Source organism: Amblyomma maculatum, chromosome 10 (assembly GCF_055883805.1).
Source record: "Amblyomma maculatum isolate TAMU_Amacu chromosome 10, ASM5588380v1, whole genome shotgun sequence".
Taxonomy (NCBI): domain Eukaryota; kingdom Metazoa; phylum Arthropoda; class Arachnida; order Ixodida; family Ixodidae; genus Amblyomma; species Amblyomma maculatum.
In genome coordinates, this window is record NC_139353.1 from 20288298 (window position 1) to 20342167 (window position 53870).

General features: G+C 45.0%; 1 protein-coding gene and 1 non-coding gene across 2 annotated transcripts; both read left to right on the top strand.

Annotated features, from left to right (window-relative positions):
* The first annotated feature begins 1050 nt into the window (after window positions 1-1050).
* On the top strand, window positions 1051-29430 carry LOC146175771 (galectin-8-like). The gene is made up of 11 exons (XM_084580870.1): window positions 1051-1272; window positions 5119-5210; window positions 5714-5802; window positions 7425-7626; window positions 15085-15210; window positions 16730-16818; window positions 19910-20234; window positions 21960-22025; window positions 26318-26400; window positions 28089-28281; window positions 28906-29430. The coding sequence occupies exons 1-11, from the start codon at window positions 1080-1082 to the stop codon at window positions 29053-29055; spliced, it is 1608 nt and encodes a 535-aa protein (XP_084436996.1). The 5' UTR covers window positions 1051-1079; the 3' UTR covers window positions 29056-29430.
* A 20475-nt stretch (window positions 29431-49905) lies between these two features.
* Window positions 49906-50070, top strand: LOC146175772 (U1 spliceosomal RNA). Its single transcript, XR_014701643.1, has one exon. It is a non-coding gene; the product is annotated as a U1 spliceosomal RNA (small nuclear RNA).
* The last annotated feature ends 3800 nt before the right edge of the window (window positions 50071-53870 follow it).

The following is a 53870-nucleotide window of genomic DNA, read 5'->3' on the forward strand; positions in this document are numbered from 1 at the left end:
AGTTCTTTAGTGCATCAAGAATACCTGTTGGTGGCTAGTGCAGTACATACTAGTCACTACTGGTACGTCAAAAAGGTACGGGTGTGTGGATGGTATTGGCATCCATCTTGAATCGACATGGGGGTGAGATCTACGTTGAGTAATAAATTAACTTTGCTTTATTTCATTGCATTACATTCTCTGGAAAGCACGCCGTCCTACGCTGTCTACTGGGGCAAACGCAGAGAACACAGCATTTCGGCAAAAAATAACTGAAGGTTAACCCCATAAAATGCTTACATTCCGGAGGGAACATTCAGAGTAGCACTAACCATTGGCCAGTGTTTCAAAGTGTTTGCCGCTACGCGATTACGTTACGTGCTAAGCAAATAGCGATACAGAGGTTTCGTACACAACATAGCGTATCCAGCTGTGGAACAGAGCCCGAAACCAGCTTCAGTAAATGCTTTTATTCAGTAATAAAGGCTAAATCGATATTTCTGTCTCTTAGGTGCACCTACCTTGACAATTCTTAACCGGCCACAGCACTATCAACCTTGCTGTGAAAAGCTATCATCCATCACTGTCACGTTTTTATTAGAACAAGGAGTGAGCACATCCAAAGGTGTTGTCTTTGTCGCCATATGATATAGAGGCCCTTGGGCCATATCGACTAACGCTAGATCTCGTAAGGGACGAGGACATATACAGCTATTACTGTCGTTCGCCGTGAAATAGGCAGAACACTCTGGGAGAAGTTTCTTTTCGTCATCACTCGCGTTCTCACACAGTGGAGTGGGTCACGGCGGCACACACAAACCAAAATAGTCCACGCTGTTTGGTCGGGTATGAGAGAAGTCTGGTGCGCCGTAATGCAACCAGATGAATGCTTGAAGACTCGTCTGATGCGCCATACTTGCAACCCAAGGAGTACTTGAAGACTGTCTGGTGCGCCATAGTGCAACTCAAAGAATACTTCGGAGACTCGTGTGGCGCATCATTTAGTGCAACCCGGTGAATGCGTTGGTGCTACCATTTGGCTTATTGGTATTGACCTCTCTCGCAGGTGCTTTTAGCAGCTCGTGTAAAGCGGCACCACCATGGCCGAGGAAGGCGCGACGGCAGCAGAGATACCTCCATCGACGGGTAGTGGTACCCACACCCCTAAGGAAGATATGCCACCAAGTGGAGAACAGCAACCCCCTCCGGTGCAGACTCCCCCTTCGGAGCAGCCTCCCCCTTCGGAGCAGCCACCTCCAGACACGGGTACGCCAAGGAAAGCCAGCACTGAAAGTGAGTATCACGGAGGGGTACAGGTCGTGGAGGAAGTGAAAGCAGCGCTAACATGATCACTCAAGGTGGATAGCTTCGGACGAGGATATAAGAACTGGAAATGCGTAACAGCTTCCTCACCTTCCATGCGGTGTTATTAAAGACAAGGGTATCATACTTTATTGGAGTTCTTACATCAAGGGAAGGCTAAAAGCGCTAAATTTTGTCGTTTGTTGGACCGAAAATGACGCCGAATTTTAGCTGCGGCGCAATTCCGGTTATTGCGAATTTTAAATGCCCAGCACTAGAACGTACAATGTAGCATTTGAACGGTGCACAAGGTTTAGTGCACTGACCCCAGTTAAAGAACCTTCTACGTGCACTGCTGAAAAGTTTGCCAAAATCATCCGCATTTTTACACATCCACTGACATTTCAAGGCTGAGTGATAAAAACTGTTAATTGCTGGAACATCTCAATGAAGATGTCATTTTATCGCCATTCCACTTCAAGCGTGTCGTATCTTGCTTTCGAAACATTCGTTGCCGATACAGATTAGTTTTTTTTTTTTTTTTTCAGCTGCTTGACAGGACGAAAGAAGTCCGTTGTTTTCATACGTAATGCTCACTCAGCAAGGCTATATTATGGATTCTCTCCAATTGGCAATGGCCGCTTCATTTGTACATTCAGACTTTCGCGTAAGTTGTCCATAGGAGAGTCATATGTGGTCCCTGTTGACTAAGCAATGAATTGAGAGGGAGATCAAAAATTAACTTGCTTGAATTACCGTGACGTTTGCGTTAAGTTCTGACCATGCACTAAAAAAACTGCGAACACTTAAGCAATACATGAAATTTACAGAGGAACGTATACCCTTGAACAAGCGAAGCAAAAAGTAATTGGTTTATAGCTAATATACCACGAACATATATATGATGGATTTTATCCGAGGAGAATCCCGTCTGCTAAGTTCGTAACATTGTAAACGCGATACATAATATGATAGAATTATTGTCGTAGCACGGCCAATTTACGCCGTCATCACTGAAATTAGTAGATGGACCTATTTTTACATTACATTATCATTGAGAATGTCCTTATAAGGGAGTAAAAAGGGAGTACTGCCTCCTATAGCACACTCACTTGCAGGGACAGGAAATTCTCTCCATCCAATCTCGAGTAGATTTTCACCATAAATACGAAATACCAGCAGTCGAAAATGAGATTCTCAGTTCAAGCCGTGCTAAGTTGTGGCTTTTACTAAGACATTAACCGAGGTTTCTTTGTCCTCTAATTGCTAACCTTCAGTTGGGGCAGATAAAAGCCTCCTTGCAATGCCAATAGACCCCTTTCATAAATGTTAAGTCAGCTTCACCTCTATGCTGCATTCCCCTCTAATGGAGGAACAGCAATGTATTGAAACATTATATTATGGCCATAATTCATATCATTTATGCATCAGAACATATCCGCATAATTGCTCTATTACCACTACATGCATCTGTGTAGAAGCAACATGCGATTTCAGGTCTATATCGCCGTTTTTCTGGCGGCCAGTGACGCCATGTTTGGGGAAAGAAGCAGCGTGGGAAAGCCTACTTAACGATTTTTGCAAGGGGTCCATTGCGCCATTTTAATGCGATTTAAGACTGGAATATGCACACGTTAACGGCAGTAACATTAAGCATATTTAGTGATTGAAATATGCACCAGGGCTAGAGTCACATATCTTAACCATAATAGGGAGTGCACGAGGAGCCACGCAACTCCCTTTTCACTTCCTTGTGTTTTCCGTACGTTCAAGCGATTAGATCAATTGAAATATATACCACCGAATCCTTTTGCTCCTTTAAACTTGATCTAACATTAGGTGTCCCACAGTCAAAGATAATGTTATGTTATAAGACTAAGATGAAGCAGTGAATTTTCGCTTTACTATGACGTGATTTTTAAACTTCCTTTTTAATGTGACATTCGTGGCAAGTTTTTTCTTTTTTTTGTAGTTTTTTTATTTATTTTTATTTATTTGTTTAGGAATACTGTCAATCCCGGGCGGGATCGTTACAGGCAGGGCACAAAACGCATACATAAAGTCAGACAATATTTGGAACATGTTCAACGACAGGGACAATAATTTAAAATGAAAGAAAGATTGTAGTCAGAAATAAACGAAGCAAGACAATGTTCAGTGTACAGTAAAAACTACAGTGAACTGTTGATACATGTAAAAATAAATAAAAAGGTATATGAATGGTCACACAATGGAAATAATAACTATGGGATTAGTACAATTTGCAAGTTATCAATGTATGCTGACAAGGAAACTGTTCGGATGAACATTCATGAATTTGTGTGTAAATGATCCTCCACTAGCTTTACAAATTCATCCAGTGTTGAACTTTGTGTTGTTGATGGTTTCAAGGTGTTCCACTCTCTAATTGCAAGGGGAAAAAATGAGTTTTTGAAACTGTCCCAATGGCAAGAAAATTCATTTATAGTCAAAGAGTGTTTATAGCGTGTGAGTCTTGTATCTTGGATGACGATGTACTTTGATGTATCTATATTAAAGTGGTTATGCACGAATGATACAGAAATTTAAAGTGTGCTAGTACTGCGCGTATTTCCAAACTCAGCATGCCGGCTTTCTTAAGCAGGTGAGTTGGCGAGTCAGTCATTTTATATTTGTTAAAGATGTACCTTATCGCCTTCCGTTGTATTCCTTCTGGTTTTTTTTTATGTTTTGTTTAGTTGCCGGGAACCATACGACGTTAGCATATTCGACTATTAATCTTATGAAGGTATTGTAAGCTAGCATTTTAGTTTCGGGTTGTGCATCTCGGAGACATCTAAGAAAAAATAACTTTCGTGTAGCAGCTGCTGTTACGGTATTTACGTGCGAGTCCCATCTTAGGTTGTGCGTATCAAGCCAAGATATTTGTGTTCGCTGACTCTGGTTAGTAAAGTATTCATAAATTAGAATATGAATTTTTTCGATTAATCTGTGACCACGCGCTTGAGGTAACGCAACAATGCCTCGGGGTCTTACTCGAGCCAAATGGGCATAAAAACGACGTTTCTCGTTCCCCTAGTTTTAGGCCCTTCTAGTTATGTCACATGAAACAAGCTAATGTCATTTATTGAGTACCCCACAGAACAGACAATTCGCCCACGATTTAAGTCCTTATCCTAGCCAAAGCTTTCTTAAAATGACACACTATTTATGTAATCTGGACTAGATAAGTAATTAATAATTTATTTTCGTTGCATGAGATACCTCTATACTACTTCAGAAGCAGCAGGTTACGCTCCCACTGATGCTTTGGGAGGACGCTGGATTATGTGTTAACGCATTAGTGTGTAGTCACAGTTAAAGCTCAGATATAAATTGAAACAGAATATTTCAATTAATTTAAATCGCGGCAATAACGATTCGTACTGAACGAGTTAATATCGGTAAACGAAATTCATGATTCTCGTATATGTCCACGCTACTTCCTGTCGTCCTCACCATCACGATAATTGGCGAGTGCAGGAGAACCTATTAAAGTTTAGGCTCTACGTTTCCAAGAGTCATAGTGCCATTAAACCTAAGGCAGCGTGTGTGTAGGACGGGCATTGGCCGATACATATGCTGCTCTTACCCGGAAGACTAAACATTTACAACAAAAAAAGGTTTATAAATCTGAGAAGTACAAGGGAAAATCAGACGCAGGTAACTTCGGCGTGAAGCACCAAACAGTGAATAGCGTACACACCTTCCCTTCGCTGGCGTGATAGCAGAAAACATCTGGTGCGGCTAAAAATATTTTTTTTTTGCTATGCTAATGGTGGTTTATTTTTGTTTATTTTTTGTCCCATGGTCTGACAGGTCTACTGGCAAGTAATCAGACTCCTTCGATGGACGCGGTGCAGATGCTTAACAAGGTTCGACAAGCCGACGGCATCCACTACCGCGTTCCGGTTAGTACACGATAGGCTCTTTTCCTAGTTGCTTGTTCGCACAGCCTGGACGCTGCAGGGAATTTTATGCGAAGCATACTAGCCGCACAACCGAGCTCTTCCTTGCTGCGCCGCGCGCGGCCGCGTAGCTACCACTTGACCTACATCGGCGCACCACGTGATATGACGTCACAACAGCTGTGAAAGCTGGGGCTCAACTCGTGCGCTCGCTTGCGGACGCGCAGCCTCCGCCGGCGGCCTAACTCCCGCTCCTACCACTAGGAGATACTGACGTCACGCAATTGTATAACGCACTCCTTGAGTCAGTTGAGCAGCGAGATGTCGGCCAGGGAGAGGGGTAATGTCTTGTCTATGAATAGCTAACCAGGTATAGCCAGGTAATGTTTATTTTTTAGGCTGGTTTGCTTCGCATCCTAGGCTTAACCATAAGCTAAGCCAGACCAATTTTTTTCATTTCGCAAACGAGTGTTAAGTAGCTGATCATTTACTTACTCATCTCTTAGGTGACTCCTGAACACTTCCTCATCCCGGGCAACATGACTGAGGATACGGAGGTGTTTATCTTCGGTCTACTGGCGCCCCAGGCTCAGACGTGAGTGTCGTCATAAAGCATGGTTCATGCTTTGTGAGGATCAAACAGAAAGAAAAACAAGCCAGATTTTTCACTGTTATGCATTTAAAAGCAATCGCATAGCGTCACTATGTCGTCGAATGATGGGTGAAGGGTGGCTGTTCCTGGCCCTACGGGGCTGGGAATGGTAGGTCAACGCCGCTCGCGGCGGGGGCTAGCCAGCCACCGAATTTTTATCTGTTGTAGGCCGTCATTGCACACGCCACCAGTTAGGTGGTGGACGACGGCTGTTGCGGCGCATGTCTTTCTGTCCCTCTTCTCTTTCTTTCCTCTCTAGTTTCTCTCTTCTGTCCGCACGAGGCCGGGGTGGTGCAGTGGTAAGACGCCCGACTACTGTGGCGGAGTACCTGGGTTCGAACCCGACCTCGGCGGCTGCGTTTCGGTGGAGGCGAAACGAAGAGGCATCTGTGTGCTGTGCGTTGTCAGCGCACGTTAAAGATCTCCAGATGGTCGAAATTACTCTGTAGCCCTCCACTACGGCTCCTCTTTCTCTCTTTCCACTTTCATTCCCACCTTCCTCCCTTCCCTTACGGCGCGGTTGCGGCGTCCACAGAAAACAAGTGAGACTAGTTACCGCACCTTTCCCTTCCTATAAATGAATCAGAGGCAGCAGAGCCCCGCCGGGATGGTGCAGTGGTAAGACGCCCGACTACTGTGCCAGAGTACCCGGGATCGAACCTGACCTCAGCGGCTGCGTTTCAATGGAGGCGAAACGAAGAGGCATCCGTGTGCTGTGCCATCTCGTTAAAGATCCCCAGGTGGTCGAAATTACTCCGTAACCCTCCACTACGGCTCCTCTTTCTCTGTTTCCACTTTCACTCCAACCTTCCTCCCTTCCCTTACGGCGCCGTTGAGGTGTCCACCGAAAACAAGTGAGACAGTTACCGCGCCTTTCCCTTCTTATAAATCAATCAATCGAGGCAGCGGAGGTGGCTCAGCTACAGAGCCAGTAGCAGGCCCGCGCATTTTCTTTTCCTCCTTCCTACAGCAACAACAACAACAAGAACAGAAGAGCGAATGTAGAGAAGAAAGAAAAAGAAGAGGGAGAGAGAAACGCGCGCCGCAACAGCTGTCGTCCATCTAAGCGGTGGCGGGTGCAATGACGGCCTACAGCAGATAAAAACTTTTCGGCTGGCCAGCCCCCGCCGAAAGCGGCGCCGACCCTACCGCCCCAGACCCGCAGGGCCAGGAACAGCCACCCTTCACCACCTTTAATGAAATGCTGAATAACCGTCTGCCCCCCCCCCCCCCCCCACCTTATAAAGAAAAGAACTTTTTTGTGAACGGATTACTCAGGCTACACTGCAGCGCCATTTTTTCACAAACGGTGAATCTTAAATGCCTTTCTGCTCAGAATTCACATATTTAAACGACTGGCGGGAAAATGAGTGAGTAAATCCGACTTCGTGCGTAATGACCGTTTGCTGCCGGAAATAAATTAACTTAGTCGGAAGAAGCCATAGTATCGATGTGTAACAAGTATTTAAAATTATAAGGCGTTGTCTTCCGTGCCTCCCCCCCCCCCCCCCCTGCATTTTTTAATTCCCACGTGCAATATCTTCCCGCTTTCTTTGTCTCCGCAGCCTGGAGATAAAGTTCCGAGAGGGAAAAACGCTGGAGAGGGTGTCGTTGCTCATATATGCCTCTTTGCAACCAACGCCCAACGTGGTGCTGAAAACGTACGAGAACAAGGCTAGCGAGGATGTGGCCAACTCGGACGTCCCGATGGCGGCCGGCAGCGCCCTCTGCTGCCGCGTCAAGGCTTACGGCGACGGAAGCGCCAAGGTGATGGTCACTTACTTCCCAAAGGATCTGTGCATCACAATTTCCCAGTGTGGCTCGGAATTAGCTGGCTATCGAGTCACTCGTGGCTACCAGCCTAGCTGTCCAAGGCTGTTTATGATCACAAATGTGGTGCAGATAAAAAAATCAAAGGCGCCACCAGTAACTGGCTTCCCGCCTCCTAGGCGGCACCAGCCTCTATTATTAATCCCGAGAAAGTGGCCGCGGGAAATGACAATATTCTTTTACCAGGCATAACTATATACTAGTTTAATGCATTAAAGCGTGCAAACGGCTCTGACATATCGAAGTTTGAGTGCCGTGATCCACTGCGAAGTTCTGAACAAATGGTTGAAATGGAAGCATCACTTACTTCTTAATTAAGATCGGGCTGGGGCCCGCAACATCGGCACCGATGCTGTTCTGGCACCTAACGAATCGGCCAATGTTAACCGGCGCTTTTCTAATGAAGGTTTAGAGTGGGCATCTTGCCCTTGTCCAATTATGACCCGATGCGGCAGGGTATTGACTAAAACTCTAACGATTTAAGGTCTGTGATTGATCGTCAGCTCGCAGCACGTACGAAAAATCCCGTTGAAATCGGTTGGTCGGTCGGTCGGTCGGTCGGTCGGTCGGTCGGTCGGTCGGTCGGTCGATCAATATATCTATCTCGCACATTCTCGATTGATATTTAAAGACAGTAGAAATTTGGGGCCCTGAATCAATTATTAAATCAACAAAATTTGAATCAGTCAAATGCTCTATAATTTTGATTTTCAAGACAGTAAAAATGTGTGCACGTGCGCAATCAATGCCCGAGTACTCTGCCACATTCATTTACGCATCTGCTTCCCTACACCACATTTTCACAAACCGCGGCTTTGTTGCAGTAATAACACCGCAGTTCGAAGCTCCTTTCAACTTACCAGACTATTTCATAGATCGCAGAGATTTGTACTACGTCGCGTCTGTGTGAATAGTGACAGCTCCATTGTTTGCCACCACCTGCAACAAACCAGAACGGGTCTGGCATGGCGCCATAAAAACCGCATCCGCTGTGTCCAGTTAGTGGCAGGCTCGCGGTGAAACATCCGCTTGCTGTGCACTAGCCTTACAAAAACGGTGCAATGCAATGGGTGATATAGGCGAATTTCACTCTCGTAAGCAGTCAAGTTTCCAAGCTGCTTTATAGAACAAATCACGAACAACCATCGCATCTACTGCTGCGTAGTTTATGTTGTTGATTGGTCAGTCAGTCAGTACGTGCCAATCGTGAAGAGTTCCTTTTATCTATTACGGTTCGCTATACATGTGCGCGATTAGACGGGTGATCAAAAAACAAAGTTAATGTCTTCTCTGATGTCACGCTTAACCCGACCAAAATAACGACGCATATTTTGCATAATATGCAATTATGCCAGCACCAGCGTTCAGGGAAATAGCCTGCAACTCGTTCTCTGGAGCACTGAATACGACTTCCAGCGCCGCAAAGGAGTAATTATTGCCACGCTGAGCTGAATCTTTCTGCTGTATTGTGTGCTCGACTTCCTCACGGATGAGAGGATGTGAAAAGGCAACTCTTTTTTCTAAACCAAAACGTTGCAGAATGGCTTCGGAGCTTTCTCATACAATGACGTGTTCGATAAGGGTAAGGGGAACTAGTGCCGCCCAAAACCGCGCAGCGTTCCTGTTTACATATCTGTAAAACACCTCCACAACCCTCCGGTCTCCCCCAGCCCGAATTAGTGGACAATAGTATTAGCTTTGCTAGCACTGCACACATTTATATAACACTGCGGGCAGCAGGCACTGCTCTGTCGAACAATACTGGCGGCGTCTGCAGTGCAGCAACAAAGCTAATACGAAACTATAGGGACAAAGAGCGCCAAGATTCAGGCAACCCCAAGCGAACACTGCAAAGGGAGGTCATAAGCAGCAAGCAGGAAACAAGGCATTAAGCTCGGCGCAATCAGCAGAAAGGGAACTGGACGTAAACAGGAAGCATTCGGGTGATAAATCAAGCGCCCGGAGCACAGTTCACGCAGGAAAGTCAAGGCAGAAAAGGAAAGAGGGCGAGGAAGATGAACAGTGTTGCTGAGTGGGGGCACATCAGTCTGCGGGCAGAATGAAGCTACTATATAGCGGCCGTCCGTCCGCATGAATCGATGACGGCTAAAGCGAAGCCTTTTTTTCTTGTTCTGCTTCACCCTGTGGCATGAAAGGCGTTTGTTGCATCATCACTCGTTCTGTCGATTGCAAGGGCGCGTTATGAGGTTGTGCGTACTCGGTCTGATTTCGATCGTGTTTTGAAAGAACGCGAGCTGACGAGAACTCGGTATTCTTTTGTTGACTGGAGACGCAGATAATTCCAATTAAAAGAACTCAAAGACAAGGGCTGAATCGTAAACATGGTTTCTCAACTGTCAACTAGAAATCCATGTGAGCCAACCCAAGCTCTTACGTCATTTATGCGCATTATACACATTAGCTAACGCTTCATATTTATGAGGCAATACTCTTACTCGGTAGAGAGAGAGGGAACACCATTTAAAATAATGTAAAAACTCTCCCAGTAGGGCTTCTTAGTCTAAAACCCCTCTGGCATTCTCCTCCAGCCTTTCAAGATCCATCGGCATAGGCTGTTATCTGGAGGTAGAAAGCAAGGCGTCTGCGTAATGTGCAATTTCAGTTAAAGATCCACAGATGGTCAGAGTTTCTGTAGCCCTTCACTATGACGTCTCTCATTCCCTTAGTTGCTTTGGGACGTTAAACGGTGTAAATCAAATCAAACCTGATTCAGTAATATATTGTTAATAGCATAAATATTAGCTGAAATTTCTGTACCTTGCTACAGATTGTGACTGAAATGAACCTTTAGCTGTAAATAACGATGGCATAATCCTGCTATAAGGGTGAAATTCTTAATAAATTTCATGAAATATTTGCTAGATATAATTCTTTTTCTCTTCAGATTCGCCGCAGTTCGAATATTGTTTGTTTTGAAACATTCTGTAACAAATTACTTGCTTTTGCTCGGGAAATTGGTATTTCTAAAAAAAGCCTTGATTATGTCAAGCTCACTGACGCTTTGCATCATTGCTTTTTCTTTGTTAAAAACAAGCACGAGAATGTTTCTCTTTACGCTCATAGTTGTATGTTTTGTTAAGAAACTTCCTCCCTCCACATGCAGTTCATGAGGGCTTTTGCGGTATACCGATTATTGGAATTTTATAGTACGGTAACGACAAAGCTTCCAACGCTGCAGCACTCAGAGTATAGCACAGCTAAGTCGCCAAAAGAACGTATTGGCCTCATTAAATCTGAATCAAAATTTTCGAAGGCTGTTTAAAACTTTCCCTGGACATTACGTGCTTCGAGCGTTTTGAACCACGAAACAAGACCAGCTGTAGTTGCACCTGGCAGGTAGCTTCGCAAGCTGACCGCAAGACTATGAAAGGTAAGGGCAACTTGTGCCAGTAAGGATGACGCGCACATGATTACCCTCCTAGCACATTCTTGCACCGCGGTGGACAGCAGCGTATGAACGCAATCATGTAGTAGGTGCCATCCTGATTGGCCCAGGCCAACATTACCTAGCATACGATTGCAAATAGCTGCTTGTGAAACAAACTATAAAAATGTATTCAAGTTACGCTATGGGCGCCACTTTGTGATGCAGAGAACAGCTTCATTAGTGCAAGTCGCAAGAGATAACAATTAGCCGATTAGGTATGTGGGAGCCTTTCGCCGCGCTTCATGCATCACAAAATGGCCGCTACTGTGACGTAGGTGCATACTCCCTATAACCCTTAGGTATAGAAAAACGATGGTAGTGTAATAGTGTGTTTCTTCCTGAATGCACCGTACATAAAGGGATTCTTCACTGAACGTACGCCCCCCCCCCCCCCCCCCCCCCCCCCCCACACACACACTTTTTTTTTTCTCTACAGAAAGTATATTTAATTGGCCCTTATATAATGCTAAACCTTTCTGGGCTTTATTGCTCGCACTGCGGTAGTGCTTTAATATAACTGCGCAACTGGTTCCGATCTCTTTTCAGTGATTATAATGATGTCACGTGACAAATGGAAGCAAGAAATAGGCAAGGGCCGATTATCGCGATGCTAACGGTGATCTCAGACATAACCCAGTTGCAGTGACGTCACTGGCAGGACCAGGCGAAGCGGACAATGCAATAAGAGGCTATGAACGATTGAACGACATTTTCACGGAATGCAAGTGCCCTTGCGAAGCCAAGGACTGCATACCATTCCAGAAATAACCTGCGCCAAACCCGGCTGAACTACAACCCCTCCCCCCTCCCCCCCCCCCCTGCTCTCCTCAGCATCCTTTGCAATCAGTGCACACCAGAGAGTTCGGTTAATGACTCGGAAGGGATTTCATTTTGTCAGGCACGATTTGTTAAGCAATATGGCGACCGTCGTCTGTGCTGTGCCTTTCGGCCCCTCTTTCCTCTGGAATTCGCCTTCTCAATACCTCTTTTCCTTCAAACGTCCTCTCTCAGGCGACATTTTGCTTCCAACATTCTGCCCAGTGACAAAAAGAAAGCTTGATAACGGTTATACATTGATGTAGTCTCTTCTTGTCCGCTTTTATGGTTTTTGTTTTTAATTTTGTCGCTATAGAAAGCACTCATTTCGAGCGGGTCGATAAAAGCCGAAAAAGGGATAACGAACGGAAAAAGAGCGGCTCTAAAAATGCGAATGCCAGGATTGGGGAACAGGACGCGATCAATTCGCGGAAATGTACGACGATTATGTCGGAGCTATTGATAATTCGGCAGCCGAAAACCATTAGCGGCAGCAGCGCCGCCTTGTTTCAGGGTACGTATGAGAAGTGGGGAAAAGGAATAAGCGGGGCAGAGAAAGAGAGAGAGGAAGGAAGTATGCGCTATGCTTGGCAGCGTTACCAGGCAACCATGGTCACCTTATGTTGTCTGCTAAAGTAGCAGCTAACCAGCAAATGAAAACTATAAATCCATGCGGCTTGCACGAGTAAATACTGAATGTTCGTAGCTTAATTAGTTCGATGGAAAGCAGTTTCGTAGTTTAATGAGCTGAGGGCGAAAGCGGTTATGAGTTTGTGTTTTACAAACCAGCGTGCCCCTGCGATAGTTGATTAGCCTTATAGGGTCTTAATACAATATTTGAAGCTTCACTGTGGCTACGCGTTCTTTTTGGGGCTAGAAACAGAAAACTTGCAGTCAGTGATTGATTCGCTAAGCTATTGCGTCTGAAGCCTGTGCGCGAATATCCGTATTGATTTAATCTCGTGCAGCGTTGTCATTAGTGCAGTCTGCTGAATGTAATGACCGCGAAAGAACTAAATTCAAATAAACCGAAATGGATGGTTAAAAATGAACCACCGCGCTTGCAGGAGCAGCGCACAACATAAGAACTCCATGGATGCTGAAACTGTCCAAGTCAACGTTATTTTTGTTTTTAAATAAGGCGATTGATAAGGGTTCTCGCTGCGTCGGGGTTGTGAGCGGGGTGAGGTGCAATTGGACAACAATAATTTTATTGCGCATTCACTGTCCCTAACGCAACCTTAACCTGCGTTCTGTGCTAGAACTTCACTAGGTAGGGCCCTGACTAACCGGCCGCATCCTTGCATGTGCGCTCTCTAGCCCGTACTGCACGACTAACACGAAGTTTTTTTCGCCGTGTGTTGAACTCACTAGAAGTGATTCGAAGTTAATACCGTACTCACTACTTAGCACCGGTTCCTAACAGAACAAACAAGCAACAAAACTCATGATCAGGATAGCCCTTCATGATGCGATTTATCGGTCAATGAAAACGTGCCATCTTCTGATGTCTGATGCAAATACCTAATACATGTCCTGTGAAGAACCAACCGGGATATATATATATATATATATATATATATATATATATATATATATATATATATATATATATATATATATATATATATATATATATATATATATATATCCCGGGCATATTATGTCTGTAATCACTTGGTTCTTCACAGGACATGTATTAGGTATTTGCATCAGACATCAGAAGATGGCACGTTTTCATTGACCGATAAATCGCATCATGAAGGGCTATCCTGATCATGAGTTTTGTTGCTTGTTTGTTCTGTTAGGAACCGGTGCTAAGTATTGAGTACGGTATATATATATATATATATATATATATATATATATATATATATATATATATATACGCATACAACGAATGCCAGTTATAGTTATGCCCGTATTCTATCGAAAAAAAACGGGGGGAAGTGGGATAATTCTCAAGACAGTGCTCTTGTTATGCATGCAGCCCCCTTCCCCACATTTTACATGAATGTACCTTTTGCATATCATGAGAAATTATTTCAGCTACGTGCCTGGCATACGCGCCTACAAAAGCTGAAAGTAGAGTTGAATGTTTGCACCCACTACTTCAAGGGATCATTTCATTTCATTTATTTTTTCCCTTAAGGGCCCGAGGGCATTACATAAGTTGCGTACTTGAGAGTGCCTCTTTGCGAGCACTAACAAATATGTAAAGCCTTGGTAAAAAGTCCCGAAGCCAAAGGATGTTCGTTTCGGAAACAAAATGAAACCGTCACGGTGCCATTAAAAATTAATGGGCGTTGAAATGTTATGAGACAGTTTCTTGAGTTTCTTGCTGCGATAGGAAATCATTTCGTAGCATCCTTTAATTGTAGCGTCACGTCTCCATTTTGCGGCTGAGACGAAAATCCTCTGGCCCCAGGAGTTTAGATCAAGACTGCACATTACTAAGCCATGCATTCCATATGCATCTACAAGGTACACTTTAGGACAAGCATTGAAGGAAGCAAGTAAATTATTTAACACCTGCGCAGCTTTTGCGCCATTGGGCAAACCGTCGTGATTCCAGGTCTTTCAACTATGATGCAATGTGCGATACAAATTCCTTCCTCTCTTCCTCCAGTGGAAGTTAAAAATTCTTGCTTCCAAACAGAGTTTTCTCTCTGTAATTTACTGCTTGGATGCCATTTTACGTTCAGGGCATCTACCGAGGCTATAGAGAAAATTGAACATAGGAGAGAGCTGCAGGTTGATTCTATATATTTAAATTCGCGATGGAAATTGTACTTATAGAAACTCCATAAATTTTGAATATTTTTTCTTTCGCACAATGCTCTTTTTTGCTTTGTGGGTAAATCTGTGTATGATGAATGAATTTACTGCAATTTGACTTCTAAGCCGGTTCTCAATACACTCGAGAGAAGCTCTACGGAGTTTTACATGACCATCTGGGATTTTGGCATTTGGGTAGTAGGCATAGTGGGGAGGGTGCTCTTACGTCAACGCCCTACATTTCTAAGCACAGACACCAGTGGGTACTTCCCTAAATTGTCTTCAATATAGCGGTCACTTTAGAGTTATTTGTGAAAACGTCTATGAGAATATTTTGTGTTCCTTCACTGCAGGTTATTATGAACGAACGGGTTCTCACCTTTCCTCCACGTGACGGCTTTCCCCTGGACAAAGTCATGTACTTTTCTCTGCACGGGGACTTTTTCACCGGCTCGATCAGCGTGTTCAAGAAAACTTGGGTGAGCGGAGTGGACTTTGTCACATTCTTACGCATTGACCTCAAAGGCGTATCACAACAAAATGTTTGCCCACGCAGAAGATATTATACCACATGAATTTCCGCTCAGTACTGACTAATGACCGCTAAATATAAAAGAAATTTCTTCCATCTGTCTTGGTTTGCACAGCAAAGAAGTAACTATGACATCAAAGATCACTGTAGATGACGTGAGACATACTGAAGGTTGTAGAATTGCTGTTTCGTCGTTTTAATTCATACCGTCTTAAAGAAGATAGCTCAAGAGCCAGAATAAGAATGAGTGGAAAAGGCATGATTATATTGCATATTTCTTCCTCATTTGCGTGAGTTATATACTAGTTTTTCATGCCATATAGCCATTGCTTACCTGTCGAACCTAAAACGGAAGCACGTGAGAAAATAATCATAAATTATTTAGCGCTTGCAGATGAATACCACGCGGTGATCGGCGTAAGGTCTGAAACATCGCTGATGACAAGAAAACTTGCAACCGACAATCGATGCGTACACTCACTTAAACTCTGCGAAGTAGACACAACAGTCTGTCTGGTGTCGCTGTGCGCGACCTTCTACGGGATAAACTTCGGCGTGGCATAATGTAACCTTTAAAGGTCGCGTTTACAACAGTCATATATACCAACATGATAGCTACAAGTCATGTGCATAGGGCATCTTGACATGTTTGTGCTAAGGCAACGAGGTCATTTGTGCCAAGATGACCTTGGTTGAACCTTGTAGCCATACCACATGCTACACAGAGGGCAATGCCATTTGCATTGTTTATGGGCATATAGTACAGGCGGACGCTGACAGAGGTGCGTTTCTGGATGTGCGAGTATAGAGAAGAGTTTCAAAATTATTGTTGCTTTTCAAACCCATGGTAAGTCGCGCAGCTGGACGACTTGGCTGATAAGTACATTGGAACAGCGCTAACACAGAACGGCAGACCAAGAGAGACATGAACAAGTATACTCTGCAATGACCTGTGTTGTTAAGGAGTCTCGAAAAATCTGATAAGTTTTTTATCGATTAGTGAAAAATCCTATCCAGGACTGATCACATAGAACGACTGACAGACTTGAAGTACCACATTGTACTATACTTGCGGAAAAAAATATATACAACTTAGTAATAATTGATTCAGTCTAACATTTTGGAAGCAGTCTGCAAGTTTAGTCCTGTCAGTCTGGGGCTTGATTACTCCGTTATGCTTCGTTTTATACTTCGTTTGACAAAATAAACTTATAACAATCTTTATTTACATCATTGAACTACACAAAAACTACGGGATTATTTTTTGTGTAGTTCAATGTTTGATCATCAAACAATGTTTGATCATCAATGTTTGATCATCAACTACATTGAACTACGGGATTATTTTTTGTGTAGTTCAATGTTTGATCATCAAAAGGAGAATACGCTTTGCGACGGCTTCTCACATAATCTCTTCTTTACTTTCGTGACACTTTCAACCTCGGTAAATTTCCTCTTCCTCGCAGCCTGACCACTTCCACGTGACCTTGGGACACAAAATGTCTGCCGGCTACCAGTTTACCCTGGAAGGCACCATTCCGCCCGATGCCGACAAGTGAGCGCCCACGATGCGTGCAGTTCCAACCATCCTTCCTTTACTTTATTTTTCACAACGACAGCTACTAATGGAACATTTCCCGGTTCTGTAGATTGAAAACTAGAACCCAGAGTTCCTCGCAGGATGTACATAATGTAGTGTATACAGGCACTGTTTACAATGCACAAAAAGATTCGCGTTCTCCAATGTTTAATTTAGCACTAGCACAGCTGTGGAAGCCGATGGGAACGGCCAGACGTGTTGACATCTTCCAGCGTGCGCTTTGCGAAGAGCTCATACATTGAGTGCTAACAGCGCACGGAGATAATCCAGCAGCAGCGTGGGTTACACGGGTCGGAGATGACGGGTGGGCTTTTTCCCAGACTTGCAGGCCCACTCGTGGCCCGTTTCTGACAGAATTCGCAATTTCATCGGTTCACTTGGATACTCCGAACTCATTTCCAAGCGATTTTTGAATACCGAGGTTGCTGCGCAGTATTTCGGGGTTACCACAGGCCGTAGGTTCAATGCAAAGGCGATATGCCTCCGCATTCTGATGGAGGAGATGTGCGAAAATCCTTGTTTGCTGAGGTTTTTGGTGCAAGTTTAAAAGAAGACGCCTGTTTAAAAATGCCCGTAGCTCTTAAATGTGGCAGGCTTTACAGGTTAGTTGCAGCGACTGCTCGAAATAATTTAGAGACTGTAAGAAGACTCAGTTCCATCTGTTGATTTTAAGTCTGGTTACCAAGAAATAAAATGCACTCGAGGGGCCAAATAATTTAGAGACTAAGAAGACTCAGTTCCATCTGTTGATTTTAAGTCTGGTTACCAAGAAATAAAATGCACTCGAGGGGCCAAATAATTTAGAGACTAAGAAGACTCAGTTCCATCTGTTGATTTTAAGTCTGGTTACCAAGAAATAAAATGCACTCGAGGGGCCGAGATTTCGACATTTGTAGGCAGAAATGGGATTCACAGCTGGCGCAAATACAGGCAATCAAGGAGTCAGCACCGAACAATGATGACATTGGTGTAGGTATTTTTCCTTTGTTCGCGCGGCGCAAGGAGAATTTATGAACGACATCTGGAAGGATGGGGAAAGTGGGAATGGTGGAGAGTTTTTAGGATATTTGCTAGTGTCTCCATGGCTCTTCTCACAGAAAAACTGTTTGGACTTTCTGACAGGTAGGAATAAGAAATGAATATCAAGTGAAAACTGACGGGAAAATCTAAATCTGAAAATAGTTACCGTTAGTGAGGTATTTGCTCCAATTTTCGTGCACCGTCTATTTTGAGCAAGTATGATTTCGTCTTTTTTTATCGGCAAACTAAGGCAAACATCATCTCGAAACCGCCATGAACGTGGTGCAAAACACGACACATAACCTAAGGCGAAACTTTTCCGATACATGGAGAAATTTCAGTCCAAACCATGTCCAGCGAAAAAAAAAAAAATCATAGAGCGATTTTGATTCGTGCAACGAGCCAGCAATGTGTTGGCATGTTTTTAGAAAGTGCGATGACTGAAACTGTGGAAAGATTTTTAGATAAAAATATGAAGTATCTTTATTTGCATATGTGCCCACAAGCCTTCGCATATTTTTTTTTCTTTCTTTTTTTCGCCTTCGCTCTTTGCACCTCTCTCGCCTTACGGCACTTCCATCCTGCAAGAGATTCATATAAATCCTTTGGTGGTGGATGATGCGTTTTTCAACTTTCGGCTTTCGGCAGTTTTTTCTTATATTTATTTTTTTTTCCAATATACGTGAGTCTATCGCTTTATTCAAGCATTCGTTATATCGAACACTTTCATCTCTCTTGCCTCTCCTATGCAAGTGGCAAGATAATATTTCCATCTCTACATTTTACTGATGGTCAAGCGTGGTAGGTGGCAGGCAGCTTTTGCCGCAGGCATCTTTTGACGCATGCCAGTGGCAGAAGCTTGAGTGCCACAGCGCCGTTTCTGAGCAGCTGGCAAAGGCTTGACAACAAAAGTATGCTTTTTTATGGCAGATTTGCAAGCAGGGGTTTACAGGTACGTTACGTGGCCTTTCAAGTAAAGCCATATTTTGAGTCTAAGCCCATGAGTATGTGGTAATTATACACTTGCTATCACAGTAATTAAGCTGGTCCTTCGCGTAAAAAGATTGTGGTTTATTAACGCGAAACTCTTTCTAAGCTTATGGTAAAAATGTCGTGTCTGCCAGATATGTCCGCAAGATTCCGCGAGATTTGTTCGCGAGATGTGGCCGCCAGACGTCGCAATAGGTTCCTACGTCGACATAATTTCTCCGGTTAGGACGTCACAATACGTTCCGACGTCAACATAATTTTCTCATTCGATTAGCTAGGTCTAGTTCCTATCAAAAGCCCCGTAAAGTCGCTTGTAAGTCAGTTCAGTCTTGCATGCGAAGGAGAGGAGGCCTGAGATGCCGACGTCGCAGACAACAAAAAAAAAAAAAAAAAAAAAAAAGAAATAAATGAAATTATAACAAGTACACAAACACGAAATATAGAGATAGAAGAGAAGAGGCAGAAGGAAAGGAGGAGGAAAGACGTTCGCCATCAAGCTTTTAAGCGAAGTTAAGTCTATCCTGTAATTATATTGAGTCTATGCTTATGAGTATAGGTGTAATTAGAGAGGTTCTACCTAAAAAGCAGTAATTAAGCGAGTAGCAATGTGCCTGTTGTCATTTTATATGCTCTAATTGCGTGACGTAGTATAGTGGTGTCGGTACAGGGTTGCCACCGGTAAACTTCTGCAGTCTGATGTATGTAGGCTACGCCTACCACAAATATCATTGCGGAATCTGTATGCGGGTAGAATATTCCTTTTCAGCTTCAGCGTTCTGAGCTCGCAGGCTTCTTGCGCAGTACAGACTGCTTGTCTTCGTGTCGTTCTCTGTGGAGAAAAATCCCAGAGGACTACTGCTCGCTATCTGATCATAGCTTCAGGTAGAGCTCAAGTATTTGTCTCGTTTTTTTTTTTCACCTAGTTTTGTACGTCGCGTTGCTACCAGCGTAACGCAGAACCAAGGAAGAAACGATAGTTAGCCTGTGCACTGCTAAACATAACGCAGATATACATGCCAGATTATCATGGCCGCAGGACGATGATCAACATTTTGCGTTCCCACGACGTCCACGACGACGTCCTGCTGGGTGTGGTGGCGCAGTTTGCGGAGCAGCGCCAGCTAGTGCGGCGCACCAAGCAGGAGGGTGTCTGGCTCGAGGACCAGGTGGACCAGGACGTGCCCTTCGAGCCGGGCCAGCCGTTTGTCGTGGACATATCGGTGGCCGAGCAGGACTTCCAGATGAGCGTCAACGGAAAGCTGCTCCCTCCGTACAAGCACAAGGTCTTCTACGGCATCGGCCACAACTTGTGCCTTGAGAAGAACGTTAAGTTCAAGAGCCTGCACGTCTGTTCCATCAGCGTAAGTCGCTGCCTCTGCGCCGCCACCGTGGCGCCAAGCACTAAACGTTTCTTCTGCATTGCGCGAATAGAGGAGATGCTCTTATATAAGATGACCTTAAGACATCGCTTTTTGTGGCCACCGAGTGAAAACACAAGCCACAACAGCTCGTGAATATGGGAGGTACTTTTGCATAAAATGGCCATTAGCCCCGCTTGTTGTTAAACAGTTCATCGCGACTCGGGGAATCAGGCTCCGACAAATCTAGCGAACATCCGAGAATAATCAAAGGGTCATCTTTGCAGGGTACGGTGAGTGGTAGGGAATACAGCCCTTTTGGCTCGGTCATAAAATTCGGCCCTCTAAATTTGGTACAAAGTCAACAGTAGTTTTATGGGAAGCACAAAGTGATGTTGACGACGCACACGAAAAAGCAAAATGTGCAAGCAGCAAGAAATTGTGCTTGAAAGCCTTGAGCTGGTTGTCATTTTTTGTTTCTCACTGCATAGCGTGCAGTGAGCCGTAAGGGGGTGCTTCAGAAATGGTTTGTGTTTTCACGATTGTTGGAGCAAAAGTAACTGCAAAAAGGCATTCGTCTACATTATATGCTAGGTTAACATTCGAAAGATAGCCAGTAGACAGAAAAATAATCACCTATTCGACTGACTAAAAAGTATACTGAACTTGCTAATAGCATTAGTTTCTCGCCTGTTGAATGTCAACGGCAGCGCAGGTACTTGTAACATTATTTTTAAGGACATTTTACAGATTTTTACCGCATTCTTGACTACAAAAGCTTGTGCCATTTGTGATGCCTGCGCTACGCACTCGCTGATGTCTGTCGCTTTGTGAATATGACCCAAAAATGCTTTAAAGGTTTAGAAGTATACATTTAACCAAACGGCACAGTACGTTCTCAATGCTTTTCTTTTACTGTCAGGAACATATTTTAGGAAAATGTACTTCAGTTGAGTTAGTTGTTGGGCTAGTTGGTATTCCAGATTTAAGGACATAGTTTTCAGCTCAAAGGCATGCGGCCAGAGGAAATAAGATGGAAATGCACTATGCGTCTATTGTTTCGGCGATTGTCAACGTCCGCCAAAGGGTGGAAAACATGTAGACCTGTTTCTGAAGCGAAAACTTCAATACGCCAGGTAGTTCGAGCCGTCGGGTATGCACGCTTTTCACCTTCAGGGAGATTTAGAAGTCAAACATCTGTATTAAACCTGGTGGTCGCCATCTGACTTTGGGGCATATTCATGTAGGCCATCAAGTTTCCTGTGACCACGGTCAAAGTCAAGGTCACGTGAGGTGCCGTCAGGTATGCACAGTTTTCACCTTGAGGGAGATATAGAGGTACAACTTCTGTGTTAAACCTGGTGGTCGCCATGGGACTGGGGCATGTCACGTAGGCTACCAAGTGGCCCGTGATCACTGTCAAGGTCAAGGTCACGTGACCTGGCGGTCGCCATGTGACTGGGGCATAGTCACGTAGGCCACCAAGTCGCCCGTGACCACTGTCAATTTCACGAGACATGGTGGTCGCCACGTGATTTTGGAGCATAGTCACGTAGGCCACCAAGTAGCCTGTGGCCACTGTCAAGGTCAAGGTCACGTTAGGTGATGTCAGTGTGACGTGGAAGTAGAGCGCGCTGAGATAGGCCGCTCGGACAAAGCTTCAGTGTCCATGCCGTTTACGCATGGTCTTCCGCTGGTAACCCCCCTCCCCCTCTTTTTTTTTTTCAGCATCCAAAGCACTGGAACAACAAGCCACCTAACGTGCAAAAGGCGACTCTTCTTTTCCACAACATGGTGAGATGTTTTTCTAGACAAGGCTTGTGATTACCCACAAGACCAACGCTTTTGAGACGAGCGCACACTCACGCACTTAATTTTGCGCTAAAACCGCACTACGTTCTGGAAATGCGCCGTTTCTGGTTCTTTTCGCCGACTTTTACCTGAAACATGACCGTCAATGAAAACATTATCTATTTCAATCTTGCATTTTGACGGGGGCGAAACGCAGCCACCAAAACTGGACTAAAGTTGCAAGCAAGGGTTGCTGGGCCGCGAGGCAGAGAGTTCGATGTTGGCCGCTAATGACGGGGGGTCAGCGCTTATATCCGCCCATAGCAGCCACAGTAAATCCAGCTGGAGCGTCGTATCTTTGTCATGTCGAGTGAATCTTTCATGTCATGTAAATCCAGATGGAGCGTCGTATCTTTGTCATGTCGAGTGTGGTATTCGAACCAGCACCTCATCATCTCGGACTGTTTGCATGCGAAGGATTTAATTATTTTTAAACATCTGTTATCTGATATTCAGCATGTGCATTGGAGTAGTTGAAATCGGAATTAACTAGAGTTTTCTACTCCTGAGGCAGAATTTTGAACTTTAAAGAACATTCGTTTCCGGTCAGGGTTTAGTGGCCATAGGTAACATTATAGGCGCCAAAAGTAATCTGGAGGTCCCGTTTACACGATTCAGAACTTAGTCTAGCTGTGGCGCGCGTAAGAATTTAGTATCGTACTTATTTACTTAACATTTTTTTTTTATTATTGTACAAAGTATGGTATTGTATATTCCCGCATGCGTCCTTATTCAGCTTCCAGTGTTTGGCTCCGCTTCGTTTGTGAACACCTGAATGGTGAACATGCCGCTTAGAGTGATCGACGTAGCATTACTGTACATTACATAAATATTGAAGAATGGATGTAACATTCTGGGAACACATTCTGATCTCAGTGGGTTATCTAAAAAGGGATCCGATACTGTGGCCTAGCAAGATGTTCCCGTGGAGCAGGTGAGACGATAGATTGGTTAGGAAGCCTATAGGGAACGCGCTGCATTTCTTCCGCAGCACGCCTCAAAAGTGCTGCTGTTGGCCGCTTTGTTCGCGATAAACGACCGAGCCTGAGGAAATTGGACAGGAAATTGGACAGGAATTCCTGAGGAAATTGGACAGTAAGAGATGGGCAGCTAAAGTATTTAAATACCTGTACCTAAAAAGCGTTGACTCACAATGGAGGAAAAGAACTAGGAAACTGACTAGTAAGTATGCTAGTAACAAGGACGGAGAAATAAAGAGCATTAAGCAACAGGTGAAAAACACAGAAGGTAAAAATTGGATAAATTCGATGGAAAAGAAACAGAGTGTGGAATTATACTGAAAGTGGAAAATGCAGATCAGGAAGAAAGATTTCTTTGATAACTCAAGAGGCAGTGCCCTACTTTTTGAAGCTAGACCAGGGTGCCTTAGAACACGCAGCTACAAAAAGAAATTTAACAATGGAGTTGACGCATGTGCTGTATGTGGAAACTCCAGTGAAACAATTGACCATATTATACTCGAATGCAATGGTATCCATCCGGAAGTTGGTGCAGGCGCAATCACTGTTCCTGAAGCTCTGGAGTTTAGAGATACAGTGGCCGGGTGAATAAACCGGCGGTGGAAACTAGCAAAAAACGACTGGAAGATTGGTGGCTTAAAAGCAGAGAAGTGACATAATGTTAGTAATGTAGGAACAAAATTTAATAAATAGAATGATGGTTTAGTTAACCATTCTAAATCAATTAAGATATAGGGAGAAAAATGAGCATGATAGCTACTGCTACCACCCCGTTTCAAAGGGGACGCTCCTATATTCCATCCATCCATCCAGATTCAGTAGCATTATATATACGCGTGCGACAGATAACGCCCCTGCCAAGGCGCTCTCGATGTATTCCAGTTATCTGGCACCAGCCACGCAAAGCTTCGACAGAGCGTCCAATCTGATCCTTGCAAGCTCATACAGGTGGCGTGAAAACGCCATACGAAAGCGCCTCAAACGTATTTGCTGTTCTCACTAGGATATGCGTTACGGCGCGGCGATCGACACAGCAAACTTCATTGCAGGCTGCCTATATAGATATACTCATTTGTCCGTATGCCAATCCGGTCTAGACCCAATTGGGAAATATTGTTTTCAAGTCTAGGTGAACCTGCGCGATTTTCGTAACAGAGCTTTTCCTGTTATCAACTTCCCGCGGAAACCTGCGTAGGTGTGCATTTGCAGTTTCCTACTCCATCTGCCCCTGCGTGCTGTGTGCATACATGGTTTAGCGGCACGCCCGTCAGATGGCGCTACCAGGCTTGCAAGGGGCATAATGATGGTATAGTTAACCAATCTAAAACAAGATACAGGGAGAAAAATGAGCATGATAGCTACTGTTACCACCCCGTTTCAAAGGGGCGCTCCTATATTCCATCCATTCCAACCATCCATCCGGAGGACACTCTAGGCTTCAGTTTAAGCGCAACTAAATCGGGCCCGATGATCTTCAATAGTTCAACCAATCATATGCTTAAAATACACGGCTATGAAATACCCAGAGCGGCAGAGTATAAATATGTCGGGGATATGAATAAACGAAGGACTGGTATACATGAAAAAACACGAACAGTATGTTATCACAAACAGGCGAAAAGATGGCAGTATAATGAAACATAGGGCATTGTGAGGTTCTGAAGGGTCTCTGTAAATGAATTCCTGTTCCAGGGCTTACTTTCTAGAATGTAGTTTTGGGCCTAATGACAGAGGTTCAGTCGAGGCTGAAATAAATCGGTTTGTTGGACGAAAAACCACGAACGAGGCCGTACAGGGCGATATGGGCAGGTCATCGTTCGAAGCAGGGAAAACGAAGAGTGAAATGTAAGGAACGCCGGAGGAAAACGTTTAGTAACAGGTGGGTAGCTAAAGTATTTGAATACCTATACCTAAAGAGTGTTGACACAAATGGAAGAAAGAAAACTAGGAAACTATCAAGTATATATGCAGGGCCCATAGATGAAGAAATAAAAAGCGTTAAGCAACAGATAAAAAGCACAGAAGATAAAAATATGGATAAAGTCTCTGATAAAGCAGAGTGTAGAAATATGTCGAGACTGCAAAAGGCAGATTAGGAAGGAATCCTTCTTCGATAACTTAATAAGCAGTGCCCAATTTTTGAACCTAGATCTGATTGCCTTAGGACACGCTTCACAAAAACAAATTTAAACAAGAAAATGACACATGTGCTTTGTAGTAAATCAGTAAAAACAATTGAACATCTTATACTCGAATGCGATTATATTAATTCGCATGTTGGTGCAGGCGCAGTCATTCTCGTTGAAGCCTGTAAGTTTAGAGAAACCGGCGGTCGTGTGAATGAACCTGCGGTGCAATTTAGCAAAGAAAAAAAAAAGGCGATTGGAAGGTTAGTGGCCGAAACGCAGACAGGTGGCATAAGTGTAGATGTAAAAATTTAGTAACTGAAAAGACGAAATAGTTAACAGATTAATAAGCAGCATTCAAGAAGTAAGAAAGAAGAAACGAGAGTGATGAAAACTGCTACCACACCGTTCGTTTCAAAGGGGACGCTCTTATTGTCCATCCGTCCATGCACCCAGAGTCGATTAGCGGATAATGTAGTTACCAGAGCGCCTTGCGACGAGTTTGTTTCGCTGACTACGTGACCGCAATGGCGCGCATTTAGTTAAGTGAGATTTTCCAGCAGGGGTATACCAAAGGCTTAGAGGCAGGTGCTTATCGCTGGATGGTGCGTAGCGGGTTGGTAAACACGATTTTTGACGATAGTGCGGTCACGGGATACTTTACTAGAATAGGAATAAGAACAGCTTCGACCGTTGTCTTCGACCTCCCACCATCGGCGCGTTTAATATTATTTCTGTCTAAAATCATCACAGGAATAATTCCTGTCAATGTCAACTGCAAACCATAAAAGGAATATTATCCTCTACGTATACCTTGGACTCTAGAGTGTTGTCTCCCGCCTATGATATACAGATGACCCTGAGGCTCCCGTATAAGTTGATCGTGTATGTACCCGCTATCACTCCGTTCGAGAGGCAACGCTTCTCAGTTCTAACATCCATCAACTCCAGTACGAAACCGGTAATACGCAGCTGGCACATCAGCAGCTTCGATACTGTACGCCAGGATTGTAATGCACTGATCTGTTTCAGAATACCTAGCAGAGCCTCCGAGCATAATATACTGCTATGCATGCCGAATGATATGCACCGATAACATCGCTGCGGAACTCTTGCTCATTATACGCAGCAACCACCGGTGTCGGGGTCCGTCGCACTGGAGCCCAACAATTGCTTCTACGTGCAGGGAACGCCAGAGCCGCACGCCAAAGAGTGAGTGGAAATTTTATCCGGGAACTTGCGCTACGAGTCCATGGACTATGACCACGAGCGAGCGCGAGTTGTGGCGAAAAAGCTCAGCTGCTTCTAGCTGCCACATTCATGGAGCGTGTTCCTTTTACTCGCCAGTTTATTCAGTTCTGATTATACTCCAATTCAGCAGTTCACCATCACCTGCGGGCGCTGGCCATTCAGGCGTTGCCATTAAAATGGGAGGGCTAAATACGAATCCAACCTTCTAGTATCCTTGTATTCCGATTCGCACACGCTACTCTACAGGCACGCTCGTACGGCGTGGTGAAAGTGGGAATTTATATCTATGTCGCTCGTGGCAACTTGGGCAATGTACAGTACGGTCCACTATTAAGGGGAACGTGCAATCGCGTGGCCTAAGCACTTTGCAATTCGCTGCCACCGACAACTGGCGGAAATGGCCGGCATCATATGCATGCTCAAGAAGGTGCATGCGCAGCATGCGGTAGCTTGTCACTGGTTCCCTCTGGAATGCTTTGTAAAGCCCGGTACACACAGGATCTCGTGTTCCCTTTAACAGTTGACCGTACTGTATATGCATCTGAAAGGTGATGAGTAGAAGACAACGACAACGTGAAATGCACCTGCCGTCTACCAAGACAAGCTACACCGAACTAGTGCTTCCTTTCATTACACTAAGTTTTTATGCGCGTTAGAGCTCTGCAATTCTTTCAACGAACCTCCAGTTTATTTCTTCACTTCAATATTCCCTCCAGTCACTTCCCCATTTCCTTCCCCCTATCACTTTATAATGTTTTACCTTACCTTTACCATTATTATTCTTTCAGCGAACGTCCAGTCTATTCCTTCCAGTCACTTCCCCATTTCCCTCCCCCTTCTACCTTCATAATGTTTTACCTCACCTCACGTTTATATTCCTTCCAGTCACTACCCCAATTCCTTCCCCGTTCTCCCTTCATAATGTTTTACGTCACCTCACCTTTACCATTACTAGGAAGGAAATAAGAGGTGTTCTTTTGTCATTAACATTTTATATTCCAATTATTATCCTACTCATCATGTTAATCGAATGAAGGTTGTTATTTTCACAATTATCATTTCAATTCTCATTTAATGGAAATTTTAATTATATTCTTTTCATCTAAATTCGTAATCGCTTCTTTTAAGCTCTTAAACCGCGCCGGCAGAAATAAATAGCGCGCATACGCAGTAGGAAGAAATAATTGTTGGGAGCGATAGAAAGGACAGGTTAGGAGTAAATTAAAAATAATAAAAATAAGCTGTGTACATGTCCACCAGCGGTTGCCTTATCACTGCGCATCTCGTAATCTAGTGGAAGGAATGGGTATGAACATGTAATGCGAAGGCAAGATAACCTATGTCCCCTCTTCAGGGAAACTGAAGGGGATTACAAGTGAAGGCGAACTCAACAAGGGATGCTATGTCTCCTCTTCGGGGAAACGGAAGGCATTCTAAGTGAAGGCGAAATCAACAAGGGATGTAAGCGAGTCAGAGGAGCGGATGAGAAGAGGAAGTATGCAGTGATAAGCTTACCGTAGCCAACATGGGACGTGGTTAACTGAAGAAATAAGATGACTTTGCCCTGCTGTGCACGCAGCTCAGCTGACGACGATGGTAATAGTCATGTCCGTTTGGCTGAATAGTCACACGCCCTCCTTGGCCCGCAGGTTCAAGATCGTGCTTGCCAAGGGGGGTGAACCGACTTCGGAAGCTCTCCTCGAGATTCACGTCCAGATACCGCAGGGCTTGGTCTTCGTCTACGATGGCCTTGATGCAAATAAGGGAGCCGGAAACCAGGTCAAGGTCAAGGCCACAAGGCTCTTCTCTTGCCGAGTGGATTGTCAGGCCGACAGCTTCAAGGTATACATAGTTCTGTTCTCGGAATAACTTTTCACTTAACTTGTGACATTATAGTTTAACTACTTTAAACATTTAGAGGAAACATCCTCCTTTATCGGCAGCACTGACTGGCTGGAACATTGAAACTTATGTGCCAAAACACAGATGACAAAGAGAAAGTACATAGGGATAGCCCTTTGTCGCGTTTGCCGACGTTTGGCCGAAAGGCGCTTATGTGATTAGATGGATTAGTGTTTGGTTATTTGTGGCTATGGTGGTGCAACTCTGTGAAAAAGATGACGTGTCATCTGCGTTTCTACTCTCATTGGCCTAGTATCAGTTAAGTAGCACTGTGCCGTCAGCGCTTTTGTCTTTTTTTTGCTGCTGCTGCTACTGCTGCTGAAAGTACAGGAAAATCACTATTTGCTATGTTTTTTACATTATATCTATAGTGCTCTGACAATCCCAGTGATTAAAACGAAGTTGTTCCTATGATATTGCGACATGAGTATTTGTTTTCTCTTATTAATATGCCCGAAACGTTGGAAGCCTTAAGCCAGCGATTGCGCAAAAAAAAAAAAAAAAAAAGTTGTTTTATTCTAGCACACTTCGTTCCCAGCAATGAGATGCACTACTTCTGTACAGGTCTGGGTGAACACCCTAGCTTTGGACTCCAATACCGAGGCTTACGAAGTCAAGCACCGCTTCCCCCTGCACGAAGTGACCCATCTGAACGTGTTCGGCGACATCAAAGACGTGTCGGGGCTCAAGGCGGTCGAGGACGTGGCGCAGTGACCGGACTGAGGGCCTACGCGAAGCTAGCCGCTCAGCACCGGACACACACACAGACCTTGTTCGATCGCCCCCAAACCACATCTGGTCGCTCAGTGACACCAAGTTATTGCTTGCTTATGGCTACCTGGGTCTCCTCCCGACCAAAAAATGGCAATTCACCTGTCGTCGCCTGTGGAAGAATCGAGCCGAGTCAAAGGACGACCTTTCGCAATATTTTCCCGCTAGTTTGTTTGGACGTGGGCGACATCGGCAAATTGGTTGGCCTTGCGTGGGTGATGAAAATTAGCATTATACTGAAAATCGACACCTTGTGACAACTCAAGCTCTTGAAGAAAAACTGAGCAAGAAGCTTTAAAAAAAAAAGTTACATGCGCATCTACGCTCAATAAATTGCGTTGTACTTGGAGCGGCACGTTTCTTTCACACTGCTTGCGAACAGAGTAAGCGTCTTGTCCTAAGGCCAAAGGGCTTTCTTCTCTTTAAATCTCGTTTAAGTTACTAATAGAGGTAATATACAAAATTCGAATAAAGAGTCTAGGACTCGTAATGAAGCGCCGACCTATTTTAGGCAATCTGCAGAAAATTACAATTGTCCTTCGGCCTTTAGGATTTTTAATCTCGATTGACGGAGAAAGAAGGCTCATTTATAGAGACCAGCGTTGAGATATTCTGACTCGTTAACGTCACACTATGGAGAGCCAAGCTGTATTGATACAATCCTATGGCTGCCTACCATCATCTTTATTGGCCGATGGCTGTTAACCAACAAATGCGATAATCGACGGTTCGACACTCAAAGCACTGGGTAATTTAGGTACACGCCAGTATGAAAGCAGCTAACGTATTTCTCGCTATTTCGTTCGGGCACATGCCGTATATTTGAATAAGATGGTCTTTAGAACATCTTTATCACGAGGTAGGGCATACTATTAGTTTACCACTTAGCTGATGCATCAGGAATGCTCTAAAATACCATCGACGCTTAATGAAATTGCCGCGCCGGAATAAAGCATGCAGTCGCTTTCGTTATTTTATTAACATTCCCGAGCAATATTAGGCACCGGCGTCACGACAAACTACTACAGGCTTTAGGTTCTCCCATTCATTGGGAGAGCCAAGCCGGTTAGTGCTGCAGTACGCCCGAGGCATTCCAGGCTCTCCCGAATAGAGAGGAGATTCCGAGACAGAATTGCGTCTCGTCGCTTTCCCGACAGGCAGCCCGGAAGGGCTATTTTTGGGAGGCGATCGAGCCAGCCAGGCGAGCAGTCTGGCGTACGCGTATGCCGAGCCATTTACAGGCACCCAGCATGGTTGCTCGAGAATGTCAAGGCACCCGTTTTCCCGCCCGAGAGATAAATTTTTGGCATCCCTCTGTTTACGTCACTGCACGGCAATAGCGGGATATTTTGCTGTCAGCTGCTTAGCCATTATTGTCGCCAGTTCGAACGCAAAAGTCGTTTTTCTTGCTCAGAAATTTGAAATTCAAAACGAAATACTTATTTTTCTCCCTCCGCAATTTAAGGTTATTTGACGCTTGTAATAACGTCCAGAGTGTTGTGGACTCCGTGACTACTGACAGGAAGCTGATGGCGAGACCCGATATGTGAAGTTATTGACTTCATCGCGGTTTCCTTCCGAAAGCGATCGATGGTAATGATGCCTATATTTCGGTTTTTAGCCTTTTGGGCATTTTTGGCAAAAATGTATCTTGTAATTCAAGAAGCCAATAGCCAACGTAGGTTTGTCCTCACTCTCAGAGTCTTTGTATCTCTCACCAGTAGCTTAATTTTTGCAATACCTGTCTATTCAAGTTCAACGTGCAATATGGCGCGTGGTAGTACGGCGCGTTGTTCTGCGTTACCATCTCAGTGAGGGTAATGGCGTTACTCGCGTCGGCGGACGCAGCCTTTTGTACGGCAGTTTTACACTACATTATTCTGTGCCGAATGGGGATGTGCTTAGTGTGCAGAGATTACAATGAAACCAGCGGAGTCGCGCGCCTATGCATATTAGGCGCGAAGGGGCCAGTTGTAGTGTGTCCCTTTGCGCGTGTATCTTTCGAAATAGGCGGCAACGTCACCGCTTGGAACGCACTACCCGTACGATGTGCTGAAATTTTTAGAAAGCCCGTGTGCAAGCAGGGTCCCATTGAACCCGGTATGGGAGGCACACACCCCGGGCAGTGAGCCCTTCCTCCGCACCCTCACACACCCTGAAACATTCAGTGAGCCCGTCCTCCAGGTAAACTCAGTACTGAAAAGAGCATGCATCTTCAATACTCTCTGTCCATAAATGCAGTGTATTGGTACGGAGTATCTCTTGCGGAAAAGGAAAGCATCGGGACATCGGTATTGAAAGTAAATTTTGGTGTATCTTTTATTTCGACTATACTCGATACTCGAGAGAATAAATTAATGTACCACATTTAAAGCTGCTGTAACTTATATTCTGGGCTTGGCTGCGAACGAGAGTACACAACAATAGGAGAAGCTGAATTAGAAGGAGACAATGCCAGTGAGGATGATCTTTGTAGTTTTGTTGTCTGGTAAATGGATGACTTACTGGTGTCGCGTTCCTTCAGTGACCTGAGTGATAAGAGGGACCTCAGAGTAAAAAGATTGTTAAGCTAGTTGGTGCATGATACCCATGAACAGCATCGCAATGACGACAGCACAAAGAGAACGCACAACACACAGCACACAAGCGGTTGTGTTGTGTTGTGTTGTGTTGTGTTGTGTTGTGTTGTGTTGTGTTGTGTTGTGTTGTGTGTCCTGCGCTCTCTTTGTGCTGTCGTTATTCCCGGTCGGAAAAAAGTACAGAAAATTTTCTGATGTTACGACACAATTTCTGTGCTGTTTTTGACGGGAAACCTGTTGTGACAACAGAACATTCTGTAGTAACATCAGAAATTTCGGTAGTTACAACAGAAAAGTGCTCCAGAACTACAGACAACAGAAATATACTACAGAAAAACAACAGGACTAAAGAAAAATACTGCCGAACTACAGGATATTTTGTCGTATTTTTGACACAGTTCTGAAGTTATCGCAATTAATTGAGATGCTGTTCCTGTGGTGTTGTGTTCTTGTTGTGCGGCCGTCGTTCCGCAGTTGTTCCTGGGGGACTAAAAACAATAACGACAGGCTCACCATAATGATAGAAATACAACTACCCCTATTTAAAGTCGCGATGGTTGTAAGACCTTCGCCGTCATTCTCAGGAGAGCACAGAACAATTGTTGTTTTGGTCAGCTTGACAAAGGTCACACAAGCTTCCGCCTCCGGACCGTCACCATCGGCAGCTTCAAATGCATCAGCTGACAAAGCCTTTCGTTTGGGGAATCAAGCTTTAAAACAAGATGCAGTTCTCAAGAGGCGGTTTAGAAACTTGAACTTCCTTAGCTATACCTCCGGGCTACTGAGTTAGGCTTATCCGTTGACGAATGCTGCTACTGTATCAATAAGTAAAAGTAATGACTAAATAACAGATTAGCAAGACACGTAATTCTTAACAAAAACATTCACCCCTTCTGTTTTTCTTGTCCTTTAATCTTTTAACGCGGGATGTTACTTGCGTGTCTTATTTTAATTACTTGCGTGTCTTCTTCAGTTAGGTGTCAAAAAGTCAGCTGCGTCGATCAAGAAATCCGTGCGGCTGGGCCTTTTCTGAAACAGTGCGTTTATAGAATATAATAAGCAAAAAAAATAATAATAAAACTCGCAGCAATTTCACAAGTCTGCTTAGCTTAGAGGTGTACCGAAGTATCTGCGATGCAGTATCGGCTATTAGTATCGGAAAACAATTTACTTGTGTATCTCGTATCGGAAATCCAATTTTGGGGATGTCGGACATCGGTATTGATGCTTTTCCGAAATATTGTGCCCAGCCCTGTCATTGCCTTCCTACCAGCGGCGCCACCAGCAATCAGGGCATCTTCGCCGCCTCGATCTGAAATGATTGACGCTGTGCTCCACCACAATTATAGTCCCCCCGCGCAGTTTCAGCTCAGTTGCGCTGTTTTTGTGGGCGACCATCCTTACATGCCTTCACTGCGGCTCTGGTAGCTACTGTTCCCTCATCAGCCCGTCTCCCTGATTGCTTTTGCTACTCAGGTCGGCGGTGGAGACGATGAGCGCCTCGTGAGTAGCTAGACTTCCTTCCTGTGCCTCGGATTAGTACCGGCGCGATTCTCTTTGTGCTCGCAAAGCTAGACTCTGCATCGCTCGTACTGAGGAGTTGGTTGGTCCTGGGCAGCGCTGGATTAAGGTGGTGGCTAAGGGGGCTGCAGCCCAGGGCCTCACTTCTAAGGTTAGGAGGAGGGGGCCCATTCCCACTAATCTGCTTCATATATGGAACCACAAATAACGCAACTCATGACCAACACGTATGAAGAGAAAAAAACAGAACTAGAAGACGGGGCCCCCGCTATATCGGACTTAATTGTTTAGCAGTTGGGAAGACCTTATCGAGCTGCAAAAACAGGAATTCCCCACCACTCTCGGAGGTCTCTTTCATGCGAGGTGATCTGCACTTGTTTATAGGATCGGAGAAGCGTTTTTAACAGTTTCCTGCCAATCCCTCTAACTTGCGGCTGTGAACAACATCGAAAAAATATAATTGGGACAATAGATTAAATGATACGGAAACTTTTTTTCACTGTCACCATCCCTATCGCCCTACATCACTCACATAGTCCTATCAGTTCTTTTCCAACGCTTTATGGGAGGAAAAAAGGCCGTGTCAGAGTCCTGGACTAGTCCCTTTGTTTGTTACCTCCGCGTCTGATTGTTAATGGCTGCGTTTGTGTTCTGTGTGCTGCAAAACTATTAGTTGTAGTTTTGTATAGTTAGAATGGAACAGGGTACATTGAAAAAGCGTAGCATGGAAGTAAGTAAGAACCGACAGAGGGGGGGGGGGGGGGGAGGTATGACCCCATTTCCTTTAATCCGGCTCTTGTCCTGGGAAGAAGTATTCTGTGTGTGCGCGGAGCGGAAGTATCTGCAGAGGTGTACATCGACTGGCACTCCGGATGTCCTAAACTGTTCTGTCTACCTCTGAGTCCCAATTTATAATCTTTTCACCACTTTTGCCGTGGATAATTGTCACTGCGTCGCCATGTCCGTAAATAATGCGCTGTGGTCCCGTTCTGGTCAGACCGACATCCCTGCGTTGTGCCGCCTGATCCTTGAGGTGGCATCTCCCGCCTTGTTTTCTATCCTCATCTGACCGCATTTATGTCACCATCGAGGCAGACCTTTCTCTTAACTTCCTATCGTATAACTGCCACCATCATGAACAGTATCGTTGAAGCGAATCGCGAAGGGACAGTTAAGCGCTGTTCAACCTCTAATTATTTCTTCGTTCCCCTGAGGTTGGCAAGTGAGTTACTGCTCTACGTTACTTTGTGTGGACTGTAGCTAATGTAAGCATTACTGCAACACGCGTGATATAAGTACATTGTGCCTATTACATGTTATTTTCCAGGCTCTTCCTCAAATTTATTATGTTGAAAGTAATGCTCTAATGAGAGCTGAGGACCCAAAATATACCTCTCTGTATAGGTAAAATACGCTTGCGCAGTTTCCTTATAAGGCCTTAAAAGGTTGTAAAACAAATAAATATTGAAGCCGATCTTTAAAACTTTATCGTTTGATATGAGAAACATTCAAAGGATTACACATATTTTCACATCAGGCGACAGCTTTCCAGGTTCAGAATAAATTTCCTTTCCTGTGGAATGCAGTCAATACCCGCCTGGGAATGCGCTATAAATCAAAGACGTTCATGCCCAGTTGGACAATGGTAGAGGGTTGAAGCTGCGGCCATTTAAAAAATCGCGCAGATGTCATGGGTAATCACCGCTCAGGGGCACTTCCTATATATAGGTGCTCAACTCCGATCTTTGTTGTGTTTGTCATTGCTTCTAACTGTGAGTGATTGTAATTTAGTATCCGAATGCCACATAGCCAACATTTCTTATGCGCAAATATTTCTTTAATAGTCGGGACATCAGGTGCTGCCACGCGCGTGTGATTTGCGATAAACTTCAAAATTGCTACCAGCTTTCTTCCCATCAGCGTCCTCCAACGTTCCCTCTCCAAGTCGGATTTTCTTTTACCAAACTGATATCGTATACTGCTTGGGTCGTCGTTTCAAATTTTCGCTAGCGGCAAACGAGTTTAAGAACAACCTAATAAGGGCGCCTTTCAACGTACTTGACGTCGCCTAGAACACCTCCGGTGACATTCCGCAAACGAAGACCGGAACCAATTTTTGAAAAGGTCCGTTTCGCTTCCGAATTCACTCTTCTGTCTATCCATCACACAAGTATAGGCTTCCTAACGATTCGGCGGTATTTTTTCGACACCGACGTGAAGAATTTCAAAGGGGCGTAGAGAGTGGATAACGGGGCAAACCGAATTTCAAAATTGTCCCGGAAGCAAAGAATGACAGCAGAATAGTGGAAAAGAGAAAGTAAGAAATTGCATCTGGCATCTTGGGAACAGCGTCCTTTCAGAGCGGACGGCTGTTCCAGTCAGACGAGCCAAATACCAGAGCTGTGTACACTGCGTAGGTAGTTCAAAAGGATACCGTCCTTCGTACTTCCCACGGTGAGCTAAAAAAAAAAAAAAAAAATAAGAAATAATCAAGATTCTTATTTCTATATTTCCCATTTCGTTTGATAAATTTTGTTTGATGATTTTCTTGCCATTAAATGTCTTTTTATACCGTTCCTTATCAGCCTGTCAGATGAATGACACAGACAATTTTGAGTTCCGTTTCTGTTCTCTTTCCATTTCAAGTGACGCCGGAATGCAAGTGTGCGTAGCTGTACGCAGAACCACGTACAAAACTCGCTGTAAAAAGAGTAAAATATTTAGTTATTTTATCTTAGGGCGCAAATCAAGGTGCAACTTTTGCAGCCGTACTTGAAATCGTGTGTAAAGACATGCACAGTCGTCGTGAACAGTATTTTGTTTTTTTGAGATGCGTAATCGAGGTGTAATGGCGCCATTGAAAACCAAAGGGCCTTGAAATCCATGGAGGAATTTTCTTAACCCTGTAGAGAAGCTTGATGCTAGGCATGTGTTTTGAATGCTGCGCATATATAAGATTCAAGGGACTATCATTCTACTATACAACAGAACGCTGTTGCCCGTTGGCTTTTACAGAGGAGGAAGTACGTATGCTCTATAGTGAAGGTTCAACTTCTATAGTTAGAATGTGTGCTGCGGGATTATAAAGCTTCTAGAGAGGGCTCTAGAAATTATTTTTACACGTAAACACTAATCGACCTACAAACAACATATGCTGGCCTTTCATGAAGTTTATGTGATGAAATCGTGACCAGGGCATTGGAGGGATTGAAAGCTTTAACGTATAACGAACTCTTAGTTTGTGCAAACAATAAAAAATAAAAACTGTGCATGTTGCTTTGTATAAACGCGCGAGATAACAACAGACTACTGTTGTGTAACAGACTATAGTTTTTCACCATGCGCTCACCACCTGCCGGTATTTTGATGACTACATGTGTTTATGACGTCATCATTAAGAAAAGGGGTAATGTGACGTCATGGTCCTGTCTCTGTTACGGCCACGCGTGCTTCCTTCTAAGAGCTTTTTTTGGTCTACTTTGCGTAAAAAGTTGGCCAATTCGAGACGAATTTCGTTCTCATATAACCACTACCTTTTTCTCAGATGAACTTCCCAGAGATAAAGCGGTTAGTCTGTTATAAATCATTTCTCTAGACGCAACTGCTAGCCTTAGGAGAGCAACGAGGTGTTGTAACTATTCATCCAGAGAGAACAATTGCTGCAAGAGAAAAAAAAAATGAACTGCGTTCTTTCTAACTGCTCTGTTTCCTTCTCCGAGGCAGGCATGCTTACCACTAGAACACTGCTATTTTTTTTTCTTTGAATGGAAGCACACCGACCCTGACACCATTTTCAGCCTTACTTAACTAATGCACATTCCGCTGTTAAAACTGGTTCGATCATCCGAATAGTAAGGCTATATATGACTCAAGGATGAGGTAAGCGTAGGCCAGTCCAATTTATGGATTGTCGGAGGTTATTTGTGGCTTGTTTAGCCGTTTTATTGCAATACTTCTCAGTAGCAGTCTCTCATAAGCATTTTGGCATAAACGAAACACTTGTATATGGCGTTCTTACCACGAAAACAAATATATATATATAGCTGCGATTTAACCGTGTGTGTATTGATTCAGTGTGGTTCGCAACCGGCACTGACGTGATCGTGACAGTATTCTGAACTTCGATCAATCCTGGCGAAGTGTATACGCTGTCTTTTGTTTCGCTGTTTCATTGTCGCCGCGACGCATATACAGGATACTTTTCTGTCGAGGAAGGCGGTACAGCACCGGTTCTTGTCGAGCGAATGGTGCCTCGACGAGACGACCGGCCATTTGGCACTACACATCAGTTCTTCACCGCCAGGTCGTGCCATATTGGATACTTTACTTATAGCAGCGAAATGAAATATTCCTTTCCGCGCAGAACCTAAATCACATCCACGAGTGGTCCCAGAAGCGTCGTGCACGTATCGCTGCATTCTTAGCTGCCGATAGCGTTGATTCAAGTACTCCTATTTTGAAGCAGCAGTCTTGGTCTCCTGGCAGACGCTGATGGTGTTGTTTTTAATGAACAACCTTATCAAGCGATTTTTTTACTTGTTTGCAACCACGTGTTCCAATCAGAGCAGGCCACAATTTCATAAGAAGTAAACGTACCACTAAAGTTGGCGGGTAAACATTGCATCCTTAAAATATTCACATGGGCTGTGTCGTCCCGCATTTAGACTTTACGGTGGTAAAACTGCTTCCTCGAAGACTAACCAGTCATCGTTGAGCCCGAAAGGACACAAAATCGCTCATAGTGTGCCAGAACTGTAACATGATGTGTAAAAGCTCCCACACACACACGAAAAAAAAAAAAAAAGCTGCCTAGAAAAATAAAAAACCGGCAGAATCTAATGTTGAATTTCAATGGCAGATCAGGATCAAGTTTTTCTGCTCCATTTGGGACAGTCGTATTCTAGTGGCAGAATGGGAGCGAGAACTGTCTGTTCCAATGGCAGAGTGGGATCAGGTGTGGTTCTCGGATCGCTACGTAGAGCAGCAATATTTGCTCAGTCGAAATGGAGGGATTTGGTTGGACGGCCGTCTGCCGCGTCCATGTTTGTTTCCGCTTCTGCTCTCTGCGACGACCGGCGCATCCTCGCTTCCTCGTCGCTGCCCGGTGGTCCGAGGAGCCGTGGATGGCATGGAAGCTGCGCCTGCTTGCCGACCTCCAAGGAGTCAACGTTCACTGCGAAATCCTCGCGGTGAAAAATCTTGCCCGGCGGGCTACATCGAAATCGAGCAAGGAGTGGAAGCCGCTGGCAAGCACCGGCATCAGGCCTATCGCAGTCGGCAGCCGTCGTGCAGAAGCTGCTACAGCATAAGACGGAATACCTAATCTGGCCTAAGCTTTCCTTTTATGTTAACCTTACTAGGCACGTCACGTTAGCTCTATGTATGATTCTCAACAATGTTCCCGCACACTTCGGTGGCAGCAAGGCGATCCGGATATATCTCCATGACAAAGTCGACATTCGAAGCACATTTTATTTCCCATTCGGATCTCGTAAATGGTTCCGCATCCCAATTGACGCAAGAACATTTTTTCCAAGCATTATTCATTGTATCTGTATTATAACGAGAGAACCCCTGGATTACTGCAGGCAAGAAAAACTTTCATTCCCTTCGCTTGGGATGCCGTCGCGCTGCGCTCGGCGTCGGAAGTTTTTTGAAACGACACCTCCGCCGCTTCAAAGACATGTGTTAGCTTCTATCCAAAACTGGTTATGCTTTATCAGAAACGTAAAGATTCATGCCATTAGATAAGCTTGTTTTGCCAACAGCTGTAAAAATGTGCTCGCAACAGGGCAAAGGCGATAGCGCCTATTGCAGAGGGCGGAGCCACGAGAACCAGTGTGCGCGCTGATTGGCTTACGTCCACCTGGGAGCATGCTGCCGCGAGAGCAAACGCATTCCAGTGGCAAATATGGAGGAAGGGATCTACGCCCGAGCAATGCATCCCATTTGTGATCCGACCAAGCGCTCGCGATCTGCCATTGGAATTCAACCTAACTGTTGCAGTAGGTTTTGTTGCAGCAGGTTCCGACTGGATCTCAACAAGCTAGGGGTTCCTTAGCTTTAATTAAGACTTTGTAGAGTCCTGGAGACTTACTTCAAGCCCTAAAATGTATAGCAGTCATACGAGGGTGTTGAATACAGGAGATGTGACATTTGCAAATCTTTGTTGGGTGAGGAAAAATGCAATATATCAAAACGTTTGTTAGCTGGGAAAATGTATGGTTGGCGTGAAGTGAGAGGTCCTTGCAGGTAAAGATGATGCGCAGTCTCGGATTTAACGCACGAGAAATTGGTGCCATGTACCGTGGCACAACAAATTGAATGCATACACAGCAGGGCACGTCTTGTTGTGTGACCCTATAAAAAAAATGACGAGCAATTTAGCGTGATTATGTGCACATTAGGAGCGCTAGTCCGTCGAGGTTTCCTTCGATTTCTATCCTAGGTTCAGTTTTCAAAGTCACAGTTGATTGAAATCAAAATTTTCGAAATCGCTGAGTAGTGGCCTTAGTCGTAGTGCATGGACTACAAGATGGGTCGCCTAACGGACATTAACAGGGTAATGTCAGAGAGGCGGGGCTTGGATCGATTACACATAGCTGGAATTTAATGGAGGCGACATCCAAAGCACACTGTGAGATACTTGTATGTTAAACACGCGGAGTGCTTGCATGCGGCAGCACGGTGGTCTAATGTGGGGCAAGCGAAGTTGCCGTGTTCGCACCGCCGTGGTTTTAAAACCTACTCGCAACTGTAAAGGGCCTTATTTTACTTCCTTCCAGCCTCAGGTACTGTCAACTGCCTCGTGCCAGGAGACAAAGGCCAGAAGAACATCGACGAAATCGGCAAATATGGGCACTAAGTGCTAGCTCTCACTATAACAAGGCACTTTTTCAACGTGACTGAGTGTGTGGATATCTTGAATTTTCTGCCTTCTTTGTAACCTCCTTTCCCGGTAATGTAACGGTTACCATCCTAACTCTTCCTCTTTGCAAACGAGCATGCTATTAGGATTGAAATAATTGTACCACTTGAACACTAGCCTCTCGACGAGATTTCATAGCTTATACCGAAAAGATCTCGCTACGTTGCCAATGTGCTGCTCAAGAAGCCATCATTACTCGCCGAAAATATAGCGTCCTTAGGTCGCAAAGAAAGTTTCCGCCTTTTCGCTCCGCAATAGTTCCTCTTTTTACTGTTGTACGGCACGCGTATACTAACGGATACTTCTCGAAGACGGCGCTATGCTGGTAACAGTGCCCCATGTGCTTTCTTCAGTATATAAACATATTTATTCAGAGCTGCAGTTAAAGTGTGCTTTCACTGGCAACGAATAATTACGTTGCATGCCCTCAATTCAGGATTCCTTTTCGTATTCTTTTACAATGAAAGGAAAAAAAAAATTCATTCCTAACTGTCCTTATTTTTACATGGCGAAAATAAAAGCAATAAATTTGTCTGCTGTAGCTCATCAAACATCCACGGAAAGTGAGAGGCTGGGCTTAAAGCAAGCGACCGTCTTTTGATTTTTTTTTTATGCTTCTAGGTAAATCAGTTGTCCATTTATCATGTTCAGTAGATCGCACCCCCACCGCCACACTTCAAAGCGGACCGTGTTGAGACGCCACTTCTAAAATCCTCGAACTAAAGATAATTTCTTTCATTTTGTTCGCGCTGGTGTCTTTGTTTGTTTTTTGTTTCTGTGCAGAAAATTTCCTGTCACTCAATTTTTACTTTCTCGAAGCGCCAGCTCAAGACAGTACAGCAGATTGTTTTTTTTTAAAGCTGAGCGCCACATCATCGCTACTGATTATTCGTAGTGTGACAAAGTTTCTAACTTTCTCGTACATGGGATCAAAGACTGAGCCCTTTCAAAGAGCGGTTGCCGAGAAAAGCCCGATCATCTTGTGATGACACAAGACATGAGCTCGCTTCATCCCAGTTCGGATCTATTACTACAGAAAAAAAAAAAATGAGTTAGAGCCGACCGCAGGGATGAAAAAAAAAAACGGCAATCCTGATTGATGATGCGCCTTTCTTTTAATCTAATTAGTGTCTAGAACAGCCGATCGAGGGAACGATTGAATGTCGTTAACGAGAGTTAAAAGAAAAAGAGAAGGTTTATTTTTCAGTGCGATACAGCGCTCGAAGAAAGTTCAATAAAAAATATGTTGCAGTAAAGCAGACGACAGAGACTGAAGCAGACGATAGCGTACAGCAGCACTCGCCCGCGTAACTCGGAGGAGCCAGTGACCTTTACTTTGAACACCTTCTTTCAGTAGAAGGAACAACAATAAAAAGACACGAAAATTTCGCTCGGTTGCTTCCTCTCCTTTTCAGAATATCATCAAGGCCTAGCTTTGCGCACCAACAAATAATAAACACGCGTTAACAAGTAACCGTACCTCCGCAGGCTTCTAGACAGCGATGCCCTTAGGGTAGAAAAGCGTTGTTTAATAGGTTCTCTGTCTGGGAGTGAACGATGCACAGCTTGAACGAGCTGTTCTTCGCGCAGGAGAGTCGAGAGAGGTTGGCCACGACAATGGCCGCCGTGAGGCGCTAATGAGAAACGCTGCGGCGCTTGCTCAAGGCGGCCAGTGCGCGAACAAGATTAAATCACGCTGCTGGAGGGGGGAAAGTGTACCGGCGCTCGAGCAATTTATTCTTACGCACCACTAGCAAAGAGAGTTCGGAGAGGGAACAGAGGGGTAGTAGGATGGCGTGTTGCTCTCTTGACGAAGGGTCTGTTAGCGGCTGAAGCTGCGTGTTCCGTTAGCTTAAAGGCCGAAAAATAGTGAGAATAAAAGGAAGAACGCCGCAGCAGTTTGACGCTTCACCGAGGTGGACGCTAATTAGTAATTAGTGCCTCGAATACACGATACTACACGTAAGAAGGCAGAAAATTTTGCAATTATTGTCACTCGACGTGGGAGATCGTTATAATGTATGACGTTATCGAAGAAGTTCCGCCTAAACTGTTGTTTATCCTTTTTTTCGTACAAAATCATGTTTGTCCGGTGACGTCGGGAGTGTCAATAGTTTGAAGCCTCGCAACACTGAATATCGTGAGCATGCCTCCCCCAGGTGGTAATTTGCAGGTGATATGGCTTGCACTGATTGGTCGGCGGATTAGGTGACGTCACGAGACCACGTGGCCTGGCGCAATTCTGGAGGCGCTTCCCACTTGGGTTTCTCCTAACCGACCGGGGCCCTTGCACGGTACGAATCACACACGCTGCCGTCACGTGGGCACGTTAATGAGTACTGCCTGGTTAAAAGGGGAACTTTTATCTTTGTAGGGTAAGCCTTTCACTAAACGTTACAGGTTATGTCAATATGCTAATTAGCACGTGTGAGACAATAGAGCACAAATTAAGGGATCAGTGATTAGGCGAGTCGCCTGTACGTGACCTGCAGACCGGGAGCCAATAATGCTGCTTGGTCATATCCTAATAAAGGCGGAGCTTAGTTGGCACAAATGCCTATCAGATCCCAAAGGCTTGGTGTGAACCCTCAGAAACGACTGTTATAGGTTTTGCTTTCTACAGTTAAGGACCAATAAAGCATATTAGATCAATTAGTGGCCACGTCTCTCATTACTTTTTTATGTCTCTCATTTATTTACACCGGCTATAACGGAATACCGAATGTGTAGCGTGATGGAGAAAAGTTACATTCACGGTTATGGGCCGCATGAATCTAATTAATCGTCTGGGAACTTTTTTTTTTAATCATCCGGCGCAAACGGCGTGTTGCGAGAAGTTCCTTTATGACCAAGTAACGCGCATGGTGACCACCGGGACGATTCACTTACTTGGTTTGGTTTGGTTTGGTTTGGTTTGTGGGGTTTAACTTCCCAAAACGAATCAGGAAAGGACTGAAATTTTGACCAGTTGGGGTTCTTTAACGTACACTGACATCGCACACCACACGGGTGCCTTGCTTTTCGCCTCCATCGAAAAGCGGTCGCCGCGGCCACGATTGGATCCCGCATCATTGGTGGTTTTTCTAGCATTGCACAGTGAGCATGTGATGCAGCCTTTTGAATAAAAAGTTAGGTTACTAGAAGAATTTTTTCATGTTCTCTATGCTTGTCAATGTGCACTCCCGCGTTGGTTTACTTTAATGTTTTCTGGTAATGCACGCAGATAAGTACTAATGCGTATTATCCAATATCATCATTCCCTCTTCGAATCGTTGACCGATTGGACCTCGGCCGGCTATCTGCGCTGACGCTCTCCCGGCGCCTAATCGTGCCCTATACCATGGCCCTAATTATGATGAGATGAGGATGTGAAATAATGCTTCTTCAACTGCAAAAATTCTGTAGCAGATATAATGGTTCTTTGCTGCAGACTGATCGCGGCACTAACGTGGATTCTAATAATTAATAATTGTCTTGATTGATGTTCTTGGTACTTCCGACGAAAGAGTATTTACGGAGAAAATAAATCACTAGTTACATCCTGAGCGCTCCTAATGGTGAAAAGAGCGCTTTATGATTGCTGCCACTCTGTAACGCAAGGACTAACATTATTAACCATTTCTGCCCTGCCCGCACCATCACTGAATGCAAGAAACAAGCACCATAATATTTTTCTTTTATTCCGCCCGAAACGTGTGCAGCATATTAGGTGCCACTCACTTCCAGGAGTTTTGTGCTTAAATTCGCGTGCTAATTTTTGGGGCTTTCAGTTATGTGTTTTGAATTGTACAAGTACTGAGCGCTTGTTTAGACGCTCTATGCCTTTTCAAGCGTACAGTTTCCTCGTCGCGCGCTCTCATGAGTGCACCCCTGCCATGTTCCCTTCGTTGGCGTGACTAGCAGGATCACATGCCTAGGTATGATTGGTGGTCAGAGGTCAACTTGGAGAGCGATCTATTCGTATCTCATAATTTAATTTTTGCTAATATTCAACAGCTAAACGCTTTTCTGGACAGCAAACTAGTGTGCGAATTTTTAGTCCTCAATTCTCCACGCTAACGCCGTTTACTGCGCTGAAAGTCAGTCTCGCGGCCGTTGTCACAATAAGTGAAATGATATAACAGCCCAGAATTAACTGCGAGAAGCAGATTTGTCAATACAACGGGCTTACTCGCCGAGTTCCAGTCCTCTTTCGTCGCCATTGCTGTGGCCTCAGGGCAGAGAAAAACCGCCCGTCCAGGCAGATTGATTAAATCCAGCGCTGCCGCGTCACTCGTAATCTTCCATTCCCTCACAAGGCGACTCGAGAGGTGTCTTCAATCCCATTTAGAGAGCGTTGTGGAGACGTCCAGCGAGGCAATCACTTTTCCCCGCACAGGTGGACTGCTCACCCCTAGTCGCTTCGACCATCCTGGCCTGGCGTCAGCGGTTTGTAACAGGCAGACTGGGCTTATGTGAATGATGTACCAGGACTAGTACTGTGCAGGGCTAACTCATCTACCTGATTGAAAAAGACAACCGTCTCTGCTGGGAAGAAGATGCATAACGCCATACACAGTTACTATTGCAAATTCAAGCTTTATTTTTTTTTCCGAATATCGAAAAACAAATATGAACGTGGAAAGAAGCAAGGAAAGAGAGAAAGCGATAAAAAATTCAAGTACCCAGTCGGAAAAAAACTACAGAAAAATTTCTGTTATTACATCAGAATTTCTGTGCGGTTTTTGACGGAAAACCTGTTGTGACAACAGAACTTTCTGTAGTAACGTCAGAGCTTTCTGTAGTTACAACAGAAAAGTACGACAGAACTAAAGACAAGCAGAAAACTAGTAAAGAAAAACTACAGAACTACACAAAAGTACTACACAACTACACGAAAATCTGACCCTTACGACATAACTACATAACATTCTGTCGTATTATTTGCATGGTTCTGTAGTTTTTTTTTTTTTTTCGATTGGGTAACGATTTAACGGCGGTATCTTGTAGGAAAAACCTCCACCACCTCGTTCATAATGCCAAAAACTTACTGAAGGTTTTTCGACCTGTTTACAGAGGACATGCTTGATAATTTTGAGACGTGTTAAAATTCGACTAAACCAAAATGCATCTTCATCAAATAATGGACTTGGTGCGACTGCTGAAGTATGACTTCGGTAGCGACAAAATGCAATCTCTTCGCGTTATCTGTGCCTGGGAGTGCGTACAACTCTTCCTAGGCCTCATGCACACAACTTCTGGGATGAAGTTTCTATCAGCACCTGTATTACAATGGCCGCTTCGCTGACCCGAACTCTCGAACAAATGGCACAACAACGAAAAGAAAGGTGCAGGAGAAGTCTTGGGCTGGATTTCTTTGTGTCACGATGCGGCTGTCAAGGAGAGTGAACACCTGATCTTGCAGCTTCTTTCATTCGGGAATTTCCACCTCCAGCTGTTTTCGTTTCCGGTGTATTATCCTTACTGCAAAGTTCTTTCGCTTCAGAGTTCGCAAAGTTGCTTTCGAGACATAATGAGGACGAACAGAACCTTAGTACGATAAAGAGCAAAGTGATAAAAAAAAAAAGGTAGTGGTTCAAAGCAAAATAACATGGACACTAATTCGAATAGGAGGTCAAAGCTCCTAGCGAAAACTTCTGGAGTTCAGCAGTCGGCTATCGTTTCTTTGGTGCGGATCGAAGATCGTCCTGGGGAAAGATTGTCATGGCAGGAAAAAAACGGAGTACGGAACACATCGAACGGCATTTGCGACCTAGTCGAAACTAGCGTTTCATTCAGTTAGCGGCAGTTAAGGAATTGAGTTTGTCTCCCTGGAGTTAAACGTAATACCTTTTTTTTTCTTTTTTTTTAATTGTTGCTTGCCGTGCCGACAAATTGGGGAGAAGAGCAAGCTGTGAAAGGAAAAATTTTTATAAATGAAATTCTTTCGAATCACGTAGCATTACACAGGAACATTCTATATATCTGAAGACCACCTCATGAGACGAATATCTTTGTTACTTATTGTCAGAAATGTGCTCCACTGTTGTTTTAGTTTAACACAGAGTGCGTGATCGCAAGACAAATTTTAAAAGAAAAATCTGACTACGCATCGAAATATTTGACCGTTCTCATCAAAATGTTTGTAGCAGACTTACAATTTTTCGCAGTTGTTTGAGAATTATATCGAAGATCTTATCCCGGCGTTTTTCGAAGGCGGATGCTAATAAGTGATAAAGCAGCACGGACGTTGAAAGCAAGATTTTGCTGGGCACTGGAAGATTACAGCATTCCCATCAGCGTGTTCATAACGCTATTTTACTATGCTCTAGCGTTGTCTCAGAAAAAAAAAAAGTGATTTCCGGAAAGCTAGACACATCAGCATCATGAATTTGCACAGTTTAGCGTTGGATGGTTACCTGACACCTCATTTTCAATCATTCGGGTGGCAGTAACAACAACAGCTGTTAAAAAAATCCAAGCAGAAAGGATCTCGTTGCTTGGTCAAGTATTGAGACGAATACATAGGAAACAAAGCGTGAAGTTAGAACTTGGTGGTCAAGCGACGGGGATGATGACCTAGAAAGAGGCGGCGAACTAATATTTCAACAGTCGGCCAGCCACAGTAAACAAATGAAATCTGACCCTCCATTTGAGCTTCAAAAATAGCAAGCAGCTTAGAATTATAATTAAAAGAAGCGCGAAAAATACCAGGTGCGTCACTGTACATGAGCAACCTCCACACGCCGTCGCCACATCCTATCATTCCGCGTGTTAAACAAGCTGTCTCTAGTGCTATGCTTTGAATGCCGTCGTATTTAACTTCTATCCGTGCTGATGTCAATCAAAATGCAGTAGCGCGCGCTTGTCGCATTGTAGTGGTAGTTCTGCGACCACGAGTTATTGAACGCTCATCATGTGCTTCCATTTTCACTTTCGCAGATAGAGACTTCCTCGCATACTTACGCGGCAACACTCGCATAAGCACCCACTCGTTGACTAACCAATTCGTTCTCATGGATCCCCCCCCCCCCCTACGCACACACCCACACGCACGGGTGCGCACGAATACATCTCTCTCTCTCTCTCTTTCTTTATGTCAGACTCACTCACTCACTCACTCACTCACTCACTCACTCACTCACTCACTCACTCACTCACTCACTCACTCACTCACTCACTCACTCACTCACTCACTCACTCACTCACTCACTCACTCCCTAAATCTCTCCCTAGTCCCGGAAAACAAACCGGCGGTCTGTAAGCTCTGCTCACGCATTTCCTTTCATCTCCTCCAATCACTGGTCACCAACGGCCGTAGATCCAGAGAGCAACAAATAAAAGTACACAAGGTACGTTCGCACTCGCAGAAGGGGGACCTGCGGAGCAGGCAGAGGGTTCCGCTTCCCACTGGATCGATGTCCCGTCCACGCGAGTCGGCAGATAAGGCGACCGAAATTGCAGCCTAAGAACGCGGAAGTGGTATCGACGGAAGCGGAACAAGCCGAAGGAACAGAGATCGGTCCTCCATTCTCCTTATACTTGCACATATTTTTTCATTGTTGTCCCGTGCTTCGTTATTGACCTAGGCGAAAGCACTTTTTCCCCTGATGTAGACGGTGCCATATCTTACGTCGGTAAATAGCGGTCATATCCAATTTGTCTTGCATAACTGCCAGCTTATGTTGGGGAGCGAATACAGCTGAGAATGACACCTTCGTATATTTTGTGTTCCTTTTCTTTATCTATGGAGAGTGCAAAGAGTACATGCTCCATTTCTAGTTTCGTTTGAATTATAACAGACGTATACTTGTGCCTCTTACGATTGAACTTAAGATATACAGTCGCTTATCCGGTATACAGTCTCTACTTGATATGCTGGCCTAGGAAAAGAAGTGCCATGGCTGAGTTTAAAGCGCGTTATCGTAGGGGCGGTACGCAAGGAGGAGACCCTAAGCGCGAGAGTAAGGCGGCGACTATACGCATGCGATAAGGCCTCTGGATCGACATGCAGGTTGATCCAGAGGCCAATAGCAACAAATTTATGGACCATGCCACGCTGTTTGCCATTGCGTTGTTTAAGGTAGTTTGTACTTTACTATAAGGAAAACGTATCAACAACCTTAGATATGCGGATGATACCACTTTAATGGCAGAAAGTGAAGTGGAACTCAAGAGACTTCTGATGCGCGTACAAGAAGAGAGTGAGAAGTTTGGGCTTAAACTGAACATTAAAAAGACGAAGATCATGGCGTCTTGCCCTATCAAGTCCTGGAGCATCAATGGACAAGAAGTGGAAGCTGTGACAGATTTTCTGTTCTTGGGCGCCAAGATTACCTCGGAAGGAGACTGCAGCCATGAAATTAGGAGACGCCTGCTTCTGGGAAAGAGAGCAATGGTTAGCCTTCACCGCCTAGTAAAGAGCAGAGACATTAGTCTGCCAACCAAGATCCGTATAACCCGTGCTATGGTCTTTCCAGATGTGATGTATGGATGCGAGAGTTGGACTGTGAAAAAGGCTGACCGCCGAAGAATTGACGCGTTTGAATTGTGGTGCTGGCGAAGACTCTTAAGAGTTCCTTGGACTGCCAGAAGATCAAATCAGTCGATATTGTCGACCATAAACCCTGACTGCTCATTGGAGGGTCAAATTCTAAAGTTAAAGCTACTTTGGTCATTTGATGAGAAGAGAGGAGTCGCTGGAGAAAGATTTGATGTTGGGAAAGGTTGAGGGTCGCCGGAGAAGGGGTAGGCAGTGAACGCGATGGTTAGATGGCATTCTCGAGGCATTGCAGATGAAGCTATGTGATGTTAAGAAGATAGTGAGAGACCGGAAAGCGTGGCGTGACATGGTCCATAGGGTCACGAAGAGTCGGACACGACTGAACGCCTGAACTGAACTGACTTTACTATAAAGGTGCAGCTGGTGGTGCGAGGTGGAAAAAAAAAACTTAGAAAACTTACAGCGACCGGTTTACAATTCTCAGATACCTTATAATTGGGACACCCATGGGATATTATAGGATACTGTTATGCACATGTTGACGAGAATGGTCTTCCAATGCGTGGCAAAAATTTCCCTCTACCATTTTCCCTGAGCTCGCAGCAAGTGCACGTTAAAGAACCCCAGGTGGTTGAAATTTCCCGAGTCCTCCACTCCGGCGTCTCTCATAGTCTCAGTCGCATCGGGACGTTGAACCCAACAAACCAAGTTTTCTTGAAAAACATTGTGAGGCGGCTGTGGAAAGTTAATTTATTTTTGTAAAAATCTTGATAGAAATGGTCTAACCCCCCCCCCCCCCCCTTTTCCCCCTTTGGCACAAAGGGGCCGATGGGGTGCCCTTATATAGGCCGCTGTGGTTTGAACCTACAGGTGACAACTACCTTGTTGGGCCGTATGGTATTTTCTGTATTTTATTGCGAAAGCAATGCTTTGCCAGGTTTCGGCCCGTCGCGTAGTCCGTGGCCGCAGCCACGAAGGAGACGAAGACAAAGAAGAAGAATCAGAAGAACGCTCGGTCAGCCGCAGCTACTGCTTCCGCTCCATATTCAGTTCAACAGCGTTGAACTCTTCTCATTTTTATCTGCTTGTGTTGCCGAATATAAAGCACTAAGTGCAATTCCTTTTGCATTTCTTCGCGGACGACCTCGAGACACAAGTAAAACATTTTGTCAAGTCTTCATGTAAATTATTCAGCCAGAAAACTTGTCCGACATGGGGAAAACAACTCGCGCTTCTTCGCAGGTCAGTTTACTTGGCAATGTGGATAGGGGCCATGGCTCAGCATACTTACCTGGTGTTGGCAGATCGGTGATCATGAATACCGTCTGTTCGGGCTGAGGCTGGCCATTGCACTCCGGCTTTGCTGAAGCTCGCCACTACATCAAACTGGTGTAGCTGGGACACGTAATTTTTGGTAGTGCGGGGAGAGGCGTTCGCGCCCTCTCCGCGCCTTACGCAATCAAAAGTAAGAATCTAGCTAATGCTGCGCACCCCCGTATTAGAGAAACTTGCGTTTGCGTCTTCACTCCTTCAGCGTTTGTTTTGGAGGGCGTCGCGTAGCTGGCACATAGAGGCGCGAAGGATGGTGTGATTCTGTTTATGGAATTTAACGTCCCAAATCGAATCAGGATATAATAGACGTCGTAGTGGAGGGCTCCGGAAGTTTAGCATACCTTTGTTCTTTAAAGTGCGCTGACATTCCACAGCCCACGGGCGCCTTGCTTTCCGCCTCCAGCCGCCGCGGCCAGGATTCGAACAGAGGATGACGGACTTGAAACAACAGACGAATTAACTTTAAAAACCATAATAGCACAAAATACTTTACAAAAAAGAGACGGCTACACTGTGCAACAGAGACTGACTGAAACTTAAACGTCGCTCCACGAGCTGGCACGCTCCCTTACACTCCAGCTCAGAGAGAGAGAGAGAGATACTTTATTTTGCAGAGGAATTCGGGTCTCCCAGACCCTCTGGATCCGCGCACGACCCCACCACTGTCAAACGTTTATTCCTAAATTACTCGTGAGGCTGGAAACGATTTTCTGCCTTGACAATTGCGCACTACGACTGCCGGTTCTGTAGGCCCCGGCTTAGTGAAGTCGTTATATGAGAGCTATAACCACAATGGCTCTGTTATCACCGCTTCGCTAAGCCGGGGTCTGCCTGCTGAGCTTCGTCCAGAACCGTGGCGTAACGAACCTTCGAGAATGGGAAGGGGTGTTGGGAGAGAGCACGAACACCGCAGATCTCGCGAGATACGCTCCTCTCCTCTGGCCCGTTAGAGTGACCTGAATTATCCGGACTCGGCGGTTGCCCATGCAGCCTTCTCAACGACACGATGGGAGGCGGACGTTTTTTGGCGGACGCGGCGAAACATTTGAAAATGGATCAGCACGGCCTTACACTGCCTAAGCGGCTAGGGCGTTCGACAATTTCAATTCTCTTTGCGGGGCTCCGAGAGCCAACTTTGACCACATTTTATATCTCTGCCAAGAATTTCAACCACCATCTTGCTGGAACCTCACGGACAAAGAAGGTTGGGAGATCGCGATCTCCAGCTCCGAAGCGGTCTCACAAAGGTGGCTGGTAGAGTGGGCTGGACAGGTCGCCGCACGTCATGGACTGGTGGCCACCATCCGGGATCAAGAGCCAGAACGACTCTAGGACGTAACTCCTTTTAAGGCTCATCAATAAAGTTTTCACCTAACTACCTCAGAAAAACAAAAACCTTTAATTACTATGACGACACCGGAATAATAATAATAATAATAATAATAATAATAATAATAATAATAATAATAATAATAATAATAATAATAATAATAATAATAATAATAATAATAATAATAATAATAATAATAATATCCCGGCCTCGGCGGCAGCTTTTCGATGGAGGTGAAAAGCAAGGCACGCGTACGCTGTACGATGTCAGTGCACGTTAAAGAACCCCAGGTGGTCGAAATTTCCGGAGTCCTCCACTACGGCGTATCTTATAGCCTGAGTTGCTTTAGGGCGTTAAACCCCACAAACCAAACCAATAATTGGTTCACAGGAAAGGAAAGGCGCTGTATCTGTCGCATTGGCTTCTGTGGACACCTGAACCGCGCCGGAAGGAAGGGGAGGAAGGTGAGAGTGAAAGTGGAAAGAAAGGAAGAGGAGCCATAGTGGAGGGCTCCGGAGCAATTTCGACCACCTGGGGATCTTTAACGTGCGCTGAAATCGCACAGCACACGGCAACTTCTGACTGACTGACTGACTGACTGACTGACTGACTGACTGACTGACTGACTGACTGACTGACTGACTGACTGACTGACTGACTGACTGACTGACTGACTGACTGACTGACTGACTGAGAAACTTTATTGAGCAGAGATAAGGGAGGGGGATTTGTAGGTGGGGTCCCTAGTCCGCCGCTGTTATACGCGCGCGTGTCACGAGGGCCCGTTGGAGCCACCTATTCATTCCGTCTCCATCGAAACGAAACCGCCGGCGGTCGGGATCAAACCAGGGTAGTCCGGAACAGTACCGGAAGTACCGTAAAAACCCGCGTATAATACGAGTTTTTTTTCCAACTTTCAGCGTTCCAAATTTCCGCCTCGTATTATTTGCGGATCCCAACCAAAATGTCAAAGTTTTGCGAGAAGTTTTGGTTTCGTTGTTGCCGCGTGGCTACGGCTTGGCTTTGTTATCGATGTGCGGCTACGGCTTGGCTTCGTTGCCCTAACGTGGCCGCACCCCGCAGTGGCCACGACGTCGAGGTGTCGTCTCTTTGTTGTTGAGTCGTCGAGTGCGCACAGCATCAGCGCATGTGCTCTCGTGCAAACCACGGTTCGCGAAAAAGTGCACGCTTTTTTCTTTAAGTGAACGAGCAGGATGCCAGGGTCTCGGAAACAGTACTCGGCTGCTTTTAAGAGAAAGGTGATTTTAGTTGCTGAAAACATCGGCAACAGTGCGGCCGGGAGGCAGTTTGGCGTCACCGAGGGAAGCATCCGCGGATGGCGACGACAGAAAGAAGCCCTTTTCGCGTGCAAGGGAATGCGAAGAAGCTTTCGCGGGCCAAAGAATGGCGCATTCCCGGAAATTGAACTCGCTCTGACGGAGTTCGTACGAGAACAGCGAGCATCGCATCTAGCTGTGAGCGTAGAGCTTATGCAAGCAAAAGCTAGGGAGCTTGCAAGGGAAAAGGGAATTCCGAGCTCCGCCTTCAAAGCAAGCAAGCACTGGATACATCGCTATATGTGCCGTGCTGGATTCTCGCTACGCCGGCGAACCTCGATTTCACAAAAGCTGCCCGAATCCTTCGAAGAGCTGCTGGTGGCTTTTCAGCGCCACGTGATTTCTTTGCGAAAGACCAAAAACTTTCAGCTGGGGCAAATAGGCAATGCTGACCAGACGCCGGTTTACCTGGACATGCCATCGCCCCTCACCGTCCATGAGAAAGGCTCTAAACAAGTTTGTATCCGGTCTACTGGAAACGAGAAGACGCGGGTTACAGTCATGCTATCGTGCACGGCAGACGGCCGCAAGCTCCCGCCCTATGTCATCTTCAAGCGCAAGACAATGCCGAAAGGTGAGGAGCTGCCGAAGAATGTCATCGTGAGATGCCACGAAAAAGGTTGGATGAACGAGGATCTTGTCCTCGACTGGGTGAAGTCAGTGTGGTGCAAACGGCCCGGTGCACTGTTGTCCTTTCCATCCATCCTCGTGCTGGACGCGTTTCGTTGCCATTTGGCCGACTCGGTGAAAAGGCTGCTAAGCGACTGCCGCACAGAACTTGTTGTGATTCCGGGTGGGATGACCTCACAACTTCAGCCTCTCGACGTTTGTGTCAACAAACCCTTCAAGGACGCAGTCAAGCGATGCTACGCGGAATGGATGCGGTCAGGTGAGCCTGCAGTGACGCCGGCCGGGCGGCTGAAGCGAGCATCGCCAGCCACGCTGTGCAAATGGATTGTGGACGCGTGGGCAAGCATCCCAGAGGAGCTTGTGCGCCGTTCGTTTAAGAAGTGCGGCATCTCAAACGCCCTCGATGGCACAGAAGATGAGTACCTGTGGGATGATTTGTCCGACAAAGAAATTTCCGAGGAAAGCGCTGCTGAAGATGAAAGTGATTGAAGTGTGAGGTCCGATTTCAATAAATGTCTTGTTTTTTCTCTCTCGTATTATATGCGGTAAAAACTTTTTTTTTTCCATTTCGCGTCTCCAGAATTTCACCTCGTATTATATTCGGGTTCGTATTATACGC

What these genes read in the sequence shown, in the direction of transcription:
- LOC146175771 (XM_084580870.1), top strand. Translation starts at nt 1,080, where the DNA reads ATGGCCGAGGAAGGCGCGACGGCAGCAGAGATACCTCCATCGACGGGT. An exon ending in TGCACGTCTGTTCCATCAGC is followed by an intron (nt 20,235 to 21,959) that starts GTAAGTCGCTGC and finishes TTTTTTTTTCAG; the next exon opens with CATCCAAAGCACTGGAACAA. An exon ending in GTCAGGCCGACAGCTTCAAG is followed by an intron (nt 28,282 to 28,905) that starts GTATACATAGTT and finishes ACTTCTGTACAG; the next exon opens with GTCTGGGTGAACACCCTAGC.